Genomic DNA, 60,948 nt, shown 5'->3' with positions numbered 1-60,948 from the left:
ATGTCTCCATTCTGCAGGCACTGGCAAAGGGAGGAGGAATGAAGTGTTCAGGGCAGGGAAGGAGGGTCTAGCATACAGCAGAATGACCTATCCTGCCTCCTGGGGTTGCTGTATACCTGGTGCAGCTCCCCACCTCTCCAGACATGGTGTGGGAGAGCTGCACAGCCTGGGAGGAGCTCGTCTCCCCACGCCCACTTAGCGAATCGTGTTCAGACACCACGTGCCCACTCAGAGGCCCATGAAAAAACACTGCCCAAGGGCAGAGAAGCACACACACACACACACACACACACACACACGATTTGGATGATGGAATCCCAGCATACATCTGCAAAGACAGGAGGCAGCTCCAACTCTATTTAGGCACAACTCCAGGTAACAAGAGCAGAGGGGCCGAGGGCGGTGTGTGCTCCGGGCTCAGAACTGGGAGGCAGGACAGAGGAAGGGCAAGAGGCCCAGGCAGGTTGGGAGACTGCAGGATTAGAGGCTCCCGCCCGGGAACCACGGAGTGGGTGCAGATGGGGACTTTAAGGACGACTTCAGGGTCGGAGGATGAGAGTTTGGGGTTGGGATCCTGCCCTTTCCGGCTGTTTCTGCACAAAGCCAAGAAGCCCTTTGGTTTGGCTCAGGCCGTACCAGGCAGGCATGCCATTCTAGGGTTTGGGACACTGCCCTAATCAAGCTTCCTTCTAGGGCCAAGTATCCAAAACTAGAGGCATCTGCACCCCAGGGTCACAGAATCAGTTCACCCCGGGGAGGTCAAAGTCACACGAGGGTATGGTGCATCTTCTTGGAGGGGCAGTTTACCTTCTAGAACTAGTTGATAACATGAATAAGATTGGCAGCAAATATTTATAATGCCTATTTGAGACGATGATGATAGCGCTAACGACAAATACTTCTGGAATGTTCACTTGTCCAAGGCCACACAGCGATAGGGGAGCCGGGATAAGAACCAGCACAGTGTGGCTGCCCAGCCCACCCTCAATCAGTATTTATGGATTATGTTTATACATTTAAAACACTTGCATGTATAAATGGAGTTATAAATTCAACTAAAAGCAGCTTTAAATAATTTGATTGAGGTGAAGACAAAATCCACACGAATGTGTAAGATAAAGAGCCAGCCATTTTGTACGTGTGGCGCTGGTCAAGCTAGCCCACAGACCCGAGGGGCGGTCACTCACTCTCCTGGCTCTTAGGAAGTTTGGGAATTACTGCGGGGGTCTTGGAGCAGGGTGGGGCTCCAATTGTAGTGTGAATCAGAACCATGCATGCTTATCAAACAGGCGGCCTCCTGGGCTCCCCTCCTAGAACAGCTGACATTTATTATGCACTTCTGCATCAGACACCTTGTTACTCATTTATTCTTCCCAACAATTCTATGAGGCCCCCATTTTACAGATGAGGAAAATGAAGCACACACAGTGAAGTAAGTTGAACCGGGTTAGCTTAATAAATGACAGACAGAGTCAGGATCCAAGGCCAGGTGGTCTGTCCCCAGGGCTGGAACGGCAAACCACTGCCCCTCATGGCCCTCATTCCCCCCGAGGAGCTGATTCCATGGGTCTGGAGCAGGGCTGGAGTCCAGACCTTCAACAAATGCCCTAGGAGGTCACTGGGCCATGCTTCAGGAAGCAATGCCCTATGGGAGCTGTTCTCAATCTGGCTGCACATCAGAACCACCTGAGAAGTTTCAAAAACTGTTAATGCCCTCCCTTTTCTTGAAGAGAGGCTTTTTCAATTGGTCCAGAGCAGGGTGCAGGCATTGGTGGGGTGCTGGTCAGCATTTTCTTTTAATGGGACAATGTGGTCATTAATTCAAACAATCAGCAAAGATGTATGAACACCTACTCTTCCCCGCACTGTACTGGGGCTGGGGACACAAAGGTGGGTGGGACATGACGTGTACCCTCCAGGAGCGCAGGTGCCTACCTGCCCGGCTGGATGGAGCACGCCCTTAGTGGAGGAGGGGAGGATGCAGATCCCCGTTGCTTGCTCTGCTTGGTGAGCTCTGGAAAGAGCCAGTCTCCTTTATGGTGTCCTGCTGGCTTCTCCCCCTGTGTAGTCCTGGGTCCCCACCTGAGAGGGCATAGTCAGTTCCAGCCCTGGAACTCAGCTCACAGAACCACAGGTTGTCAAAGTGAAAAGGACCCTGAGAGCCATCCCTGCCTGGAGCTCTCAAATTTTAGCGAGCAGCTGACAAAAGTGCTGGCAGCTTGTTAAATCTAAAGATGCCTGGAGCCCACCCCAAAGGTTGTGATTCGCAGGTCTTTGGTGGGGCCTGAGGAATATGCATTTTTAATAAGCTCCCAAATGGCTCTGGAACACACTCAGTAGTGGTTCTTAGAGGGGCTGCATGTGAGGATGCCCCAAGGAGTTTTAAAAACACTGATGCCCAGGCCCATCCCTAGAGGGTCTGGTCAACAATTTTAAAATCTCCAGCTGTGATCCCATCACACAGCAGTTGGAGCCCCCCTACCGCAAGGCAAGGCGGCTGGGTCTTCCAGCTGGCCTTGTTTAGGGTTCAGGGAGGCAGCCCCAGGGGCAGTCACTCCTTGTTACCATCAGGGCTGTGATACAAGAGGAGAAGAAAACAGGAGGAGGGAAGAGAGGAAAATAAAAAAGCCATGAGAAGGTTTAGAAGGAGAGAAACAAGAGAGAAGCCTGGACAAGAAGTTCCTACTGAATTCACTCATCAGCACCCTGAGGCTGACGTCTCTTTTTTTCCAACATTTTTCCTTATTATAATAGTAATTAATTGATGTAAAAAACTGAAAGTATAAGAGTATATGAAAACAAAAATAAAATATGGTCTATGATCTTACTTAGAGATAATCACATAAGGTCTTAGTATGACATATGTAATGTATAATATAATGTGTCATATAACAAAATTATATAAAATATAATAAATATTATATATAAATTAATATAATAGATATAATACATAATATATAAACTTGACATTATAATTAGTATCCTTTCTTTTCTGTTTTGCTTTTATATAACTTTTCAAAAAGATTTTATTTTTCAGGTAATTAAAAATCTAAGTCTTAAAGTTTTGGGCTAGTTTAGGGAGGACATGTGAGTGGAGTGGAGATGGTGCACCCACCCTCCCCACACACGTGTTCCCACAGTCATTCACCTGTGCACATGGACACACGTGGACAGACACTTCTCTTCCCATTCTGCAGCCCTAGACCTCACACACTCAACATACACTTCACATCAAACCCTCCAAGTTAGTAACAGGATTTTACTAATGGATATTAATAAATTAATATTTATTGATACAGGATTTATTAAATTATATTAAGTGTAAAATAAGGTTCCTCCTTCTTTCCTATCTCTCTGAATTCTAACGAAAACTGGCACCAGGGGACCCAGGACAGTGGTCAGATTGGAGTGTGTCACCTTCAGGGACTCATCAATCCCTGGCCACCTGCCCCACCTCCCGTCTCCCAGCCCTAGCCTCACAGCCCATCTGCGGTCCCTTTCATCCCTACCATGGGGGAGGCCAGCCTCCCTCCTCTCAGTGGCTCTTCTCCGCTGTGGGCTGAGGCTGGCGCTCTGAACAAAGGCTTTCGCTCCACAGGCGGTAGGCGATGGAAGCAGTCACAGTCAGCCAGGCCAGGTAGGGCAGCAGAAGCAGGGCCGCCAGTTTGTTGATGGGGTGCCAGATCAGCGCCATGCTCACCACCAGCCCGTAGAGCAGCAGCACGTGCAGCAGGGCCTGGGCAGAGGGCAGGACAGTCAGGCAGGCTGCCCTGTGAACCAGCCCTCGACATTTCTGCGGCCCCCTGGACCCAATGAGCCAAGTTCCTGGGGCTCTGTGCACTCCACAGGAGCTCAGAGACATCTGCCAACCCGCTACCTGCCTGCCCCTGATTGATCTGCCATGTTATCTGCTGCTGGGGGCCTGGTGGTGTCACCTTCTCCTACACTACTTCCACTGCAGAGCACGGGTACCTTACCAGACCAGGGGTGTGGGCAACGAAAATGAGAATCAGGACAGTCCAGCTGATGGTGAGCTGCACAGCATAGAGGCCGAGAGGCAGGGCCAGGGGCTGCCTGAAGCCCCCTCCCAGCTCCTTCCACACCAGGTAGGAGGCATAGCTGAGGAGAGATGGTGACAGAAACACTCAGAGGGAGGGCGTTCCATGGCAAATGGAGGAAGCCCTCTGGCACAAGAACTCTTATTACCAAGAGGGAACCCTTGTGAGCTGAAATGGGGGCAAGTGGGTCCAGGCATCATTTGGAGGCCAGCGGGGAGGTGGCAGGAAGAGTTGGGCTCTGTGAGTGGGGGGTAGGGAGACTTGGAGAGGGTGGAAGGGCTGGCTGGAATCCTAGGCAGGCACAGAGTGTACCCTCCATAAGAGGCAAGATGGGGTGCCATTCCTTTTGAGTCCAGTGTGCAGCAGTTGTTCAGGGGGACTTGTTCCCACTCCAGTGGGCACCACAGGGTGAGAGGGCCATGGCATGAGAAATGGGTGCTCACCCCATGACGGAGTAGATAGTTGTCCACACAACCAACAAGACTTTGTAGGGTGGGCACCAGGGCAGCTTCCTTGGGCCGTCACACCAACCAGACATCTGATGATGGGCGAGCAGCCAGACCACGATGAGCCCCACCTGGGGAAGAGCCACCAAGACGGCCCCTTGAGGCCTCATTCTCCTTGAGGGGGCAGAATCTGGGAAGGCAGAGGACGCTAATGGTGAGCCCTCCCCTATGTCTCATCATCTGTCCCCACCTCGTCCCTGACACTATTCCCTGGCCTGCGCCCCTCATAGGAGGCCATCGCCCTCGCTGGGCCAGCTCCTGTCCTACTCCTCTGAGCCCACACTGCCTGGCCCCTTTTCTGGCTTCTATGGACTTATTTTCTCCACACCACTCATTTGGCACTTGGAGGATACTGTCCACTATTGATAACTGCTTCTGAGTGATAGCCTCCCCTCCCCCAACATGTGTCTGACTCCTGGAGCTCAGGTCCAGGTATGACCAGTCTTTTCTACTTCCCACAGTGGGCAGCACTTGGGCCCTCGAGGGCCTTAGACTGAACTCAGCCAAGCCGACGACATAATCAACCTAGAAGGACCACGTTCTAAACGCAGGAGCCAGAGATCCCTGGGGATCTTTTCTAGTCGAGAGTGGGCCAGCACATCTGCCCCCGGCTTATCTCACTATACCAGACTGACAAACTCCAGGGGCCCACCCAGCCTGAGCTCCTGCCCAAATTCAAACCCAGCCAATTCACACTGTGGGTTCCTTTCTTTTAGGAAGGAAATGCTCCTTCCTGTCCATAGCTCTCTTTTACCCCTCAAGGGCTGGGGAGGTTACCCCTACATCTGTCTACTTCCAGAGGGTCAGGGCCTCAAACACAAGTGTCCAGATTTCTTGTGGCCTGACTTCTCAAGGATACAGCTGCCTGGTCTTGGATTAAAAAGCTGCCATGTTCATTTACATGTTGCTTTCCATGTCCTTCGCATGTGGGACGATGCACAGACCCTTCTCCAACCAAGATCCCCACCCAATATCATTCTTCTCTTTCGCACATGATATTTCAGCCTCCTACCCATGACTGACAGGATTGGAAGTAGACAAAAAATGTGGTTATTTTCAGTGTTCTGGAGCGAATGCCCACTCCATCCTTTTCCGTCAAGGGCCCCTGACCATGTCCTGGAGGTTCTGGGGCCAGGGCTGATCAACCTGCCTGCCTGTGTGTCTTTCCATTTATCTTTTTCTGCTCCTCACTGTCCATTTGTCTATCTTCTGCCTTCCTGTCTCTCTCTCTGTGCTTTCTATTTTTCTGTCCAGTGTTGGAGGGCCCCCCTCCTTACCCCCATCCTCTTTTCTCCTGTTCACCACTCCCAGTGCCTCCTTACTCTCAGGCCTGTGTTCCCCTTACCTCATTCAGCATACTTCCCAGGCTGGGTGCCCGATGATATATGATGTGTGCAAGGCAGAGAAGGGTGGGGGACAGCGGGGAGGGTGGAGCTCCCAGCTGGCCTGACTTTCTCTAATGACAAGGGTGGTGACATTGGCTGGGGGTCCCCTGGTCTGCTAGACCTTGGGCCCCTGATGGAACGGTTGAGGCTTTGGAACTGTGACACCTCGACCTCCTGAGACAGCTCAGCCCCAGGCTGCATGGCCACTGATGCCTGTGGTCTCTGCATCCGATGAACCAGCTTTGTATCCACGGGGGTGGTAGGGATCCTCCGATTTCCCCAGAACTTTCCTGCAACTGGGATTGTCCTCAAGTGAGGCAAGGACCAGCTTTGGAAACGAGTTCATGATACGTTGACGCAGCCCCTGGTTATAGCCTGCTAGCTGGCATGGCCCTTCCTGGCTTGGAATTCGAGCTTGACAAATCTTTCACAAACCCCTACAACTTTATGACTCAGAGGAGAGGGCAGCCTCCTGTGTGACTCAGAGCTTTGTCCCGCAAAGACTAACACCTCTCCCCTCTTTGTTTCCTCTCAAAGTTCTGAGCACCTCTTCCTTGCTCGTCCTATGGGCATGAGGTCTTCTTCCCAGGTTGGCTGCTCTCTACCATTCCTTTGCACCATCTCTCCATTTTGGGGACCTGGGTGCCCCTGGCAGGTGTTTATTCTTTCCTCTCGCCTCCGCCCCAGGGGAGGCAGCAGAAGGGAGGGGGTTGCAGTCAGGGACAAAAGGCTAGAGAATCATTAACTGAGATGAAAGCAGCGGCAGTTACTTATTTTCTACGGGTGATAATAACTGGGGGCCGAGGGAGTTCACCGCGGTTCCTCAACTGCAGGCCAGACAAGGTGACACCAGTTACCACTTACAAGCACCCATGTGGTGGTGAGCGCTTTACATTTATTAGCGCAATAATGATAATGATTGTCCCTCACAGGTAGATATCACTATCTGCATGTGACAGACAAGGGCAGGAAGGCTCAGAGGCGTGAGTAACTCGCCTAAGATTACATAGCCAACAGGTGGGTCACCAGTGTTCGGTGTTGGCAGTCTGGATCCAAAATGCATCCTCTTTTCTCTCAGCTGGTCCACTCATTCATTCAGCAAGTCTTGACTGAACACCTACTAGGGATCAGGCTGTACCAGGAGCTGAGGATTCAGCAGCAAACAGCTGGAAAAAAAGTCGCTCTTCATAGGGAGCTTTCATTCCGGTGGTACTGTCTTTCCTAGGCAGAGTTTCTAAGAAAGGACTCGGGCTGGCAAGTGGCCTAAGTCCAGCTCTCCTCCAGGTGGGAGTGTCCCTGCCAACTCTGAGTGTGGGCAGTGGAAAGAGCACTGAGCAGGGAGCAGATATGGGTACAGCCAATGCCACCTTAACTTGCAAGTCATTAACCCCTCAATGCCTCCTCTGTTGTCTCTGTGCAGGGAGGGGGTGGAGCTAGATGTTGTCTAAGCTCCCTGGGGCATCACCTGGGAGCTTCTTAGAGATGCAGAATCTCAGGGCATCCCAGACCTACAGGATTAGCATTTTAACAAGATCCCTCACGTGGTTCGTGTGCACATTATAGTTTGAGAAGCTCTGGTTAGGGTTCCCTCCTCTTACCTTCTGCAATTTCAATAGCTTCTGGCTGGGGATGGCCACTCACCAGCAGAGGGCACTGTAGGGAGCAGTCTCACCTGTACCCAGGGCTGCACCTGTACTCAGGCTGTCTCCCTCTCTGTCCCCTCCCTTCCAGACCTAGACTGGTAAGTCCACTGACTTCTGGAATCCTCAGCTACTCCCCCGCCTTGGCTGGACTTTGCCGACAGACAGGGACGGACTTCCTCCCCCTACCCCACCCCCATCTTTAGGGCGACTGGGAGGCAGGACTCTGCCGGGAAGCACCAGGCCACTCCCGTCCAGATTCTCCACCCACCTGCACTTGTCTGCTGGCCTGGTGACGAGGTCTGGCTGACCTCTCTGTTTCTCAGAGAAGGAACTACTGTTTCTGGACAAGCCAGCAGCCTCTGGGAGCACCTACAGGTAAGGCGAGCACCCCCTGGGGCAGCTGGGGTAGGGTGGGCATTACTGCAATTATTGCAGGGGCCACCTGGGGCTCAGGGGAGGAGCCAGGTCAGCTCAGCAGGGCCTGCCAGAGTGTGGAGACCATCTGCTGGAGGAGGAGAGGAAAAAAGGCCTTGGGAAAGGGCCACTGTCCAGTGGACGTGGGCACCAGGGGGATGATTCTCTGCACTATGGAAATATATACTAATACTATGCTGATGAACGCTACCCATGACTTGGGTTTGGACTCATCTATTCCGGTACTTTTTATGTCTCAATAACTGGAGCTCTATCAGGGGTTGAGTAGACATGGTAAGAACCAGTGACATGGGAGAAGGGTTGAGAGTTTCCTCAAAGGATATAAGCAAAGCTTTGCAGTAAGAGCCTGGATCTTTCTGTTGGAGGAGGCAACTTCCTAGGGACAGGTGATGGCAGCATTCTAAAGGACCCTCATCTTGGGGAACTGCTCCCAGGATGATCTGGGGTCCAGGGCAAGACAAACTGGAGGCATGGGTAATAAGGAGTCAGACATGGGGTTGGGAAGCTCTAGTCTACACTGAGCTGGTTGCTGTGCTGTAGATTCGGGACCCTTCCTGCTCCTGGGGTGAGCAGGGGATGGAGTAAGGGCCAAGGTAGCCTGGAGAGCTGTCAGCCTGGGAGAATGGGGGCTGAGCTGGGGGAGGAGTTAACTTGCTCCAGGCCAGGTAGTGAACAGGCTCCCCTCGAGAGGCCCAGGGGGCCTTGGGGAGCAGATATACCAACTGCTCCAGGTTGGGGGGCTGGGCAAGGGGACTCTGCTGTGCCACCTAATAAGGTGGAGGGGTTTGGACCCTGATCTTTGGAGGCCCCAGGAAGGTTGTTGTTGTAGAAACAGAGCAGGTCCCCTCCTTTCTTTCACATTAGCGGCCTATCCTCTGCTGCTGGTGCCTCTGTGGGCAGGAGGTGAGGGCATCACTCATTGTGGAACCAAGGACATGCCTTTAGTTCCTTCTATTTACTTTTACTTTATCTTTGTTTCTTTCTCTGAGGTGGAAAGGAAGAGACTTGGGGGAAAAAGAAGGGGCAGGGAGAGAAAAGGAGTGTTTCTGGAAGTCCTCATCATCCCTGCTTATCCTTCCCTCCTGCTTTCAGCTGTAGTTTAATAATCTCCCATCCATCCTCGCTGTGGGGAGAAAACTTGCCTTCCTTATCTGTGAAATGGAGATAAAAATAACAACCAGCTGATAAGGCTGCTGAGAGGGTCAAATGAGACAGGCCACATAGAGTGCTTTGACTCAGTGGCACAGAGTAAAGTTCCATAAATGTTAGCTATTATTATTACAGTTAAAATTCCAATTATCTTTAATGTGGAAGAACCAAAAGGAATGGATGGGACGTAAAGGGAATCTTGCTGCTCCAACTCCCATTCCACCAGATTTGGGGCATTGCCAGCTCACTCCTTCACTCCTGTGCCCCGCAAGCGGCCTGGCTGAAGCAGGATGCTGCACAGTCTGGGGGGTTGCATTTTAAGGCAAGGGGAACCATGCCAAACCTTCTTCTCCTGTCTACATTTTCAATGAAGACATGAGGAAACAGGTCCCGCCCCAGTCCTCAATCCTGAGGATACAGAGGAGTTTCTGCCCCTGTCTGGGAGGAGCTAGGAAGGGGGCTTAGGTTTCATGGGGGTCCCAAGGAAGGAAGGAAGAAGGTGGGCAGAAAAGAGCTGGAGTCTTGGGTCAAGGCCTCAGCTCCAGGTGGGTGGTTGAGGGAAGGGAATGGGAGGAAGGGGTGCTGGAAACTTTTCTAGTGCAGACCCTAGTGAATCAACCACGGGGACCTGGAGAACTTGGAAGGAGGCTGTTGTGCCTCACAGAACTCAGCAATGGAGTGAATGAATCCCCTTCCCTCAGAAGCTCCTTGAGAGCCGAATAAGCTGTCATCTTTGGCAGGCTGAACTTCCCACGGTACCTGGTACGCAGGGTGCTCAGAAAATGTTCATTTGAGTGGGAAAACCACACATGATAGCATATGGTTAAGAGTTACTCTGTCTGGTGGGATGGCAGCAGAAAGATTTCAGAGGGGGAGACTGTCAGGGGGTGGTGAGCCAGGGGTAGGCGCTATGGAGCAGGAGGGGGGTCCAAGTGGGTAGGTGAGGCAGGTGGGGAGAGCAGGTGAAGAGTCAAACAGAGAAGGGCAGGAGCCAAAGCCAGAGGCTAGAATTAGTGAGGTGTGAGGAGAGTGTAGGGTGTTGGAGATTAAGGGAGGAAGAGGGAAAGGAGGAGCGGAGGCAGTGGATTCTGGAGGGCCTCGGGAAGAGCTGACATCTGCACAGGGAGGCTGCTGGAAGGCCCAGGTCCTGACCCGAGGCCCCGCCGATAACCAGGTGAGCAGGCAGTCAGTGTATGCTTGCGCTCTGCCTCATCCAGCCTCACTGGAGGCCCCCGCCTTTGTTTTTCTTTCTCATTTGCTTCCACTTTTAACTTTTGTTCCTCTTGTATTTCACTTATCCCTGTGAGCTACCTTCTGACCTTTTTGGCAAAAGGAGGGGCATAAATAAACATATTTGGACAGTGTTTTATCATCCACAAATGCTTTTCCCATGATCTCATGCCGTCCTCACAATCACTCTGACAGGTAATTCTTTTTTTTTTTTTTTTTTGGTTTTAATAGCTTTAAAAAGAATTGCAAAATTAATATAAAATACATACTCGGTGAGAAAAATCCGAAGAATACACCAAAAAGCGTTTAAGAAAATGGAAAGTCCTTGTTCACGCCTTCTACCCTCTCAATTTCTAATTTCTCATTTCTTTCAATAAATGACCAATGGGAATAATTTGAGGTGTATCCTTCCAGACCTGCACTGTTCAAGACAGGAATCACTAGCACTTGTGGTTACTGAGCACTTGAAATAGAGCAAGTCCCAATTGCGATGTGCTGTAAGTGTGAAGTACACATTGATTTCAAAGACTTAGTGTGGAAAAAAAATGTAAAATATCTCATTAATAATATGATATTGATTATCTGTCAAAATGATATTATTTTGAAAATATTAGGTTAAATAAATTATATTATTAAAATTAATTTTTCCTGTTTCTTTTTACTTTTTTAATGTGGCCACTAGAGAATTTAAAATTACATATGTGGTTGACAGTATATTTCTATCGCATAGCACTGCTCCAGACTTTCTCTATAATTTACATATATACACTCATAAAGATATATCTATACTTGTATATAGTTTTGTTATTTACATTAATGAGATCAGAGGATGTCTAGCTCTGTGACTTGCTTTTCCACTTAAAGAATTTTCTATATCAGCACATGTAGATATTTTGACAGATGAGGAAACTGAGGCACATTAAGCAATATGACAAGCTCACTCAGCCACAGTGACCAAGGTGGCATTTGAACTCATTCTCTCACTCCAAACCCATGCTCTTTCTAACTCAGAGGAGTTTAATATGATGTACTAGGTCATAGGGAGCCATGGTAGGTTCTTGAGTAAGAGAGAGAGAGAGAGGTGAAGTTGTTGGAGGAATTGATCCGACTGGGGTGTGCAGGGTGCGCTGGAATGAAGACAATTTCCTCCCTCATTGCAGCCACTTGGAAGCCAAGTCTTGGCCTTCACGACATTGAAAGGCTTTGCCTGGCACTGACCCCTCTTTTCCCCCAGGTCCTTGGCCTTGGCTGGCACAGGGGCACAGAGGAGCTGGCAGCATCCAGTGACCAGGCGGATGTGCTCCCATGAGAGTTCCTTCCAACCTGCCCAGTTCCTACTGCTGGTGGGAGTCCCAGTGGTGAGTGTCCTTCTCCTGGTCCAGTGCCTTCGATGGCACTGTCCTCCCTGGCTGCTACGGGCCTGTTGGAAGCCGGATAGCGAAGAGGAACCAGTGCCCCATCCCACTCCCCTACCAGAATATGAGGCCCCAAGGCAGGGGCCACCAGCCACACTCCAGGAGATGGCTGCCTTCTACCAGGAACTGCACACGCCCACCCAAGGCCAGACTGTCACCCGTCAGCTGATGCACAAGCTGTTGGTGTTTTCGGCTCGAGAGGTGGATCACCGCGGAGGCTGCCTGATACTCCAGGATACGGGCATCTCCCTGCTCATCCCCCCAGGTAACAGCCCCCAGCTCCCTTCTCCGCATATAGTTGTTCAGGTTGTGCACTGTACAAGGGCACCACATTTCAGGAGCATCATTCATAGACATCTTTATACTTTTGAAAATTGTTTATATTTTTAGTTTGACTTTATTGACTCCAAAGATGGATATATATTTCATATTTTTATGACAACTTCCTGACAGGTGGAAGTCAAGTGCCTTGTTCTAATGAACAGTATGTTATGACAGTAAAGGAAAGGAAAGTGTCTGGAGGAAGAGCACCTTTTTCAAATCCACACAGGCCCTGGTCAGGCCAGCAGCAGGCTTGGAAGGAAGTGGGGTGACACACAAGTCAGCTCGTGGTCATCTTGCTCTCCTTCCATTCTGCCTTCCCATGTGCCCTGCTAGGCCCCCTCTCTCCCGGGCTCCCGCCCCACCTCCCCTCCCATCCTGGTCTGGCCTTTCTTGGGGCAGGGGTGTGCCTGCCAGGGCCATCTCAGCACTCCTTCTCCCCAGGTGCTGTGGCTGTGGGCCGCCAGGAGCGGGTGTCGCTGATCCTGGTGTGGGACCTGTCGGACGCCCCGTCATTGTCCCGAGCCCAGGGGCTGGTGAGCCCCGTGGTGGCATGTGGCCCCCATGGGGCCTCCTTTCTGAAGCCCTGCACCCTCACCTTCAAGCACTGTGCCCAGCAGCCCAGCCATGCCCGCACCTACAGCAGCAACACGACCCTGCTGGATGCCAAGGACTGGAGGCCCCTGGGGCGGCCGGGGGTACACACCTCCCGGGACGAGTGTCGCATCCACCTCTCCCACTTCAGGTAGGCACGAGCCATCAGCCTGTCCTTCCTGCCCCTTTTCTGTCTGCCTCATCCTCATCTCTCTGTATGGAACGGCCCCTTCTTCATCAGTCCCAGGTCCTGCAAATCCCTCATCCCCGTGTCCTTTCCTGGCCTTGCATCCTAGTGTCCATGGCAGCTTCTCACTCCAAGCCTGTCCAGGATGGCACATCTCACCGCGATCTGTCTGTCTAGAAGCAGCTGACTCAGCCCCAGCCCTCTCTCTAGAGGGGGCCTGTTCGATCCCCACCTTTGTCTCTCTAAAATTACCTGTCTCTACCCCACTTCCCAGTTCAGGACTGTCCCCAAACTGTCTAGGGCAGTTTGTCCCCTCCAGCTCTCTAAGACTCCATCCCATCTCATGTCTGCCCTTAGCTCTGTCCTTCTAGGATCTTAGGCCCTTCTGCCTCTCAGTCTCCTTGCCACCCATTGACCAGAGCAGGGCCAGCCACGTGTGGGACCCCTCCCAAGTATGGTGGCCCTGAGCTCACCTTCCCTCTCTCCTATGCCTGAGGATACTTGCTGGCTCTTCTCCCCACTGGGTGACGGTCACTGCGACGTGACTCACTTTTTGTCCCTCTACCGGCCCCTCCCCCCAGTTCTTCCCTATACACGCCCTGGACTGCTTTTCTCGGCTCCTTGGAGGCCCCCACCGAGGCCCCTGGGGCGGCGGGAGCCGGGCGGCAGGTGCGCTGGTGTCTCAGCCTCGCCCATGCCTGCCCTGCCACCGTCTCCCTCCACAGCCTCTTCACCTGCGTGGTGGAGGCGCCTATGGGCCGCGACGCCCGCAAGTGGCTGCAGCTGGCGGTGTTCTGCTCGCCGCTGGCGCCGGGCCAGTCCCACCTGCAGCTGCGCGTCTACTTTCTCAACAACACGCCCTGCGCCCTGCAGTGGGCCCTGACCAACGAGCAGCCCCACGGCGGGCGCCTGTGCGGGCCCTGCCAGCTCTTCGACTTCACCGGGGCCCGCGGGGACCAGTGCCTGAAGCTCAAGTACATCTCCGAGGGTGAGGGAGGCGGGGCCGTGGGGAGCCCCGCTAGAGGGGGGCGGGTCCGGGCCTCCCCCAGGGTGGGCCGCCCCGGGGTGGAAAACTGGGAATCTTCTGGCTTCTGCTGCTGCCTCTGGGATCCCCCAGGCTCTGCCCACTTCCTCCCTCGGTGGACCACTCAGTCCTGGTCCCTCCACAGGAGGACAGGGTGATGTGGGGTGGGAGGGGGGAGGAGAGGTGTGCACCCCCAGAAGCAGGAAGGGAGGGGCCGGGTTTTTTTGTCCCTCTTGGTTGGAGCTGGTGTGGTAGGAGTCCCAGTCTTCTCTGCCCTCTTTCTTTTGTGGCATGGGCGGCTGGAATTACCGGTGGGGCCTAGGGCATCTGCTGGTTTTGGACAGGGTGCATGTGCATGGCTGCTTCTGGGGGTAGTGGATGGGGGGCGGGGGGGGGGGTCTGTGTGTGTGCGTGTGTGTGTGTGTGTGTGTGTGTGTGTATGTAGGGAGCATGTGGTAGTAGAAGGAAGACCACTCACTGGGGTCCCCTCTCCAGGCTCTGGGGACCCTCATCTACTTGGGACATGCTCTTGCCTTTGCTCCCTCCTGATCCCTCCCCACAACGCCCTATGGGGTGCCTGCCACAGAGTAGGCCTTCCTAAACACTTGTGGAAGGCCCCACTCTCTGAAGCCCTTCGCTCTCTGCCCCCTCCCCAGGTTGGGAGAATGTGGATGACAGCAGTTGCCAGCTGGTTCCGCATCTCCACATCTGGCATGGAAAGTGCCCCTTCCGCTCCTTCTGCTTCCGGAGAAAAACAGGTAGTCCAGGAACCCCGAGTCCACCTCCTGCCCTCTCCTCTCCCCTCCTGGTCACCCTGGAGCTCTGCAGCTCCTCATTCTGCCATGCATGCAGACCTGCTCTTGAAGGCGAGGAGCCACAACAGATCTTTGCAGAGAGAAGGATGGATGTTCTCTCCAGCTTCTGCAGCTTTCTAAAGCCTTTCTGTAGAGTCCCTTTCACTTCTCCTGCTGCCTTATGCCAGGCCTTTTCCTCTCACCTGCCACGTCCTCTCTTCTTTGTAGCCAATGAGAACGAGGATTGCTCAGCACTAACCAATGAGATCATCGTCACCATGCACACCTTCCAGGATGTGAGTTGGAGCTGAGGGGCAGAGGAAGGGCAGGGCCTAAGGGGAGTCTTGGGCAAAGTGGGTGAGGGGTCTGGTGTCCAGTAAGTATGACCCTAATCACACAGTCAAGCAGATTAAGATGGCTTTCTTCCAGGGGCTTAGACCGCCTGGCCTCCAAGTTACCCTCCATCCCTGACTCTCTTTTGTCTGTCCATGGATGAATCCAGAAGGAGGGTAAAAGAACCAAACCCTTTTAACCCCCTCTCCCAGCCCAGAGGGACTTGGGCATCAAAGACAAGTGGTTTCTTTCTAGGCTGATTGTCTACATCTGAGCGATGATGTTGTGTATCTTCAGTGTGGAGAGTGCCCAGAAAGGGGGTCTTGAGTATGTGGGATGGGAGTTAGATAGCCTACTCTCCCAAGGGAAGATATGAAAAATCAGGGTTGAGTCTCTCTGGTGAACCATGGTGGCATTTTAGTGGAGAGGAGGCAGATACCCCTCAGGGTGTCACTTGGGGAGGAGGAATCCAGGAAAGGAGGAATGAGGGGAAGGGACATGTATGCTGAGTTCAGGGTCTTTGCTTTTAGATGACCTCCCCCTGCCCCATGACCCCACCCAGGACTTCTCCTGGTGTCTTAGGATGCACTCTGTTTGGCCTTCATGTCCCAGGTCCCAAAGAGCTCACTAGGCAAACTTAAGGCTGAAGATTCTGGGGTCAGGGAAGGAAAAGGGAGGGCTCCTGGGCAGGGTGGGGGTGTCTGCTGGCCAAGGGGCTCTGGGTGACAGACTGAAGGAGACACATGAGGAGTGGAGGTAGGTTCCCCAGCTCCTTGCTCGAGGGATGTCTTATGATCCCTAAGTGCATTCCTGCCCCTCTGTTGGCTCAGGGCTTGGAGACAAAGTACATGGAGATCCTCAGATTCCAGGCGTCAGAGGAGGAGTCCTGGGCAGCGCCACCCCCTGTCTCCCAGCCACCCCCATGCAATAGGTGAGATGGAGGTTGCTTGAGCTGTTGCCCGGGGGATGTTTGGGATTCCTGCCCCAGTGCCTACAGAGCAAGTACAGCATTTGGGGTGTGTGTGGAACCAGACTGGGTCTCTTTGATTCGCCCCTCGGAGAACCCAATTTTCCCCCTGCCTCAGGCTGCCCCCAGAGCTCTTTGAGCAGCTGCAGATGTTGTTGGAGCCAAACAGCGTCACGGGCAATGACTGGCGGCGACTGGCCTCCCACCTGGGGCTCTGCGGCATGAAGATCCGGTAAGAGGGGCCAGGTCTGTGGATGGGGGAGGAGGGTGCCCTGGGGTGGCGGGTTCTCAGGACAGCTTGGAGACGGGACCACAGACAAGGGAGCACCTTAAAAGTCAGAGAAGGGCTACTCCCCACCCTATTTCCCATAAAAGGGCAGCTCTTTCTATTTATCACTGTATTCTCAGTACCTAGACTAATGCCTGCCTCATAGTAGGTGCTCAGTAAATATTTAAAAATGAATCAATTAACATGTGATTCATTGGGTACATGTTGAGTGCTTGACATGCTGTGCCCTGAGGGGTAGAATGGCAGACTATAAGATAACGTGTGTAAAGCATGTGGCTGAATGCCTGGCACATGTTAATTCAATAAATGTTAGCAGTAATGGGGGCCATGCAGCTGTGGGCTCTGTCAAGAGAAACCAGGAGGAGAACAATTCTGAGCTAAGCCTCAGAACCTGACTATGAGTGCAGTGGTCAGGGAAGCCTTCACTCAGGAGATGGGACTGGGGCTGGACCCAGCTGAAAACAGGGTGGATTTTTAAATCACTCAAACATTTATCAAGTACCTAGTATGTCCTGGAAAACTATGCTAAGCATTGGGCTACAAGATGAATGAGACATGGTCCCAGCACCCAGGAGCTCACACTGTATTCAGGGATACAAAGAGCTTAACAAAATAAAGGCAAGCTTCCTTGTGCCTTATTGTATGTCTCCAATATTGCATAGCAAGTTGGAAACAAACAGAGACACAAAATAGCTGAAGCAAGAATAATAAAGACTTGGGGGAGCTATGACCAGAAGTCTGAGCTGAGGGGTGCAGAATGGTCCCTTCCACCTGGGAGGTGGGAATTAGATAGGGCTTCAGGGAGAAGGTAGTAGGGAAGTAGCATCAGTTTTTCTGTTTGGGCGGAGGAGCAGAAGCAGTTGTGGGTGTGGTATGGGCAAGATGGGAAAAGGGACAGGTCTGAGGAAGGAAGGTTTGGGATGAGAGCAGGGAGAAAAGGTCAGGAAAAACAGGGCAAGGACAAGTGATGGATGAGCTGGAGAGTCAGGAGTGTGGGCTTGGTTAGTAGGTGAAAGAGACTATGGAAGGTTTTTGAGCAGGGGAAGGTCATGCTTTAGAACAGCTGTTTCCTTAGTGGTGGGCAGGATGTTGTGGCCTGGGAGAGGGAGGAGGAGGCCAGAGTGGGATTGGAGTGGGGGAGGTAGAGAAGGCAATTTCAGAACATCAGAGCTGGAAGCAACCTTAGAGATCCTCTCATCCCAGCCCTGCGGTCAGAGGAGGAAACTGAGGCCTGGAGAGGTGTGGCCTTTGAGCCAGTGCAATCTCAAGTTTCAAAGCCCGGGGCTCTCCCACCATCCTGAGTGCCAGGGAAGGCAGGCAGGAGGGGGATGAGGCCCAGAGCTGAGAGAGGGGTGGATCTCGCTGCAGTGCCCCTTCCTCCACTCTCCTCGCCCCTCCCCCCGGCCAGGTTCCTGTCCTGCCAGCGCAGCCCCGCCGCAGCCATCCTGGAGCTGTTTGAGGAGCAGAACGGCAGCCTGCAGGAGCTGCACTACCTCATGACCGAGATGGAGCGTCTGGACTGCGCCTCCGCCATCCAGAACTACCTGAATGGGACGCAGAGCGGCAGCCCAGCCCGGGTCCACGGGGGCGCCTGGCAGAACCAGGCCCTGGAGCTGGACGAGAAGCTCTGAGCGCTCTGCTGGGGCGGGACAGGGTGGGACGCCCTTTGCAGCACTCTGGGCATGGGGAGGCTGTGGGGTGTGTCCCGGCACCCAGGAAGAACACCGCAGCTGTTCTTGGCTGTGCCCACCGACCTCATCAGAACCCTCAGATGGTGCCTAGGGCCACCTGAGGCGGGAATGCCGTTGCCAGCCTCCCCGGGTCTGGACTACCCTTGCGACCTGCTTTGTCCTACGTGCAGATCCCCTCCTGTCCGGCAGGGGGCGCAGGAGCCCAGGAGATGGCCCCAACGTGGCCCGCCTTCGAGAAGCTACTTAATAGACCAAGGCACTGTTAGGTTGCCCTGTTGGCACTCCTTGGGGACTGGTCAGTTCACAAGTATTCACTGAGCACTTAGTGATACCCGGCTTTGGGTATCATGGGGAATCCTGGAATATATGGCTTAGGGTTTGGAGCCTTGACAAGCCCACAGTTCTCTTGGAGTCAAGATGCTCTCATGTGGGCTGAGGGCAAACCTGGAAACAGCACCTACCTGTGGTTAGGGGTGTGGTATCAACTGTCTGTGCTTTAGGAGTTGAGATGGGAGGGAGATGAGCATGGGCTGGAGCAGTGAGAAAGCTTCGTGGAGGATGTTGGAGAGAGGATTTGGACATGCAAAGAGTGGTTTGGAGGTCTTCAGGTGGGGGTAGGGGTCATGGTGACTGGACTTGCAGGAGGAGTCACGAGTGGCATGGAGTGCTGAGGCATGAAGGAGCCCTGCTGGGTGGGTGTGCGGTGTGGGTAGGACAAGGGTTCAAAGCCAGATCTAAAGATAGGCAGTCAAATCTGGCTGTCCACCTGTTCCCTCTGCCTGCTTTTGTTTATCCTCGTGTCCTTGCCTTGTCTTCCTCTCTCTCTGCCATTATCTCGGTCATAAAACATCAAAGCTGAAAAGAAACTTCAAGATTATCATTCTTGCCCAACTTGTTAAACTCTTTGTCTCAGACTGTGTGAGGTTTAAGTCTCTCTGACTTCGTTTTGCTGTCCCTATCTCCTGCAGTTGCAACATCCCTGGGGATGTGTCTCTGTTATTCTATGTCCTAGCATCTTTTTGTCTCTATCTAGTTACTGTGTCTGCCTTTGTGTGTTTCTTTCTCTCTCTGAAACCATCAGGCAAATGTCTCTAAGCCAATGTTATGTATCAAAGGCTATTGAAAGAGCCTGGGCTACTCTAGGAATGGGTGGGTGGGGATTTTTCCCTCTGGATCAAGGTCCAGTTTAGGGTCAGGAAATAAAGGCTAGGGATTAAAGAACACCCCATTTAATCAATAAATATTTGTTCAGCACCCGCTGTCTGTCAGACGTTGTATAGACAAGAGATCAACAGGCTGGGTCCTGAAAAGAGAACAAAGGATTTGACTCAATTCTAGCGATCCTTTTGTTTGCAAACAGGTGTTAATTTTTTCAGGGGGCAGGCAAACAATCTCTCTGGCAACCCCAACAATTTGCTTCTGTATTTAATTAAAAATATTAAATATTTTCTATGATGAACAACATTGTATAATAAAATATGAAAATTGCCTTTCTTTGTTACTAACTGTATTTTGCTCAGATTGATAAATTTAGGTGTGGGTACAAGTGGTTTTATCTGGTAAAATTGCACCTACGGGGTCAGGTTCGAGGGAAGCATTTTGTAGATTGTGCTTCCAGCATGAGATTGTTTGAGTCCAACATGGTCAATCGGCGAGATTCACTCCTCTTTCTGTTAGAAGCAAGGCTTCAGGGTAGGGGGGTGGTCCTTCCATCTCCTCCCTCTTCCCGTAGCCCTGTCCATCCTCTCTCACCCTTCTCATTAGTCCTCCCACCCCACCAGGGGCTGCCAGCCTCTCCAGGTTGGTGCGTCAGCCTTCTCCCCTTTCACTTGGCTCAGGACTGGACTGCTCAGAGCCTCTTTCTCCTCTGGAGGCCTAGCACAGTTTTCCCTTTTTCTCCCTTGCTCTCCATGCCAGCCAAAGGCATCTTTATTTTATCTTCCTCCCTACCCTGGAACAAATCATGTTAAGTGTTTCAAGTCTTCTGGAGTTGTGAATAGAAGCTACGGGGGTCTCTGTTACCAAATGGAATACTCTCTGGCCTCCACCCTAATTCTTCTGAATAGGCTGACAGTCCCGGGAAAGAGAAGCTTGGATATCTTGGGGTAGGTGGCAGGCTGCCTGATCCCTGTAGGGTGGATCCTTCCTTTCGCAAATCAAACCCAATTGGCTCGTACTTGCCGGCACCTAAAGCTGGAGATGACGTGTTCCGGGGGCGTTAGGAGACCTAGCGCTCAGCCGTGGCTCTAGCACTGCTTAGTCTCTTCTCATCCCTCTGGCTCCAGTCTCTTCACTCTTGGAATGGAACGGCCGTGTTCGAGGCTCTCCAAGGGCCGCCTTTTGATTCTATGGGCCTGTGCAGAGATGGCACACTGGTGACCCGGGGGGCATCCACTTGGGGATTTTTTCTTTGTGTATTGACTTTAAATAGATTTAGATTTAAATTTGTCACTGCTTGTGGCCTTAGCTCCAGCCCTTTCCCTGGTAGGTTACCTGTCCAGTCCCTAAAAACACCAAATTTGTGACTTCTGCTTTTATGCATGTTGTAGAGGCCCACACCTGAACTTCCTCCTGTCGGGTTTAGAGCTGGGTGGGGAATGAGCAGGAAAGGTCGGGGCTAGGTCTGTAGTGTTAGAGGCTCCAGTCCTCGGGGTAATCTGTCCTCAGCACCCTCTCTGCCTGCCGAGCGGCCGTCACGCCAATGTCCAGATCCGCACTGTCCAGCAGAAAAACAATGAAAGCCACATATTTAATTCTACATTTTCTAGTAGTCACATCCAAAAATGTAAAAAGAAACAGGTGAAGTCAATTTTAATAATATATTTTGTTTAACATAATATATCCAGAATGTTATCATTTCCATATGTAATCAATTATAAAAGTTATTAATGGCATATTTCACATTCTTTTTTTGTAAAGTATTTGGAATCTGGTGTGTATTTTATAATTATAACACGTCTCGATTTATATCAAAACATTTGCTAAATTTTCGTTGGAAATATTTGATCTGTACTCAGCTTTCCTAAAATTTACAGCTGAAAATATACATTTACATACACGAGTTAAACAAGCTAAAAGTTTTCCAAAAATGAAATTAGTTATCAGTTTTAAAATTTAAAGGAGTTGAAATAAAATAATTTGCACTCAGTTGCACTAGCCACATTTCAAGTGCTCAGTAGCTATGTGTGGCTAGAAAGTACGGTAATGGACAGCGCGGGTCTGGATTATGGATCCAGCTGGGCATAACTTTGTAGTGCACTTGACAATTCAGTCATTCATTCATCAAACATTTGCTGAATACTTGCCCTGCACAAAGTGTTGGTGATAAAAATCCAATGAAGAAGAGCATTCTTGGTCTGGAGGAGCTCCTGGGACAGTGGAAGTCAGATAGACGGGTGCTTTCCTTCCATCCATCTCCATACCTGACTCAAGAAGGAAATGGGGGACGAGGTCCAGGCAGACACTTTCTGCTGCAGGAATGGCTCACACTGCAGCCTGGTGGAGAGGCCATAGATTCAGAGCCTGGTGGTCCTATCTCACCCAGCACATCAGGTGGGTTCTCAAGTTGCTAACAACAGAATCCACTGTGGCTGGGGATTACAGATAGGGGATTTTCTCTCGAAGGATAAACAATCATTTGGAGAGCTGAGAGAACTGAGGTCAAGTTTCCAGGAATGATGCCCTAAACTGCTGTGGAACCAGCCCAAGGAGAGAAACTGGTGTTCCCGTGGCTGATGCTGCTGAGCGCTAGCTATCAGGAACTCAACTCTACTGCAGCCACTCTGCCACCACCACTGCCACTTCCGAGTTGGGAACCAGACCTCACCACGACCTCTGGAAGCTGAGGCCTCTGCTGCCATCCTTGTCAGCAAAAATGGAAGCTCCATGCGTTGCCTGCTTCTTCTTGATACCCATTTCTAATCAAATCTCAGGCGGGGGTATCAGATTGTCAGAGCCCGGTCACATGCTGAATCCTAGCTGCAAAGGAGTCTGGGAATTTGAATTCTGACTTTAATACTGAGGAGGCAGGACTCATTACATGCAAATATCCCCAAATATGAAAAAAGCTACCCTAAAGTTGATGGACAGTCACAAATGTGACAGATGTCCACTACAGCCAGGGTGTGGTTAATGCTATGGCCCCAGGTGTTAAATTCTCTTCACAAGAAGGGTCATGCCCTCAGCAGGTGTGGGTGTTATTCCATCGACCTTCAGAATCTTCTCAATAAAGCATGAGTGCACACGTCCCTCAGGACACCCCTCTGATCCCCGCACAATCCAGAATCAGACCCTGACGTGTTTCATGAGTGTGCAGCAAAAGCTCCCCAACAGTAGTGAACTGATTGACTTAGTGCCTTCTCCAGTCCCACGTGCCTTCCTGCACTGCAGAGGCTGAACACTGAACCCACATTTCCCAGACTCCTTTCAGATGGGGATCTGGATATGTTAGGTTCTGCCAATCGGCTGAACTCATGTAGGACTTTGACTTGGCATTGAATAATGTGGGGAGTTGAACAGGGCATGAGGTTGGTGTGTGTTTTAAGGAGGTGAAATGGTCCAATAGCTGTGGCAACACCTTCCTGACTTGGCAGCTTCCTCAGTGGCCTGGTTCTGAGGTGTGGTTTAGGGAGTCAATACTGGAAGTTCTGTTGAGAGTCTGCCTTCAGCCCTTCTGGTGATTCTATGAACTATCTAGATCCTGTAATGTATTGTTTTGTGCTTAAACTAGCTAGGTGGGGACTTTATAATGTACAACTAAGACCCCTATTCAATGTGCCATGATTCTTTCTCTAGAAAGACTGTCCTTTATTCTGTGACCATACCCTTCCTTCTTTGCTGGTGTCAAAGGGTCTATTATCTTATGAATTGTAATAGAGATGATAGTTTTATTAAAATGTCCTTACTTGGCAAAATAAAGAGGTAGTAATCCTATGTTGATTGTCTTCTTCCAAATTTAAAAAACAAAACAAAACAATTTATTGGTCTTTGAAATAGAAAAGCCTGAGAATACTCTTTTGTGAGAGCTGTCGTCCTTGTTCATCCTTTTTAAAGCCATACACAGGTATGTTTATTCATCTACTCGGCATATATTTGACTACTTATTATGTGCTTAGAATCATGGGGTCCCTGATTTATCTCCTTATCTTTAGGTAATTTTTCTCATGCTGGCTTTATTCTAGTCTATGCTAGTTCTTCTTCGTAGAGATGTTATGGCTCCTGGCCAACAAAAAGCTAATGTCAATACTAGCTGGTTAGTGTCATAATGTGTTAAAGTCGTTAGCCTGAGGACAGGAAAATGCTTTATATTAGCTATCAACCTTCAGGTGGGAATAGATTTGTTTTCCAAACAGACTAGGAAAGATGCAATCAGAAAATTAAGAATAATATTTAGGAAATGTTGAAGTGTGTGAAGTTGGAATTTTGAAAAATTCCTTAGTAGAGAGTAGAGATGGGGATGGGGAATGGCCCAACCTCTATTCCAGGGAGGAGCCGCCCATCCTGTTCTTGGGAATTCCAGAAAAACATAGGAGAGTGTGTGACAGATAAGGGGACCCAGTGACATGGGTCGTCTCGAAGATCTACCAGGAAAACCTCCACATCTTGCTTATGCCCATTTTATACCCATCCATGGGGCTTCCCCAAAGTTAGGCTTCTTGAGCTCTGGCTGAAGAGGGCACCTGTGGCTAGGTGGCAGAAGTGGACCACTTTCAGGGCACATGATCTGAGCCCTTGGGAACCTTCAATTTCTGGAAACTTTCTTTGCGTGTCTGTGCTGTCCTTTCTGCCTGTGGCGACAACCTTCTTTCTGGGCCAGGCTGGTCAGATGTGTCTCAGGTACCTTCCCCCCGGGGAGCAGATCAGGTGACCCCCTTCCTTCAGCATTTGTCTCTTTCCCTTAATAAACTCTTTTTAGTTTATTTGATTTCATCAAAGCAGAATGTGGTTCCATTCCCTTGAGGCCCAGTCTTGGAAGCCTGGGAATATGGAACAAGTGAGGACTCTGGAATCCCACAGACTGGAACTTAAAAACGAGCTCCATCACTTTCCATGAAGACCCGGGCAAGATACTTAATGTGTCTGAAGTTCCATCGCCTTGTCTGGATGATGGGGATAATACCACCCTCCTTGAAAGACTGTTGTGAGGATTAATGAGACCAAGAATGAGAAGCACTAGCCTGCACGTGGTCTGGTTCAATATTTGAGGTCTTTCTCTTCATAACACCATGCAGTGACCACTGGGCTGGACGTTTATCGATTTTGGCCGCAGAGCATCCCATCCCCCTCTCCGACAGCACCCCATTTTCTTTTCAGGAATCATGTTTCCCACGGGAAGTAGTCTCAGAGGGAGATAATACCAAAGGGGCAGATCCTTTCTTTCCTGCTCTTGGTGTAGCTAGGGGGCTGGGACATGATCCATGTCACTATCCCTCCAGACACTGAATCCTGAGAGAGTAGATTAAGGATATGCCATGGACTGAATGTTTGTGTCCCCCTAAAATTCATATGTTGAAATCTGAACGCCCAATATAATGGTATTTGGAGGTGGGACCTTTGGGGTAATTAGGTCATGATGGTGCAGCTCCCATGAATGGGATTAGTGCCCTTACGATAAGAGATATGAGAGATCTTCCTTCCCCCTTCTCTGCTCTGCTATCTGCCATGTGAGGGTACAAGAAGATGGCCATCTGAAACCAAGAAGAGAGGTCTCACCAGACACCAGATTGTCAGTGCCTTGATCTTGGACTTCCAGCCTCCAGAACTGTGAGAATTAAATGTTGGTGGTTAAACCACCCAGTCTATGGTATTCTGTTATAGCAGCCTGAACTGACTAAGACAGGATGTATGGGATGGTTAGTTGCTCCTCAGATCCGTGGAGGTGTGCCTACCTGGATCTTCCTCTTTCTGAACCAAGGCTGGTTGTTCTGTTGCCCAGGTTGCCAGGAGGCCATCCCAGAAAATTCCCCTTTGGCTTATAGTTGCCAGAATTGGTTTCCCTTGCTTGGAACAAAGAATCTTGATTAACACCCCTTAACCTTATACTTAAGCCATAAAAAAAGCATAGACTATGTATTAGTTACCTATTGCCATGTAACAAATTCCGCCCCCCAGACTTAGCGGCTTAAAACAATAATAGTCATTTATCATCTCTCATAGTTTCTATGGGTCAGGGATTCAGGAGTAGTTTTTGGTTCAGGGTCTCTCTTGAGGTTGCATCATCTGAAGGTTTGACTGGGGCTGGAGGATCCACGTTCATGATGACCCATTCACATGGCTGACAAGTTGGTGCCGGTTATTGGCCAGGAGTCTCAGTTCCTCTCCATGTGGGGCTCTCTGTAGGACTTCTTGAGAGTCCTTACAGCATGATCGCTACATCATTGATTCCTAGATGTTCTGGAAAAGTGGTCAGGTGTAACAACAACAGTGAGCTATCAGGCTTGGAACTGTTCTCTACCAGGTGAGCCAATAACATCCTTCCTCCAGAGTTGTTTCCAAGCAGAGGAGGCTTATTTTAATCTTGGCTGTTCCTATTTGTTCTCTGAGGTAGGATCATCTTAGCAAGACTTGGAGCAATCCTTTTTCATAAGACTCTGCAAGTTCACAGAACTTCTTGGCAATCATTTCTCAGTGGGTCCTCACAACAACCCTATAGGACAAGCAGAGTCTAATGTAGTGATCCCATTTCACAAACGAGGAGACTGAGGCCTATGGCCAAGAAGTGTTAGTTGGGCACAGTGGTTAAGGTACAGTGTCAGGAATCAGGCAGGCCTGAGTTTTGAACCTGAGTCTGCCATTTACTAGCTGTGTGACCTTGGGTGAGTTGCTTAACGTCTGTCTGCCTCCATTTCTTCATCTGTAAAATGGAGCTAACAATAGTGCCACAACAATAGTGCCAGTCTTCAGGGTTGTCAGGGTTAAATGAGATAGTGTATATAAAATACTCAGCATAGTGCCTGGTGCTTAATACACACCCAGCATGGATGAGCTGTTGTAATGAATGTTAGCTCAGACTAGGACAGATTATGTATTCTAGTAATTTGCACTGTGGGTTGGTTAGTTCTCATTGGTGAACACACTCGTTGGTGCTTGGAGACAAGAAGGGCAACCAGCCCTCCTCCTCCTCTTACCCACCTCCCCGTGGCTCCTCCTTCTCTGGTGCTAACTCTTCCTTCTCCTTCCTCCTCAGCTATTTTTTATACTATCCCCATATTTGAAGAATGCAGGGTTGTAAAAATTTATAGGATTCCTGTATAGCACCCAATTTACTGCAGGCCTTCAGGGAACTGTGTTCAATAAGTACTTGTTAACTCAATCAAAAATCAAGTCATCCATGTGGATAAATGATTAGCTGCCCAGCTGGCTAAGGCAGCACACACACACTCCTGCCAAGCTCCTTCAGGCTCACTTTTGGAAATATGTTCATCTTAAGCCCAGGCCTTGGACAGGGCCACCTGTGGCCTTCCCAAAGGGCAGCTTTGGTGGTAAGATGAGCAGGTCCCGCCAGACCAAAAATAAGCCCTGACATGTGACAGCACCTCTCAGCTTAATAGGCCATGCCACATCCTTTATCTTCCTGGATCATCTTCTACAGAGAACTGAGGGCAGAGTGGTTCAGTGATTTTCCTAAGCGAAGGCCCTGGACTCAAATCCAAGCCTCCTCATTCTAAAATCTGGACTATGATGCCACTTGAAAAGATCTGCCCAATTCCCCACCCCTGTTAGAGCTATGCTTCTGGGTTAAGTCTTGCATCTCCAGGAGAGCCTTGTTAATAAAACATGCAGAGCACACATTTTATCTGAGAATGATCCAGCTCTACCTCATGGCCAAAGCTGGTTTGTCAGATTGGATAGCTCTTAACTAGACCAAGCATGGCCTGGAGTGGGCATCTGCCTTCCTACTGCATGGAACACTGAGAGCTTCAGGCCAGGGGAGTCCGGTGGACTTGGGTTGAGTTTGCCGACATCAGGAGGCAGCTTCTTGCACCCAAGCCCTGGTGACCTCCCCACCTGGTAGAGGGGCCCCAGTGAGGCTATGCCCTAGAGTGCCTGAGGACAGAGGGCATCTGCAGATGGGTGGGGGTGAGCAGCAGAGTACAGTGGACAATAGTGGGCTTGGTTGAGAAACCTCCAGAGGTCCCCAGCAATAACTGGGTGGGATTCAGGGTGGAGTAGAAGCTCTGCCATAGCAAGAAGGGCAAAAGCTGGTGAAACATGAGTGACATCTGTAAATGTGAGCCCCTCGGTAGACAGGTAAGGCTGGAAAACTTGGGTTACCCTAAAATAAAGCCATAAAAGAGTCTACTAAGGAAGGGGACAGCTATCACAGTTTATAGTTCTAACATCTGGAATGAGGGCTACTACCCACTATTAATGTGGTTGTGCTGTTCTTTACTCACTAGGAACTAGTTAGAGTCTCCCCACCCCCATCTCCACCCTATATTTTCAACAGGATGTTTCTATATGTTTTTTTTTTTTTTAGTTTTCTCCTTTGAATAAATTATAGACTCATAAGAAGTTGCATAAAAGGTGCAGAGAGCTCCCACAATGGTGGCATCTTACTAACTGTAATGCGTCATCAAAACCAGAAAATTCACATCGGCACAGTGCAATCAACTAGACCACAGACCTCACTCGGATCACACCAGTTTTTGCAATACTCCTTTTTTGGTATGCATTTGTGCATAATTCTATGATATTTTATCACGTGTATAGATTCGTATACCACCACCACTACATCTAAATATCCTTTGCTTCATAGTAGCAACAAGTATGTTAAAAACCTACAGTGCAGTGAGGAAGGGCATGAGCTTTGTCATCAGACAGACCTGGTTTCGAATCCTGGCTTCTCCGCTGGGTAGCTGTATGATCTTGGACAGGAATGATTTAATCTTTCTGAGCCTGTTTCCCCATCTGTAGAATGGGATGATAAAAATAGTACCTACTTTCTGGGCTGTCTCAAAGTTTAGATGAGATCATTCCCAGCAGAGTAAGTACACTATGTCCTGCTATTATCAGTATCTGGTTTCAATGCTTTTTGACTTTACCACACAAGGTTGTTGACTCAGCTTATGGAATAATTAAGGTTCAGAAGAAAGAAAAAAACAGTAGGAGAACCTGTGTGTGGCGTATTCAGCACATTGGGGCTATGCTTCTCAGCTTGCCTCCTTAAAACACTTGCCTGTGTTAACCCTATGCCAAGGTCCTTGACATCAGCCTTGCTGTGTCTTACTGTGCCCCCTCCTCACAGATGCCACAGAAGGGAAGCTCCTCAGAGGACCCATCTTCCTCTATCTTTCCGAGGATCTTTGCAAAACCTCTCCCCTGCCTTGCATCTGCTTTACCACCTTTCCCCCTCCTAACCCCACCTCCTTATTTTTTTTAATCTTGGCCAATGGGAACAACTCACATTGCGTGTATAATGAGACCATAATGTACAGAAATACACTTGTGCAAACCAGGATTTTATTTAAGGGGAACTTGGTTGGAGAGAGATTACTGTACTCATATCGACATCTATTCCCTCCGCCCCCTCCTTTAGACTGTGAGCTCTTTGAAGGCAAGGATTCTTTATATGAGTTGGTAAGACATTTTTTGGCTCCCATGCATGCTAACCCCCCAAATAATAATCCCACACAAATAATGATAGCTTCCATTGATGGAGCCCCTACCGTGTCCTTGTCACAGTGCTTGAAGCTCGAATTCAAATAACATCCTGCAAATGTGGATGCAGAAACGGAGGCTCAGCACGGTCAAATGACCAGCCAGAACTTGTTCTGTTTTCTCCCCGGAACAGACGCACTCTCCACTTTGTAACGCTGCTTCTCCATTTGTGTGTGCTTGATTAATAACATGAAGTCCCTTATGCAGCTCCCTGGGGTAGTGTCATCTGTAAAGTGGTGCTAGGAGTCTCTGTCTTGTTCATGTCACAGGATCCTCAGTGAGGATCCCATGACCCGGTGCTGAGGACTGCCCACTGCAAACCATGGCACTGTGAACAGAGAGCTGCGTGGATCCTGGGCATGCATATACAAGGGAACCCGCGCTCTCTACTATTTGTAGGATAGATATTTCTTATTTTTACTTCTCTTTTATTCCACCTACTGTGAGTCCCTAACCTCTCCCTGCAGTGTTCTCCTCGGCATGTAGGAGGAAATACCTTCAGATCTTACATTTATTGAAGGCCGTCTTTGTTGTAGCCACTTCCACTTGGGGTATTTTTCTCTCACTGTCTCAGTGGGTGCTCACAACAACCTTGTAATATAGATACTCTTCTCATCCTTGTTTTACATATGGGGAACCCAAGGCTCAAAGAGGTTAAAGGGAGCTGCCCAACATCACAACCAGTGGATTAGGGTTTTGCACCCACGTCTGCCTGACTCCAGGTCCAGTGCTCTTAAACAAAAGTCTGTGCATTTTCAACATTTTAAAATTCAAAATGTGTAAAAGAGAAGTCAGTGACTATGTTGTCTTTTGGCCTCTGGGTTCTCTTCCTCAGAGACAATGTTATCATCTCTTGAGTTTTCTTCCAGTTATTCTGTGCATATTAACTACACATGGGAGTACATGACTTTTTCTCACTTTTCCCACATTCTTCTGTACTCTCATCTTTTCACTTAACAATGGATCTTGACATCTTTCCGTAATCAGTTGATAGACATTTCTTCATATTTTTCCACAGTTGCATAATATCCTATTGTATGGATGGACCATAATTTATTGAACAAATGAATGGATATTTGGATTGTTTCCAATCTCCACCATAACAAATAATCTTGCAGTGAATAACCTTGCACTTACATCATTTTGCACGTATGTGAGCATATTTGCAAAAAAATCACAGTAGCTAAATTTTTGGTTCAAAGGGATGTGCATTTGAAAATTTGAGAGTTATTAGCCTTTTGCTCTCTCTAGTGGTTGCACCAATTTATGTTTCCTCAGGATTCCTTCCTCTGTGTCACGCCATCTCAGGACAGGTGCCAAGCTCAAGGACAGGGGGACATGCTGCTGGGACACATTCCTCTTGCTCTGCCCCCAGGGCACAGCTAGGCTTCCTGTCTTCTTGTACTCCACCCTTCTCTCTCCCAGGGAAGCCACCAGATATTTCGTCCTGGAAGAAGTGGGGATGTTTTCCCCAAACAGAAGACACAAATGTATCTGTTTGCAAGTGATTCACACCCATGGCAACAAGGAACCCTAAGATCCTTGGCCGACTCCAAAGGAAGCTCACAGCTGGAGATGCTGGTGGTGGAGGCAGGCCACAGGCTTCAGTTAAGTATTAATAATAATATTAAACATTGACTGTGTATTTATTCAGTGCTGGGAACTGTGTTAAGCACCTTACATGGATTACCTCCTTGAAGCCTTCAGATAACCCTGCAAGATGCTTACTGTCGTTATCTCCGTTTTAAGGATACAGAAGTGGAGATAATAGGATTAAGTTTCCCAAGACCACCTGATTAGTAAATGGCATCACTGGGATTTGAGCCCTGGTTGTCTGATTTCACACTCAATCACTACACCAAACTGCATAACTCTTAGGAGAGCAGACAACCACCTTTCTGACTCCTTCCCTCTTCCATGCTTGGCCTCCATCCTTTCAAGAGATCCTCCACCTTCCCCCCTCCCATACTATCCCAGGTTGCCTTTTCTCTGGAAAGACTCAGCTTGTCCCATCTCCTTCTCCTTCCCCCAGCACATCTGATCTCTCCCTTGTCCTGGTCCCCAGCTTTTAAATCTCATCTTCCCAGAGATGCAGTGTTTATATTAATAAACGATGACAACTGCATAGGTCTCCACTGGACCTTAACCTGGTGGAATTTTAGGTGCAGAGGTGAGCCAGTCAGGGAGATCTTTTTGAGATGGTGTGTGTGTGTGTATGCGTATATATACGTGTGTGCATGTGCGTGTATATTTGTATATATATGTGTTCATGTGTATTTGTGTATATATGTGTATGCATGTGTGCATATATATGCATATACATGCGCACATGTATGCGTCTGTGTATGTGTGCACATGTGTGTGTTTGTGTGTGTGTATCTTCTCTGTCTTCTTAAATCACAGTGTGTGAGCAGCTGCCACTGTGAGAAGGTTGGCTGAGGGGCTACTGACAGGGTCAGCGGTTAGTTTAGGAGACCTCTGCCTCTGTAGCAGTGATGAGGGGAGAAGGAAGAGATGAGGAAGAGAGGAGATGAGGAAGAGAGTTCGCTGGTTGCTGGCCCCATCCATCCAACCATTGGCCTGAACGTCCCACCAGCCAGCAAATGTGATGTTGGGAAGGGCAGAGAGGAAGGCCCAGGTAAGCCTGGTGGCAAAGGAGCTGAGGACATGGAGGGAGATGGCAATGCCAGGGGTGCTTGGTCTCTATCTTTTAATATTCCTATATCCATTCTCTCCTCTCTTCAATGATAAAAGCTTTGCGTGGTGGTCGAGAAAGGCCAGCTTTGGAACTTACTGACTATGTGACCTCCAGCAGAAGGGTCACTCATTGTAAAGTGGGGTTTATAATGTTGTCCTCACCTGCTGACTGAGAGGGGACTGAGCTGAGCTGAGCTAAGAGACAATGTCTGCGCATGTACTGCATTGGGCCCAGTGCCTGGGATGGAACAAGAGCTCAATAAACGGTTGTTATTGTGTTGCCGTTATTTTGTTCAATGACTTCAATTCCTTCCTCCATTTTAGCCAAGTCCTTCCCCTGCTCCTGGACATTTATTTTTTCCTTTCCTTTGGTTCACCAGGCATCCAGGAATGCCCACATGCCCTCCTGTCATGTGAGTCCATCCAAAGCCTCATTGGACACAGGCACTTACATTCCTGAGAGAGAAGGACTTTTGGGAGATTGGTGGGCTCGCCATCCCTGGAGCCCCTGGAGTCTGGAGTGAGGACTCAAGAAGTAGGGAAAATCCATAGCCATAAACAGAAGGACATTTTCACCGATTTCCATTCAGTAGATTTTGATTGAGAACCAGTTACGTGTTGGGGAGACACAGAGACAAAAGGACCACGGACATGCCCTATGGGGCTGCTCACTGCAGCTGGGATACTTCACCAAGGTAGATGACCCTAACCCTGGGAGCTGTCTACACTCGCTCCCTCCAATCCTCTCTTCTCATTTCCTCTTGGATCCTCTCTAGTCTGGGATTCTGGGACACTCTCCCCTAGACCTCCTCCTCACTAGCTGGCAGCCCCTTCTTAGTCCCTTTTGTTGGTTCCTCCTCGTCTTCTCCCTCCGCGGTCTCATCTAGTCTCCTGGCTTTGAAGACCACCCTGACTCTGAGGACTCCCAAGTTCATGTTCTGACCTCGCCTCCCTCTGGACTCCAGACTCATCCATGCAGCTGCTCCTCTGGCCTCCATTCCTATCTCCGCCACCCTCTGACACTAATGCTACTATTATATTTTTACTTGTCTGTTTGTTTCCTCAGATCATGCTGTGAATTTCCTGGAGACAGAAACTTTGTTCTATTTACTGCGGCATCCTCAGTGCTTAGAACATAGTAGTTATTCGATAAATACTTATTGAACGAATGAAAGAGAGCGAGTGAGAAAAAGGATGTAATGCTATGGGCAGTTGGAAAGCAATAAAGATTGCGACCATTTACTGATTCCTACTAGGTGCTGATCACTCAAAGTTCATTTTTTTTCTAACCCTTACAACAACTCTATGAGGTAGGCATTATCATCCTCATGTTACAGATAAGGAAACTGAGGCACAGAGAGGTTAGATATCTTGTGAGTGGTAGGCCTGGATTCTAGGCCGGTCTGTGCTCAGTCTGCCCACCTCTCCCTCACCTCCAGCCCGGGGTATCTAGGAAGTTCTATGGGAGAAACATTTGAGTTTGCCCTTGTGCACTGATGAGCCTCCTCCACAGCTCCCAGCAGTTCTGAGGGCCACCCCTTCTGCTCAGCCCGCTCTTGGTAGACCCTAACTTGGAAAGAAAGCCAGGCACCTGGCCAGTGGAGCTGCTTTGTTCAGGCCTGGAAGCAGCAAACACCAGCAGTTCCAGTGGAGGTACCTCTTCACCAGCGGCTGGGACTGGGTGGGTTTCTGTAGAATAGATAGCTTTCCCCCTGGGTGTCTGGGGGGCCAGGAGTGAGGAGAGGGGCCTGGCTGCAAGTAGGGTGTTCAACTGCTGTGGGCTGAATTGTGTCCCCCTAAAACTCAGATGTGGAAGCCCTAACCTCAAGCCCTATTCAATGTGACTGTATCTGGAGATAGGGTCTTAGGAGGTAATTAGGATTGGATGAGGGTGAGGTCATGATAGGATTAATGCCTTATTATAAAAGACACCACTCCCCTTCCCTGCTGTGTACATGCACCAAGGAAAAGCCATGTGTACACACAATGAGAAGGCAACAATCTATAAGCCAAGAGTTCTCACCAGAAACCGAATCGGCCAGCACCTTGATCTTGAACTTCCCAGTCTCCAGAAGTGTGAGAAATAAACTTCTGTTGTTTAAGCCACCTAGTCTATGGCATGTTGTTATGGCAGCCTGAACTGACTAAGGCTATTAACCATCTCTGTTTGCCAGACTGAGGGTTTCCCAGGACATGGGACTTGCAGTGCTAAAACTGGGAAAGTCTTGGGAAACCTCGGATGAGTTGGTCACCCTAGCTGTGCGTACCACTACCCAAGTGTGCCTAGTTGGAGAAGGTGTGTCTTAGAATTTTCTGCCTCTCCTCTCTCCACTCCCTCCCCACACATACCTCCTCACCCCCTAGGAAGACAAAATTGTCACACTTTTAATAGCTGAGGTCTGTGTGGAAGATCTTAGGCCTCTGACACCAACTTGGGGGCATGCACAGCATAAGTGTCACCTTCCCTTGCACAAAGGGAGGCTCTGATCCTTTAGAGATGTCCGGCAACACACAGCACTTGAGGGGGTTGGGGGTAGCAGAGTTTTTCCAGGGAGGCAGTGCAGTGCAGTGACAAATGGCTGAGGTCCGAGTGACCCTGGTTTCAAACCCTGGGACCATCACTTACTGGCAGTGTAACCCTACGCAAGTCACTCTGGGTCCTGCATTGCTTGACTCCAGGGGGTGTCTGGTCCTCTAACAGACTCCAGATGCCATTCACACAGAACACAAGGCCAACAGTGGTGCCTTTTAGCCTTATGCAACCTGACGGAACTAAAGCACTTTATCTCACAGGCCATTTGCTGAGCTTCATGAAAAGAAGATAAACCTACTTCATGGGGCTGCAGAGAGAATTCAATAAGATAATGACTTAGTAGGTGCTTGATAAATATTAGCTCTTGCTTTCCTGCCCTTCCCTTAAAGCCCCCTATGTAGGCAGTAAGGTACAGCACAGTGGTTCAGACTGTAGGCTTTGGTCCCAGATTGCTAGGGTTCAAGCTCTGTGATGCTGGGCAAGTTAATCAACCTTTCTGGGCCTCATATTTCTTGGCATAAAATGAGGATGACAGTAATACCTTCTCCATGAGGCTGGGCATTGGGTGGATTTCATGAGATACCATTGGTATAGTGCTACCATGGCACCGGTACCTGGAAAGGGCCCAGTGTGAGCGAATGTGACTCTGCTCTCTCCCAAAGACTGTCTTCCTTCCCACTCATCTCTCTTTTCTTCTTTGATCTTCTGCCTCTGGGCTTTTCTGGACAGAGCAAAGTCCTTTCTTTAAGATCATGTGCTTTTCACCTCCCCCACTGAAGGTGACAGCGGGGATGCAGCATGAGAGCCCACCTCAGCTCACCTGGCGCATGTTTATTGAAGGTGTGCTGGGCAAGACCCTTGTTGGAGGCCACCGGAGCACAGGGGGAGGAAGACAGCCTCTGGCCTCGAGGTTCTCAGAGGCAGCCCCGAAGGAGTGCCTCAGAGGACAGAGGTGCTGGGGAGAGGGCTCCTTGGAGGGAGAGGCCTTCCGGCTGGAGAGACCCAGAAGGTCCTGAAGGTGTTCATGGTCCCTGTGCTAAGCAGAAACGTCTACAAGGTCTCTGCGCTTCCCATCCTCTGACTAAGCTTCTGAGTCAGAGCTGCAGAGGCCAAGTGGAGACTCAGATGCCCCTGTGACTTCTAAGGAACTTATTTCCAGAGTCCTCGGAGGCTGAGGGCAGATGGTGGGGGTGAAAGATGCCATCAGGAATGGTCATGTAGGTCAGCGGTTCTCGACCTGGCTGCACAGTAAACGCTTCTGGAGGACTAGAGATTTTGATGTAAAGGGTTTGAGGTGGGGCCCAGGCACTGCCTACTTCAACTTTTAATTTTGAAGAATTTCAAATCTAGAGATAAGTTGAAAGAAGGGTACAATGACTATCTAGTACCCATCACTTACATTTGCCACACACGGCAATCTCTCTTTCTTTCCATATGTATATATTCTACATACATGTACTTAAAAAAAATCTGAATCATTTGAGTATAAGTTGTAGACATCATAATACTTCCCCTTAAATACTTCTGCATGCCTCTCCTAAAAATATTCTCTTTAGAGAATACAGTACCATATTACAGTACCATCCAGTACCATCTTACACCCAAGAAATGTAATAGTGATATAATAGTATTTAATATAACATCCATATTCAAATTTCCCCTACTGTTTCCAGAATGTCCTTTGCGGCTTTTTCCCCTAAGCAAGCATCACTATTGCATGTCTCTTTATTATTCTTGAACCTAGAATAATTCCCTCCAATTTTTGGTCTTTTTTTGACACTGATGTTTTTGAAGAATCCATGCATTTCTATCGTGGAGCATTCCACAGTCTGGATCTCTGATTGTTTCCTCTGATTGAATTCAGGTAAAACGCTTTGGTAAGAACACTGCACGGGTGGGGTGCACTTCCCACGTAGTGTATTGGGAGCCATTTCATGTCAGCTGGTCCCATTATTAGTCATGCTAAGTTGATCGTTTGGTTAAGTGGTGTCCACCATATTTCTCCATTGTCCTCTTTTAGTTAATAAGTAATCTGAGCGGATTATATTTTGATTGTATGAGTATCTTACCAAGGTAAGAGAGTACATTGATGATCCTCATCTGAGTAGATTATTACACTGCAATACGGTAAATAGTAATTTCCCTAATTTTATCATTCCTTCTACTTCATTAACAGACCTGTTTCGGTAAAGAAGAGTTTCTCTACCCTTTTGAAAATCACCAGGAATTCAAGGACTTTTAAACAAAAATTCAATATGTAATAATTCGTTGCAAACATTAAAGCTCAAATTGCTCCAAATTTGGCCAGTGGGAGCCCCTTCAGGTCGACTCCTGTGTTCCTTCGACACGTCTTCGTTAGAATTTAAGCACTTTCTTGATTTTCAGTATAACTTGATGTTCTGGGCTCACCTTGTTCTTTCTTTGCTGCAGAATTGAATCAGTCATTTCTCCAAGGAGCACTGCCTGCTTCCTTTTAATGGCGAATGGTATTAAAAAACCAACACCTGGGGACTCAGTGTACTCATTATTGTTGGGGTATTGTTATTTCTAGGTCTTTTCAGTGGACAGAGCTAGGAAACAATTTTTTTTTTTTAAACAAATCTTGAATTCACTTTGATATGTCCAATTCAAATCCAATACTGCAAGGTCTTCCTCCTCCTCCCATATTCCATATTGACCTTTCCTTTCTCTCCCCGTGAGAGCTCGCTTCTCAACAATGTCAACATATTTACTGATTTTCTCTATCCTACAATACACACAAAGTAGTTTTAGAATTACTACACCAGAAACACTACTAACAACAAACCCACTACGTCAAGGTTAAGTCTTCTTTGTAGTTCTTTTTCTCTTTAGAATATATCCCATTAAGGGTGTATAGTCAGAATATTGTGTCCAAAATTACTTGAATTGTTTTTTTCTATATGATTTTATATAGAGTTAGCTGTTGATTTAATTTTATTTTTGAAACATGCAAAACATTTAAATGATTGAAAAATCAAAAATATAGAAAAAGGTATATAGGTGAAGTCTCATCCTTAATGCTTCCACTGCATTTTTCCCCACCTCTTGCAGATATCTACATTCATTAGACTCTAATTTACTCTTTATGGCATTGTTGTTGTTTTAAAATAACATTGATCCAGCCGAAGAGGAAAAGAGGACTTTAGCTAAAGAAACTGGGTGCATCTCTCTTATGGTCTAGATGAAAAGAGAAAAGTACAAAAATGGAAGGAAAAATAGCAATCAGAAATGAAGGGACAGATAAGGCAGGAGTCAGGGAACAAGGGGGTTGCTCAGGCTAGAGAGTCTCAGACATTCAGATGACCCTAAGGACAATTCCCTGGGGGCTAATCTTGCAGGAAGTGAGTGTTGCCTGAGGATGGAGTCAGGTGGGCCCTCCTCAAAGTGATGGAAAGGGGTGATTTCATGAGCCCTGTCTTCAGGAATAAAAGCGAAGGGGATTGGCAGTATAGGCCAAGGAGTATGATTAAGAACTTTTTAGTCAGCCTCTTAAGGAGGGAGATGACAAGGGATAAAGAAGGAATGACAACTGTCAGCAAGAGAAGCAGCAGGCTGAGTCCCAAAACAGTTGGCTGGGATTCAGAAGTGCCATGGAGGTTAGGTTTGTGTACAACGGCCCTTGGGGTCCCCTAAGTGACACAGGGCAAGGGCTGAATCCAGCAGCATGTCCCTGTCTGTAAGAACCAGGGAGGGAAATCTGATGCCTTGAATGAGCTAAGAGTTATGAATTCTATGAGGAATCCTATTTATCTCTGTTGAGCATGCAAAGGTTCAGGGCAGGCATTGCTTGGAGAAAACGATTTAACGTTCGAGACTGAAGACAAAGTGAGGGCAGTGCTGCCTAATTACTATTTTACCTCCTTCTTCTCCAGCAAGGAAAGTGGTCTTCCAGTTGGAAAGGACAGGAAAACATTGCAAAGAGGGAACTGAAGTTGAGGACAGGTGAGGAGGCAGGAGAGCCAGCCGCAGCAGCTGTAATGAACTTGGGGCTCTGAGCCTGATGAATTATGTCCTGCAGCCCTGGATGGACTTGACATGCAATTTCAGAGCCGCTGTCATTAATCTTTGATAAATTATAGAGGAGGGGATTAGTGCTCAGAGACAAGAGATGGGCATAAGTGCGCTTGACATTCAAAAAGTGGAAAAGAGTCAGTTTTGGAAGTTACAGTGCAGTCTCCTGGGCTGTTCTCACCAGCAGGATTATGGGAAGGTGTGTGAGCCTTCAGGAAAGTTGGTTTTGAGTCCCAGCTCTGGTCCTGGACTAGGGCAGGGCCAGTGCAGAAATTTGGAGGTTAGGTCCCCACTTTCAGGAGCAGAGTGGTCTGGAAAGGGTCAAACCAGGGGGGACGACGGGCCTTTGGGGGTTTTCTCATTGCTGCATTGGTAGTGGTACCTCATTTACCACTGTGGACCTCTGGCAGCTGTGTTTGTCTGTCTCAGGTTGGGTTCCCCAGAAGCAGACCCCGAGATGAGAGTTTGTGTAAAAGCGTTAGGAAGTGTTCCCAGGAAAGATCAGTAGGGGTATGGGGAAGTGGGACGGGAAGAGAAGGGAGTATAAAGCAAAGTCCCACAGGTAACTTTGAGTCAGCCCCACAGGGGAAATCTATAAATAGTGTAGGTCTCACTTCAGAGTTGTGTTGATGTAGTGGGGACTGTAGTATGTTTGTTAGCAAGCAAGGGCTCGCTACCTGCCATACACAGAAGCCAATACTATGGCACTGGCTTTTGAGAAAATAAAGAGCTTTATTGCAAGGTTGACTGGCAAGGAGACAGGAGGCCAGGCTCTCAAATCTGTCTCTCCCATCCAAGGGTCAGTGTGAAATTTAAGGAGTTAGGGGCTGCTAAGCTACAGCTGGGCCCACGTAGGCTGATCGGCTAGCCTTGAATCAGTCCATATATGGTAATCAAGCTATTTAGGCTCCTGGAAGCCAGATTTTCCTTGTTGAAGGATTTCTTGCTTTGTAAAGGGCGCGGGTGGCAACATTTCTGAAGATTCTTGGTTCGGGGGTCATCCTGGGGCCATGGGTTCCCATCTGGCACATGTGCAACGCTATCTCTGCTGTTGAGCACCAGGTTTGATTAATCAACAATCTGTTTTACAGAAGCAAAACTAGTTTAAGCTGGTCAACGTTTTATGCGCTGTTTCGTGTTTACTCCTTGTATTGTCACGCTTTGATTGAGGGATGCCCTAGGGGGATGTGAATTCCCAGGGGTGAGGCAGCCTGAGAAGAGTGCCCTGACAAAGAGACTCAAGTGCTGGCTGACTCAGGTGGGCGCACACCAGCAGCTGGTCAAGGGCTCTGAGGAGACGCAGGTGGGACACTGACAGCATTCACACACCGCCTGACTCGCCCCACCGCCCTGGCCAAGGTACCGGAGCCGGAGCAGAGCACTTGATCCAAGGTCAGCCAATCAGATTCCCTCTCCTGGGAGCTCGGAGCAGGGCCTGAGATCTGCAGGGTGGAGCCCAGGCTTTGTATAGCAGCCACACTCCAGGGACATTTGCCTTGTTGGCTGACAGCTTGGCGGCTTTTGAGGACTGTTCTAATGCTTGCTGGAGTTCCTGACATATTGGAACTGCTGTCCCAGGGCAGATCCAAGAAACTGGGATTTTTAGCATCCTTTGTAGCTGGAGCCAGGCGTGTGACCCAGGCTGCACCAGTCAGGAGAACCTACACGAGACTTCCATTTGGAAGCAAACACAAAGCTCTAGGTGGGGTATCTGTTTTCCTGGTACTGCTGGCAGCCTAGGCTTCTCATTTTGGGGATATAACTTCAAATCCCTAACGCAGAGGTGGCAGGAGCACAGTTGCAGTAAAGATGAGTTCCCGGCATCCAGCGCCAATCTACTTCCTTTTGGGGATGGCATTAAGAGTGACAGATCTGAGGAATTTTGTGGGCAGAGGCTCCGTGGAGCCCAGAGAGGCATTCGACCAGATCTCTCGGCCATCCCAGTGGACAGATGGTAGAAATGTGATGGACTCATCACCATATCAAAGGGAAAAGGTGACTAATGTGTGGATACTGGCTGGAAAGAGGTCTCTAGTGGCATACCACAGGGTTCTGAGTTAGCGCTGTCTGTTCAACATTGTTTTCAATGACTTGGATGAAGACATGGAAGGTGTGTTCCTTGACACTATGGATAACACAAAGCTGAAAGGACTGGAAAGAGCATCAGGTTGCAGAATCAGTGTTCAAGATGATCTTGATAGCCTGGAAAACTAGGATGAAAATAAAACTTAAGGGAATATGCATCAGTTCCACACTGAGTTAAGAAAATAAAGCAACTGCATAAGAATGGACTTGAAAACAGTAGTGGGAGAAAAAACTTAGGAAGGAGAGGGAAGTACTCCTCTTCATATATTTACACCCCACTTATTCCACAAAGGATTTTAGGGGGTTTATAAAAATACGTGAAATGGAAGAGTCAAGACCTAGTTGAGAGAATTGCAGTAGAGTTAAAAGCAGAAAAATGCTAAAAGCACAGTTAAGATGGAGTCCCAGAGATGCATATTACCTGGTCCTGTAGGTGTTACAAGAGGTGCCCTGAGCTTCCCTGGGGCTGAAGCAAAGAGGGAAACTTCACCTAGCTTGAGATTTCCTAGTTTAAAGAGAGCTTGAAAACAAAGAGAAACAAACCATTTATCCCGGGGAAGCACTGCCTTTTTTTTTTATAGTGAGACCTGAAACAAAGTTCTCTTCTGGGTCCTTATGGAAAGAACACCTTGTGAGGCAGGGGATGAAGTCCTCGAAAGGCAGGATATCAATGCAAATTCAGTGAAAACACTTCTACTTGGAGCCAGAAAAATGTCTCAGCACCAGATCTGGGTTGGTAGAATGTTGTCTCTCTCTCTAAATCAATGTTTCTAAACTTTTCCTTATTATTGCTCACTGAAGAAAGCAGTTTCACTTCATTTCATTTCTCCCTATCCTACATAAATTAAATAGTGAGTAATCATATTTTACTGGGTAGAGATGAAATTTTTAGGATCACAAAACTTTGAAATATCTAAGAATTTTTGCTCTCCCCTCTCTAAGAACCAATTTTCATCCCCTTGGGGCCATCTTGTCCCTGAGAAGGCACATGCTGGCTGATGGAGGGTCACACGTCCTTCAGCAATCCTCCTCGATAATAGTCGTTCAAGGTGCACACTCTATAGAGCATTTCTCTGTGTGGTGAATTCCCCTTCCAGGTGTAATTTTTTTTTTTTTTTATCAATTTGACTCAGTGTGGTACAATTAGGAAGTGGCTTTATTTTTCTCCAACTCTTGTTTTCAAGCTCTCTGTTGCAATTCTCTTCCTCACCCCTGATGTCGTCTCAGGCAGAGCCTATGGCTTTTTGGCCACCTTCGATGACAATAACTAGCCTTATTTCAGCTGCTTCGACTCTCTTTCAGGCATTGAATGGTCCAACCCAAGCTAAATCAAAGCTTCAACCTCACATCCAACTCAAGGCGTCTGCCCACCCATCCCTCAGCTCATGCCTGAGCTGGGGACCTGCCTTGGGGAGGGGGCATAGTCTGCTTTTTACCACCCTCTCCCCCACCCTCGCCTGTAGCTTCTGGGCTTCCCTTTTGGGTGGAGGTCTTATTACTCCCCTGGAGGAGGGATACGTTCTGCAGAGGCCACGCTGCCCAGTTGTGACACCAAATGATGAGAGGAAAGCTGCCCCCATGTCATCTCTGCACCTCCGCCACTGCAGGCCACTCCAGCCAGCTTCCCACGTTCCTTTACAGTTCTCTCAAGAAGCAGGTGTCAGCCTCCCTGTTCCAGAACCCGGGGGGCAAGGACAAGGATGCTCCACAAGCTCCTGTCCAGTGGGAACACCGTGTCAGCCTGCTGGTTTCTGTGGCTCAGCCAGCATCCAGCTGGGCACTGGACTCACTGTCCCCTCCTAAACGCCTCCCAACCTCTAAGCTCTTCTCCCGGACCCCCAAGCCTCACTTAAGGACTGGCAGAAGCATCTCCCTCCCTTCCTTCATGGGGAGGGGAGGGAAGAGGAAACATCCCATCCTTTCTCACTAGGCTTAGAAATGCCCTGACTTCGATGGACTCTCTCTGAACTTCTCGTACCCTCTTGGGGTGCTGGAGGTGGGGTGGCAAGACTAGATCACATAACTTTAAATAAATCCTGAAGTATGTTCCACCCAAACAAGATTGTCAGGAAAGATCTGAAGGAAATCGCCATGTGGGGAATTGTATTTTTTTTTCCCTAAAGATTATTTCATGCTTGGTGGATCCTTCACATTCTGAAATCCTTCTGCTGTCCAGCAAGTGTTGATAAGTGGAAACTGTTCAGTCACTTAGCGATTAGGCACATCACTCCGTAACTCCCTGACATATACCTACTGGTGGCTTAATTTTCTCCTAATTCCTATCTCCCTGATCCCCATCCTCCCTGCCCCCCTTTTTATGCCCCACTTCATTCCCTCTCTGAACTCCAAAACCCAGATGATTGCAACTCCTCTGTGGTCACCAAAGATTTTCAAACTCCTCTCTCATGTGGCTGGTCATTTCCACTTAGAGGATTTTCCTACAATTTGTCCAGCTGAGCACTGGGGTCTGAGGAAATCTTTCTGTCTGAGGAGCTGATTTTCCACCACGGATGTGATTCTCTGAGAGAAATTAGCATGCTTTTTCCTCTTCATCATTAAAAAGAATTTTAATATTTTATTAAATCATCTGGCCAGAAAAGAAATGTCGAAAAATCATAGCACTTGAACAAAATTAGTACCTGGGACCTGTTTGGTACTTTTCTCATTGTTCCTTCCTTTTGCAAGCCCCAGTTAATTCTCACCGTTGATTTACGCCCAGATTGGGTCCCAATGTGTCTGTCCTACTCCAGTGGGGGCCAGCACCCTCCATTGTGGCTCTGGGACCCCTCACCAGCAGTGATCAGAAACGTTTCCTGGAGGCAGACTTCCGTTCTTTCTGCAGGGATGCTTCTGGGCCAGAGTCACAGGCAGCCCATTCATCCTCTTGGCGGGGAGAGCTCATGGAAGAGGCAGCCTTAGTACTAACCTTATCAACTGGGACAGTTTGTTTTCTCCTCTGACTCATAGATACAGAATTTCAGGACCGGAAAGGGGCTCCCCTGCTGTTTCTTTCAAGGGACAAAAACAAAGATAGAGTGTAGCTACCTAAAGCACATCATTACATTTCAGCCTGAAGAATATTTATCATCGTCTTTTCCAATCAGACATTTTCCTAGCTAGTTTAAATGATTATTTTGATTTTGAGGAGGCTCATTTGCTACCTTATTTTGCTTTGTTTTTCACTGGCCTTCCTGGGTCTTTTGTGAGCTGGTAATTTGCTCTCTGGTCTCTTAGCAACCAGGAACTTTTCCAGCTCTGCTGAATCAGACCTTGGAGTTGCAAAGTTTATAACAGAACCTGCTGAAGGACAGTATCTCTCCCGGAGCCAACAATTTTAAACCTCCTTTCTTGTTTGGACAAGAAAATTAACCAGGGTTTCAGGACACATACGTTCATAAAATCAACTAACAAAACACACATCTGGCTCTCCAGAATGGTTCAGTTCTCTCCTGGCCCCGATCCCAGCTGGCTGAGTTCTTTCTGGCTTTCTTTGTCCCCCATTGCAGCACAACGTTGTCCCTGCTCTAGGGCTGATGTGAAGCAGACGGAGCCTGCCTGGAGAGGAAATGACCGTGCCCTGCCCGGAGGAGGACCAGGAGGAGGTCCTGACCCTGCTGCTTGTTAGCGAGGTCCGGGCAAGTGGCTGATCACGTGGTCTTCACCAGTTTCATTTCATGCACATTTATTTGGTGCCCACTATGTGCTAGGCACTGGCCTGGGGAAATGTACAGAACACAGCCATGCCCCTGTAGGCTCACATGATAGTGAAGAGATGTAAATAACTTACTTCCTATCCATAAGATTGTTACCAACTAGGTGCCTCCAACAAACTCAAAAGTGGGTTTGGAAGCAATTAACTGTTTTTCCAAGTTGTTTCTTTTCCTTTTGTATGTTAAGGAGATGTAACTACCAGACATCCTGAAACTGACCAAACCTCACCACAAAAGCTATGCACGTGACCTTTGCCTTATTTTTAATGCAAAGATCTCTCCAGTAGGAGCTTAGGCCTCGTTATGTGGAAGCATGTTCTCCAACTGAGCCTGTGCAAGCAAATACCTGCCTCTCCCTTTTGAATATTCATTCCCCATCCAAATAAAAGGTCCTACTTCCTTTTGTTTGGGAACGCCATGACTTTGGAAATGATTCCTCATGGCCTCCTATTTGCTGCAAAACTTTTTGAGACAACTTGCTCGGGTGTAGAGTCTTATTTAACTCACCAGGATGTGAGCCCACTTGGTTTGGTAACAAGTTGAGCCTGACATTCATGATATAAATAAAGGACTACCAGGAAGGGAAGAGAACCTGGTCCGGGGGGTGGGGTGAAAGCTGTGTGAAGGACTGTTCTGGAGGCAGAATGGGGCCTGGGGGGTGAGGAGGCAGGGGCTACCTCTCCACCTTTAGCACGTGTGCTGTAAGTCACAAACTTCCGGCATTGGTGGCTCGGGGTAGGGAGCCCCAAGTTCAGCTAGTGGGAGGGTTCACTAAGTCTTGGGATGATCAATGGCTATGTAAAAAACCACCCCAAAACTTAGCGGTGTAAAACTCCGCCATTTTATTGTGCTCTCAGATTCTATGGGTCAGGAGTGAGAAAAGGGCAGGGGGGATGGTTCTTCTTCGTCCTGTAGGATCCCAAAAAGGGAACCCCAACTCCAGCCTCGGGAAGGCGTGGACCCACAGACACAGAAGACCGAGCTTGATGCAAACGCAAGAGGTAAGAGGTTTATTAAGCGGAGCTCCGGGTCGACACGTATCTCTCGCAGGAGACAGAGGAGTCGACCCCGAACCTTAAAGGGCAAGCTCTTTTATAGGATTCGGAAGCATAAAGCGGGAAAAGGTTGGCGCGGTCTTACATGATTGGCTAATTTAAAACATTTAAACAGTTACATTTTATGGCGCGAATTGCTATGGCGCGAAGCGATTATCAGGTTACACACACGCGTCCCTATCTGGACCCCCTCCACCCCGACCCTCCCAAACTTATCCCTCTGGAGCACTCTCTTGTTCTCAATTCTTCCCCGAACAGTTTAGGGTGGGTCTTTCATGAATAGAGTCAGTCAGGATTGATAAACGTTCCCTCCTATACCAGGAATCCTTAGGGCGTGGAGGTGCCTGTCTCTAAGGTAGTAACTTTTAAATTTTTAATATAATTTACTTCCTTCATTTCCCACTTCTTCTTTTGTCCCTAGTTCTAATCTTAGAACTTAGTTTTCGGTGTCTACTATTAGTGGCTCATTGCATGGGAGAGCTTGGTAATGGCGTTGGAGCATCATAGCATGCACTGCATTGACCCTTTTTCTTATGAAAGCAGTAATTCTATTGAAAACACACGGTCCGAAAACTAAAAGTAGACAAAGAATCAGCAAGGGTCCTGCTAGGGAGGATAGTAAGGTCGTCATCCAGGGGGACTTAGTGAACCAGGATTCAAACCAGCTCTGTTGCGCCTCCCTGCTTTGCTGCCTCATGTCTAATCTTTTCTTTAATCTTTGCATTGAAGCTCGGACTACCCCTGTGTGATCTGCATAGAAACAGCAGTCTTCTTTAAGGGCCGCACAAAGTCCTCCCTCTCTTGAAAACAGCAGGTCTAATCTTCTTCTATTCTGGAGCACTACTTCAGACAGGGAGGTGAGGGACTCTTCTAATTTAGAGATGGACTGTTCTAAAGTCCTGAGGTCTTCATCTATAGCATTGCTCAAGGCAGTTAATCCCCTTTTTCCTGTGACTAAGGCCGTAGTGCCAGTCCCTACGCCCGTGGCAACTCCCAGTCCCAGGAGTACAGCCAGGGTGAGGGATACTGGTTTTCTTTTCTATAATCTGGATCTCTGGTCAAATTCATCCTCAAAACTATTGGCAGTATGATAATAAATTCTAGGCACCAACTGCACAAGCATGCAAAAATCTTGTGACGAATTGAATACGCCAGTTGAGATGCAGGGGGTCAGGCCTGTGGAGCAAGCCCATCACCTATTGGGCCCTGGTATCAAAAAATAACCAGGAGTGGTCGGAAGGCTGACTTCAGTCTTATTACATAGAGCCTGGTAGCCCGGGGGAATTTTTCCTAAGCATAGTTCTGAACCGGTCCCCGATACATCCGTTAGGGTTATCCGCCCTTCTTTGCCCCAAAGACAAGTCGTGTGGTCCGTGGTGTTATTATAGACCCCCATGGTGGCAATTCTTTCATAATAAGGGGGGGCTGACCGCTAGGCATAGCCAGCATGCTTCAGTCATTTCAGGGTTGGAGCCATTTAAGGCGTAGTAAGCTCCCCGTACTAAGTTAAACAGTCTGTGCCATCTTTGCCCAGTAGGTACTGCGGGAGGTCAAATTTCCTTCAGAGAAAACAATCAAGGTAAAGAGATATATTTCAGGGTGGCCAAATCTTGATCTCCCACAGTCCCGCCTTTGAAACTAAAAGTTTCACAGTCCTTTTGAAACTTAAAGAAGTTTCATAGTCCAGAAGCTGAGTTGGTAGATTGTTTCATCTCACTGAACACATTTCATAGTCCTGATGATAGATCAGTTCAATTGAGTTCCTTTTGGAAGGTGGTGATGCAGGTGGGCTCTCAAGGTTATGCCTATATTATGGTATCAAGTCCATCAGCTTCAGTTTGTAAGGCTTCAGGAAAAAGGGCAGGTTCAGTTCTCAGTGATTCCAAATGAAAATGATGGAAAAAATCAAAAACGTTAGTTTGGAGATCTGTAGCCAGATATTTCAGGAGACTGGAAGAAATCAGGATCTAGTCCAGTCAACAGATATAAAATAAAAACCTCAAGAGACAATTAACAAAACTAGGATCTAATATCTGCAAATGTATACTATAGTTTTTACTGAAATATAATTTTTTTCTCTAAAATCACCCTCATTTTTATTAAGATAGAGTTGGCCCAATTATTAACATAAGTACAGCAAGAATAGCAATTGATCACATAGGCTCTTTTAAATCTGCTTTGCTGGAACTTTTTATAAGGAATCTCACATTGAACTTTAAAGGCCTCTCGAGGCCAGGAAAGCCAAGCCAAGGATTTTGTCACCAGACTTTGCCTGCAATACCTATAAATTTGGGTGAATTCCTCTATTCTGAGGTTTCCCCAAAATATTTCAAGGTTCCTTGTACCTGCCAGATAAGTGACATTCTTTACTTATCCTGGTAAGTGCTGCTTGGAACACAAGGTACCAGGCCAATATTTCCACGTGGCTTTATTCCATAAAGTCCAATCTTTATTCCTCAAAAGCTGTATGGTTATATCGCAAATATGATGTTCCAGTCATAACCTTGGTAATATAACCAGTGTTTCCAATTGTGTCCTGTTACAAGGAGAACAGATTCTTATTGAACTTATGCAAATAACTATATTGCCATGAAAACAACAATACTCACTAAGAGTTTCCAAATTCGAGGGATCAGATAGAGAGAAAAAGATAAATATTTCAATTTTACTTACAAAAGTATTATTTACCAAATTGCTATAAGTCATAGCTAGCTCAGGAGAAAAGAGAAAAAGTTTTCCTTAAATCTGAAAAAACAAAACATTAAAAATTCAGCAATACTTTAAATGAAAAATCATAAAAATTATAATCAGTTCATTCAGTCCTGTGTAATCCATTCTTGATCCCAATCTTTTTGTTAGCAGCTTCATGAAGTTATCAGTCTCTCCAACAGATTTCTGTAATTTCTTATCAAGTTCAGTTTTATGATCAGAAAGTTTATCAGAAGCCTGTACTTCAGTGTAAATGTCAGAGTCCTTTCTATGAATTTTTCTGAAGTTGAAACATTTTGCAAAAGCATTAGAGCAAAGAAATGTCTGTAAAGAACAAGACCTCAAAATGGCAATTGACAGAGAAATTTGGTTAATTTTGTGACATACAACACTTTAAAATAATAATAACCAGAATTATGACTGATAATCAGGACAGATCAGCATTTCAGTAATGTTGTACAATTTTAAAACACCTATATCAATAACATTTACCCACATAATAGCACCTAAGCAGACTTATCATCATTTGTCTGACAATCCTTTCCATGTAATTTAACATACTGAATCAGCCTAATAAGTTTAGTATCTTTCCCCTTATAGGAAGAGAGCAAATTTCTTTGAGAAGTTCCAGGGCCCTTTGAAAATTCTCAAAGAAAAAAGTAAAAAAAGACTTTAAGATATGAATTTTGGGGAGCTTGTCAAAAATATAAAAAGTCAAAGCAAACATAGCATTAACAGTCTAAAAAGCCTTAATAGAGAGACCTCAGTCTTTTGAACACAGGAAATTATTTTAACAAAACATAGATTTTTTGTCTTTTAGGTAGACTTACTCAAAGGTAAAGAAAAATCTTTTGTAACCTCTTTATCAAGTTTAAGAAAATTATCTTTTTAAGAGAAATAAGACCAAATTATAATTTTGTACCAGCTTACTTTTGATATTAAAACTCATTTATTTAATTAAATTTATTTTAATCTTAGCCAACTTGACCATGTAAAAACTCTTTTTCCAGAATTCCTCTTTCACAAACTCATAACTTTCTTTTTACATTCAGAATTTGTCCCATGTCTTTCTTTTCCCTTTTAGTACTTGAGGACAAATTTATCTTTCTTAATCGACCAAACAAAACATTTCCATTTTTTGTTCCTTCTTTATGCATCTTACTTTCCTTGTACACAGACATATTTTTCTTAATTTTTTAGTAGCTTTAATCACATATATTAATTAGAAATTTTAACCCTTATAGACTTTGACTTTTAAGTAAAAACTAAGTAAGCAGTTATAAACTTTTTTACATTAGCATTTTGTGGATTGGAAAATTTATGAACACTTCATAACTTCTAGAAATATGTTACTTTATAGTACAATCTTTTAATAAAACACATGTTTACCAATAGACCTAAAACACCTTTTAGTTTTCCTGTAATGAAAAGCCAAAAGTAGACAAATGTACATTTAGCAATCAATGTCTAATATCTTATCTTATTTGGAAATGATGATACTCAGAGAATTTTTATCATAAAATTTAGCAAAACTCTAAAGTTTTAAGTTACCAGAAAGAATTTGGAAGCTGTAACCACCATAACACATAATTATTGTGTAAAGTTCATCCAACGTTCATCTTTTTCACAACTATTTAGTTACTTATTCCCAATAATTATTTAGATTGCCTACAAGACTTCATAAGACTTCAGATAAAATTAGCCATCATTTAAATTACTATTTTTGTTAACCAGTTCTGTAATAGAAATAACATCAGTTTTTTCCTACAAAATTCCATGCAGTTTTCGTCACTTCTTATACCTTTAAACATAGTTATCACTAAGATTTTTATCAATAGGTCTTGGTCTTATAATCTTGGACCAGGGGAGCATTCCCAGTCAGATATTTTAAAACATACTCAGGCAAGGTTGATGTAACCTCTTTATATAAAATTAGCTCAAACATTCCAACCTTTATAATCTTATCAACACTTACACTTTTACATGTTCTCAATTCAATTGTAACCTGAGTCAAGGTCTTAAGACTAGTCAAATCTTTCCCTTCCTTTTTCTAGCCTTAATTCTTAGGTACCAATTAAGCAATTATGTGAGAGCTCTCAAAACATTTTTTTTTCCCCAATTTAGAAGTTTTTCCAATTCAAAGGATCCGTCGTCTGGCCATTGACGAGTAGGATCTTCATTTGTATATTTATTCTAATAGTGACTCGAACCAATAAGCCTTTTTAAGGAAAGACCTGGAGGTAACTTTCCACGCTTAGAATAAATCTTTCCCATGGATGCAAGAGGCGTCCCTGGTGAGGGCGCAGATGATGTAGCCCCCATGATCCACAGAATTCACTCCCAAAGATATTTAGACTCCCCTGAGAGCTTGGCACAGCCAGACAGAGACAGTTCGGAACCCCAGTGTACTCGACTGGCCACCAAGGTGCACCCCGGTAAATGCACCTTCCGTATGGTGGAGACCAAGGAGAATATTCTCACTGGTCACAAAGCCAAGTTTTCTCAGGACACAGAACAAGACAGAAGGAAAAACCTCATCCGGTTTTTTTTTTTTTTTTTTTCTTATGTGCACTATGACAGCTTTAGCCACGCCTTAGGTCTCTTGGAGCCAGAATAATACCTGGGGGGGGAGGTGCCGCGGGGTCGGGGACTGTGTGCTTTTACAGAGTACCTCGTCGTTGCACGGACATTTTCTTGCAGTTGGCGGGGGACCTGTGTCATCTACCCCATTCCCTGACCCAACTTATCCTGTCACGGGAGTCTTCTGAAAGTGGCGAGCGCCCTAATGGCTCTTAACTGCTCGACCCGCGCCCACTTAAATTTGCGGCCTTTTTGGCTTCCAAGATGCCCTCGGCAATGACCTTCACTTCATGTGCATAATAACCCACAGCAAAGTTTGTAGACGCCGGTCTAGTGAGACCCGCAAACTCACCAGTCTGTGGGGCCGGCCCGGACAGCAGGCTAATAGGGCCTATGCCTGCGTCCTACCCTATGGTATTTTCTTTTTTATGACAAAAGACACAGACAAAAGAGAAAAACAGAGACTACCTTTGGGAGGAAAAGGGATCAAGATTAAAAACCAAGAGTACTCTACCAAATTTAAACCAAGAGTCACTAAAAGCCCAAGAAACTAGTTTCCCAAATATTTTCTCCTGCCAATCTAAATTTAGAAAGAGAAAAAAATTCTCACCATTTCCTTCCGCCGGACTCCGCAGATAGAGATTCCGGGAGGCTGACGTGGTAAGAAATCTTACCTTTTTGCCGGCTTTTGTCAGGCGTTCCCGTATCTCACCATCTGCAGTAGTCCAGGGAGAAGGCAGGTCTTCCAGCTGTAGGATCCCATCCCGTCAAATGAGGTCCATGTGACGAACAAAAACAGAACAACGAACACCAAAGACACACCAAAATATTGTGTCCTCCCTGGGAAAAAGAGTGCCGTTTCTTTTTCCACCTGAAGGGGGGTGGTCAGGCTTTCCTGACTCCCCTTGTCCCTTGGGGTGTCCCCCAGGGTTGCAGCCTGCAGTTCCCAGCACGTCTGCCACTGCAGCCGCTCGGCCCTCACGGCCCGAAGCGGCGGTGCCCAGATACGGAAACCGAAACAATGCTTCGCGGCACCGCACACACTCACACACCCAGTCACTCAGGCTTACCTCCAAGGGGTCTTCGGAGTCTGGGGTGACCGCGCAGATCCCGGACGAACCCCCAAATGTAGGATCCCAAAAAGGGAACCCCAACTCCAGCCTCGGGAAGGCGTGGACCCACAGACACAGAAGACCGAGCTTGATGCAAACGCAAGAGGTAAGAGGTTTATTAAGCGGAGCTCCGGGTCGACACGTATCTCTCGCAGGAGACAGAGGAGTCGACCCCGAACCTTAAAGGGCAAGCTCTTTTATAGGATTCGGAAGCATAAAGCGGGAAAAGGTTGGCGCGGTCTTACATGATTGGCTAATTTAAAACATTTAAACAGTTACATTTTATGGCGCGAATTGCTATGGCGCGAAGCGATTATCAGGTTACACACACGCGTCCCCATCTGGACCCCCTCCACCCCGACCCTCCCAAACTTATCCCTCTGGAGCACTCTCTTGTTCTCAATTCTTCCCCGAACAGTTTAGGGTGGGTCTTTCATGAATAGAGTCAGTCAGGATTGATAAACGTTCCCTCCTATACCAGGAATCCTTAGGGCGTGGAGGTGCCTGTCTCTAAGGTAGTAACTTTTAAATTTTTAATATAATTTACTTCCTTCAGTCCCATGGTGTCTGGAGCCTCGGGGAAGGCCTTGAGCGCTAGGGGCGCCTCCGCTGCTGGGGGCTGGAGGCCACGTGCAATGTAGTTTCTTCACTCACACATCTGACAGCTGGGCTGGGCTGGCTGGTGCACAGGCTTAATTGAGACTGTTGTCCAGATTGTCTACACGTGGCCTCTCCAGCATGGAGGTCTCAGGATCATTGGACTTCGTGCATGAAGGCTCAGGAAATGTTCTCTGAGGGTGAGGCAGAAGTGGCATGGACTTTTTTGCCCTTGCCTCGGCAGTCACAGAGAATTACTTCCACACTCTATTGGTGGAAGCAGTCAAGGCCCCCCCTAGATGAAGACTAGGGGACATAGACCCCCCTCTCAATGGAATGAGGTTCAAAATATTTGCAGGCATGCTTAAGGCACCACACAAGGAACAAGGAGTTGTGAATTCTAGTCCGACTCTGCCTCTCACTCGCTGTGTGACCCTAGATTAGCTGCATCTCCTTTCTGGGCTCTGGCCTCTTCATCTATACAGTGAGAGGTTCACCAGGTTAATCTAACGTCCCTTTTAATGGGGAGCAGCAGCATAGCAAGTCTTCCTTATTGCCTATTGATTAGGAGTGAGCTGAATTTTAACTATAGGAATGGATCTCCAATTGAATCACGCAGATCATTGGGTAAATATGATTCTTAGAATTTTCACATTGATAGAAACTTGAGGAACCATGGTCTAGCTCCCTTGTATTACAGATGGGGAAACTGAGGTCTAGAGAGGCTAAAGGTCCAGAAGTAAGTTAATGATGGACATGAACTGAAAGATAGAACTTGGGCCCCGAACCAATCATTCTATGTGCTCTCTACTTATTATCTTTGGAATTGCATATGGAATTTCATCCAAACATCTGCCTTCACAAGACATCTCTTACATAAACTGAAGGATGTAAAAGTAGCCATCTGGAAATTTTCCGTTGTGTCCAACCTGAGAAGTTGTTAAGTGGGCTTGAGGGTTTGTTGACCAGATGCGTGCTCACCAGTTTGCCCCTCTGGGGGCCTGGGCCCAGGACTGGAGCTGAATGATAATGGAGCTGGGAAGCAGGTTGAGAAGAGTTGAGTTTGCTTCTGGTTTGGATCCTCATTTTTTTTCATACCAGCCATATTCAGAAATAGTTCTTGTGCATATATAATAAGGTGATTGAGTTAAATAATATATGACAAGAGCGGCCATGGGAGGTGGGAAAGCAAAGGCAAGGCAGAAGGAATCTGATTTCAGCTTAAATTGGAAAGGACGGTGAGCTGCTGAGAGAGGGAGACGGGAGGGCAGAAGGGCCCCGTGGTAACAGGAACAAAAAAAGAACCAGCAAAAAGAGCCACCCGGCTCGTTACAGCCCGGGGAAGGCTGAGAGAGAGAGGGCAAACTCAGTGTGGAAATATAAAGATTTGGCTCTTGGGTGTTTAAAAAGTGGGGAGATCCTGAAGTCACGTTTAGTGCTGGGGAATAGAACAAAAAAGAAGAGAGTAGGTCACAAAACGTTGAATCTTCATGATAAATGGGCTTTTCCAGAGCTGGATCAATCACAAACGTGGCTTTAAACAGAGTGAACCAGGCAGGGCTGATTTTGTCCTGCTCTTTGGACATCGACGGGGAACAAGGCTCATCTGTGTTCGGCCACCAGTCAGGATGCCGGGAGGATGGAGGAAAGGAAGCACTGAGGAAGCCAGCTGGGGTTTTTGGAAGGAGCCTGACTCCCCCCACCCCCCACCCCAGTCTCAGGTCATGCCAATCCCATCCATTCTCTCTCTCATCCATAGCCTCCTGTTCTTGCTGCAATTCATGCTAGACCTGCCACCATTCTCATTCCTTCTAGTCCATTGCATCCTCATCCCAATCCATCACAACGTTTCATCACAGTTTTCAACCAGCCCATTCCCATCTCAACTCCTCACTTTTCTCCTCTGTCATTTCATTTACAAATCCCTTTATTTGATGCTCATCACTAGGACAGTCTAAGCTTCTATAGGATTAACCTCTCAAGACATTAGACCTTAGGGGTCTAGGAGTTTGATACCCCTAAAGGGGGGGCATTTCAGCTTTTTTCTTTTCATGAATACACAGAAAATGATATTCATGCAGCGCATTGGGGTTGAGGGCTCCAGCCCAACCCAGACCGCAGGTGGCTACCTCACAGGCTGAGGATGAAGGCCAAGCTGAAATCCATTTTCAGCACACTGCTTTGGAAGCTCTGCAAAGGACTACAGGATTTTGCAGACTCCCAGTCACAACGTGCTTTCCCTGTGGAGTGGTACGTTGCCTATCTGCCCTTTGGCTGACTCAACAAATGACATCAGTTCCAGTGACCTGAAGGCCTCATCCCTCTTCTGGTAGCTAAGGTAGCAGCAAAATGGAACAGCTTGGTGGAGATGCAGTTCACAACAGGACTGGCCTATTTGCCTTAGTCAGGAAAAAGCAGCCATGGTGCTCAAATGCATTTAGGGGAAAACCATCATGCTAGTTAGAGAGCTAGTAACAGCGCTCGGGTCTAAAGGAAGACGAAAGGGCATATCATGGAGCTTTTGTGAGCTTTCATTCAGAGCAGGGACGAGACAAGCCTGCAAGGACTGTGACAGAAGCCTAGAAAGATGAGACTCCTAAGGGAAGTTCACGGCCCCTGGGTGTTGAAAGGAGTCAGAGGGTCTGCCCAGCTGGGAGAGAATCCTACGGAGCTCCACCAAGTCATGTCATTTCAGGTGGGTCTGAGAGGGGGACAGGATTTCCCCAGGGTAGGGTGGGATGGGAGAGGACATTCCAGGCCCAGTGAAGAACATGAGCAAAAACACAAAGGGGCAAAAACAACAGAGGGGATGGAGAAAACCACATGGTCCAGGAAATGTGAAGAGTGTAGACTGTTCAGGGATCATATAGACAGGTAAGCTGGAGGCAAGGTGGGTGGGGCCTTGATTCCGGGGTGAGGAGTGGTATGGGATTAAGAGGTAATAGGGAACCACTTGTCCGAACTCTCCTTCTGGATCCAGGAAAGTCCAGGCTGCTGGCTGTGAGAGAACAAAGTAGATAAGGACCGACATGGAGGATGCAGAGGAAAGAGGACCCAAGGCTGAACTGCCACTGAAGCGTAAATTCAAAAAGAGGCAGATGAGAGGTGGGGTCCAGGTAGAAGACAAAAGTCTGGGAAGCTGTCATGCCAGACAAGAATAAGAGGATTCCACGCAGAGGCGAGAGAAAGCACCTGCGGAGCATCCTTGAGTTGCTAGGGCATAGCCTTTTTTGGAGGGCATGGTAGACCTCAGCCCTAAGAGGGGAGGGAGTGATTAAGGGCCCTGAGTCAGCTCAGAAACTACTATCTGAGGAGTGGACTTAGGTGACCACAGCCATGGACATTTGGGAGCTCTAGCTGGAAGCTCCATGTAGGTGTTGGGAGAGGCAGTCCATCACGGGCTCTGAGCTTACCTGCACGTTCTTGCTGAGTGCTGCAGATCACAAGGCTTATCTGTCTCTTGATACTGAGCAGTTCTATAGCTAGTCAAATAAGAAACTAAGTAGGTCAGGGTGACCACAGTGTCACCGCTGTGTATCCGTTCCCTCCCTGGGAGGAGAAGGAGGGAGCTGGCTTGTTTGCTGCTTGCTGGTTTTTGGGCCCTTGGCTTTGGGTTCTGTTTGTGTAATGCAACCCAGTGTGCACACAGGTGCCATATGGGCCCATAATGTTGTCCCTGTGGGACTTGAAGGCAAGAGGAATCCATGCAAATATGCTGCTTTCTGGATCATGGGTAATATAGTCTTTTGTCTCTGACCCGGGAGGTCTTGTGCCTTTTGCCAGCATCCAGGCTAAGTTGTTAGCTTGTAACTAGGGTAAAATCTAAGACTCTTCACAGTCTTAACAGTAGGATGGATTTGAAGGGGAGAGCCTGGAGCTGTGGAGACCAGTTAGGAGGCCATAAAAATTAGGTTGCTTTTGGCTGCGAGTAAGAGAATATGCAACTAAGAGTGGCTTAAACAAGAATGTCATTTAATGAGCTCATGTCAAATATGAGATTGGAAAATTCCAAAATTGGTTACTTTGGCTGCTCAACAACATCAGGTTCTGGATTAGCTCTCCTCTAATTCTCTCCACTTAACTTCTTGTGGTCCCAAGATTGCTGCCATAGCTCCAAACATCACAGCTTCACACAGCAACAGGTCCTCTTCCCCCACAAAAAGTGTATAAGTTGAAGGAAGAGTTTTCTCTTTGTGTGGCTCCCTCTTTCTATCAGGTAGGAAAAATTTTTTCCCGGAAGTCCTCCTGGAAGACTTTCCTTCATGTTTCATTGGTGAGAACCAGGTCACAGGCCCACTGACAACCAATCACTAGCAAATGGGAATGGGGTTACCATGATTAATTTAGACTGGTGGTTGTCAAATTTGAGTGTGCTTGTTAAAACTTGGAGGGCTTGTTAAAACACAGATTGCTGGGCCCTAAGGTCCTGATTTAGTAGGTCTGGGGTAGGGCCCAAGAATTTTCATTTCTAACAAGTTCCCAGATAGGCTGATGCTGGTGGTCCAAGGGCCACACTTCCAGAACCATTGGTTTAGAGAGATGATTATCAACTTTGGCTATATAGCTATATAGTAGAATCGTCTTAGGAGAGTTTATATTTATATATCTAAAAAACTTTAAATCCCAAGGTGATTCTAATATATATATGTGTGTATATATATACACATATGTATATATATGTAATGTCTGAGCCCTACACCTAACCTATTGAATCAGAATTTCAAGTAGTGTGGCCTGAGCATTGGGATTTTCTTAAACCTCCAAGTGATTCTAATGTGCAGCCAGGGTTACAAATGGTGGCTTCAACCAGAACTGATTCATCCCTGGGGATGGATTCGTCATTGCCTGATGCCTAGATAACATCAGGGTTCTCTGATCAAGGAATAGGGGCAAGTGGCTTTGGGTAGCCAGCCAATGGTGGTTGCCACAGGGAATACCATAGTGGTTTAAGCACCGAATGAAAGAGACTGAGGAGGAGAGGCGCTGGGGAATGACAGGGAGGAGCAGCTCTGAAGGCCTCTGAGGGCAGAAGCAACCCTCCTAGGTGACTGATTGGATACGGAAAGAGAGGGGGAGAGAGGAGTTGATGTTGGACTCGGAGGGCCGTGGGGTTCCTAGGGAGCCATGAGGAGAGTTAGGACAACCTGCAGGTGCAGGCTCTGAGGGAATATAATAGTTCCATAGGATGCAGTGAGCTGGAGACCATTGAGGGACACCTGGTGGCAGAGGTCTAGCTGGCAGCTGAATGTGATCGAGGTCTAGCTGGCAGCTGAATGTGATTGAGGCTGGAGACTCATGATTAAGAGGTGATGGTTGAAGGTGGCCAGAACCCCAGCAGTGGTACCTCACCCCAACTCCCATAACCAGTCACTGCATTGGACTACATGCCCTCGGGCCTCAGCATCCCTGACCGGGGCTATTTCAGTAGAACACTGCCTGGACTCCCTGCCTCCAGTCTCACTCACTTCCAATAATCCATTTTCTACACAATCTTCAGAATGATCTTCCTAAGACAGAACTGTGACCATTTGACTCCATTTCTTAAAGCTCTTTCACAAATTCCCAGTACTATGGAGAGGTTCTCAGCCTTGGCCGCACATTAGAATCGCTTAAAGGAGTGTTTAACGAATTCTGGGGTCTGACACCACGTCCTCCGATTTCCTGATTTACTTGCAATGGGATGGCTCCTGGGCATGAGTATTTAAAACATGTTCTTCCAGTGATTCCAACGTGCGGCCAGAGTTGAGACTCCTGCCCCACAGGATGAAGTCCAAACTCCTGTGCGTGCCAAGCAGGCCTCTCCCTGCAAAGCTCCCGCTTATCTTGCCTGACTTGTCTCCCTCCACCTGCTCTCTGAGCGCAAGCCGTCTCACCCCCTGCCGTTCCCCGAATGCACCGTGCAGTTTCATGCTCCTGCGACTTCACACCTGCTCCTCTTCTGCTCGGAGAGCCCTTTCTGCTTCTTGGCTGCTTGGACGTCTTTGTTCCAGGCTCACTCAGCCTTAGCATCCTCTCCACCTGGAGGGCTTCCTTAACCCTCCAAGGTGGAGTGACTGTCTTCTCTTGGGTGCCCCCACCTGGTCCTGTTCCTCCGTTACAGCCCGTCACTGAGTGGCATAGATGTGTATTCATCTCTCTGGTGGACTTTGCTCACCCACTTACTGTTGGACTTTGGGCAAGTTGCTTCAGCCCCGAGGGTTATCATCTTAACTGTAAAGGGACAATGAGACCCACTGCGTGAGTTGATTATGAGGATTAAATGAAACGACTTGTGTCCAATGTGGAGCGTGTGTATAGCACAGGGTAGTTACTTCCATAAATGGTAGTTGTTATCATCTGCCCCTCTACCTCTAGCCCAGTGCTGCCCAACAGAAGTAAAACACAAGCCCCAAAAGTGAGCCACATGCACAATTTTAAATTTTCTTGTAGCCACATGAAAAAGGTAAAAGGAAGTAAAATTAATTTCAATAGTATATTTTACTTAATATACCCCAAATATTATCTTTTAATGTTTAATCAATATAAAATTATTAATGTGCTATTTTTACTTTTTTTCATATGTCTATCCTATAAACCTTCTGTTATTTTACAGTCATAACACATCTCATTTCAGGCTTGCCACATTTCAAGTGCTCAGCACCCATACGCAGTCAGTAGCTACTGTACTGGACAGTGCAGGGCTGGATTCAGGAAATTTCTTGAAGGTAGGCACAGTGTCTGGTTTTTCTCTGCATCGCTCGATGCTTGGCACCTACTAGTGTTTACTAAATGTTTACGAGATATTACTGAGCTGAGTCAGGTACTTACAGGGTCATATCATTGGGCAGGTTGCCAAGGGGAATAATTGATAAACAATCACAAGCTGTAATGACAGGCCAGGGAAACCAGGCGGGGAACAGAAGGGAGGCGCTGCCTTATGCTGACACAGCCAGGGAGGAGGAGCGTGAGCCATCTCCGCAGCAGGTCTGAGGTTAAAGTCTAGAATGGGAAAGATTCAGATCTTGGTCTTGATGCTGTGGCCACTAATATTTGGGTTCCCTTCCAATTCGTCTCACACTAAATCAGAGGCAACCAAACTTACCCCGTGATAGAACGGGTGGCCTTTCTTTTGGTAACATCTGGGGACCACTATAGGAAGATCAGTTGAGTCCAGAAACCTCTCCAACCAGGCTGAAGTCCAGTGAATGGTCATAAAACAGATTGGTGTTTGAGTTCTGGTTCCACCATCAATGAGCTGTGTGACCTTGGACAATTTACTTAACCTCTCTGAGTTTCAGCTTCTGCCATCTGTGAAACACAGAAACTAACAGTAGCATCTATCTCCTAGGGTTGCCTTGAGGAGATCCTGTCCTGTGACCACTTCTTGAGGAGATCACGTGCTTCTGACATGGCTCCCAATTATCCCTGCCTCTTGGTATTCACCCCCTGTGTATCCCCTCCCTTTGAGTGTGTGTGGGACCTAGCGACTTGATTCTAACAAATAGAATACGGCAAAGTGGTAGGATGTGGCTTCCACGATTAGACTACGAAATGCTGTGGCTTCCATCTTGCCAGCACTCTCTCTTGCTGATACTCCCTCTTTCTGTCTCACTTGCTCTCTCTGATGAAGCACGCTGTCATGTTATGAGATGCTCTGGGAGAGGCGCACATGGTAAGGAACTATGGGGGGGTCTCAGGCCAAAAGCTCACGAGGGCTCCATAGGGAACAGAGTCTAGCAGCTCAAGAGGAAGTCAATTTGACAACAGCCATGTGAGTGAGCTTGGAAGCGGATCCTTCCAGTGGAGACTTGAGATGAGACTGCAGACTCGTCAGAGCCCGAGGACCCAGCTGAGTTGTGCCAAGACCTAAGAAACTGTGAGACAATAAATATATGTTGTTTTAAGTTGCTATGTCTTAGGGTTATTTGTTACACAGTAACGAATAACTAACCCATGCATGCTACAGTTTGACACAGCATCTAGAAGACAGAAGGTGCTCAGTAAGTTTAACTATTACTCTGAGCAGGAGTATCAGAAAGTTCTGCTGTTGGTAAGGGGGTCTTGTCCTATACCAGAGAAAATCTCTTAGCTTGGTCGCCTGTCAATGGTCTTCATGAGCAGTCAGGATTAAATCAGACTCACTTAAGTGGAGTCATAAGTTTTTAAAAATTTCAGTTCATTCCTTTGCACTGGAGTTGGCATTTGCCTGCTCACCCCAGGGCGTGGTTGCCACCCCATCTCATCACGTCCCACTTCCAACCAGTGCCCAGTGTATTCACACCATGGGACGAAAATTGGACTCTTTCTTGGGACAGGGAACCACAGCTGACTTGGGGGCCGAAAGCAGCGACAGGCCCGAGAATAAGGTATAATCGGCCCACAGGTCAGAGTAATGTGTTGTTTTTCCCTTTTTTCAGAACTTGGTTGTCCCCTGAGGGAAAAACTAGTGAGAAGAATCCACACATAATGGAGTCACGCATTTGTGATCGTGAAACCTAATCAATTGTGATACCTTATTGATCACAATGTGCCTTGTCTGGGAACAAACGTGATAACTAAAGGGGGGTGGTCTGCTCATGGTGGAGAGGAAGGGGACCCCAGGGAGCAGTGATTTGTCAGTGTTTTTCCAGAGCTGTCCAGAGCAAGGGGGCCCGTCTGGCTGACAGAAACATCCGATCTGCTTGACAGGCAGGCCCGAGAGGAGCCAGGAGCATCAGGCAATCATAATGCACCGACAGGAGCCATTAAGATCATCCCGCTGTGCTCTGGCACCAAGTCCTTGCTTACCATGCAGCCTTCTTTTTTTTTTAATTTTTTTTTTGCGAGAAAGATTGGCCCTGAGCTAACATTTGCCAATCTTCCTCTTTTTTTGCTGAGGAAGACTGGCCCTGGGCTAACATCCATGCCCATCTTCCTCCACTTTTTTATATGGGACGCCGCCACAGCATGGCTTGACAAGCAGTGCATCAGTGCACGCCTGGGATCCGAACCGGCAAATCCCGGGCTGCCACAGCAGAGCGCACGCACTTAACCGCTTGCCCCACCAGGCCGGCCCCACCACACAGCCTTCTGAGGAGAATAATTCATGTCGCACATACGCTGGCCTCCCACCAACAGATACAAGGTTCTGGTTTTCTCGGAAGATATAGTTCTCTCTGGAACTAATGAACTGATATTCT

At 47.7% G+C, this 60,948-nt stretch overlaps 2 protein-coding genes across 4 annotated transcripts; one reads left to right on the top strand and one right to left on the bottom strand.

Moving 5' to 3' along the window:
• Positions 1-309: 309 nt before the first annotated feature.
• UNC5CL (unc-5 family C-terminal like) lies at positions 310-19,510 on the top strand. 3 transcript variants are annotated; one of them, XM_087438554.1, is made up of 10 exons: positions 310-375; positions 7,681-7,967; positions 11,641-12,086; positions 12,587-12,887; positions 13,649-13,911; positions 14,604-14,705; positions 14,970-15,037; positions 15,905-16,005; positions 16,160-16,273; positions 17,739-19,510. In XM_087438554.1, the coding sequence occupies exons 3-10, from the start codon at positions 11,702-11,704 to the stop codon at positions 17,959-17,961; spliced, it is 1,557 nt and encodes a 518-aa protein (XP_087294680.1). In that variant the 5' UTR covers positions 310-375; positions 7,681-7,967; positions 11,641-11,701; the 3' UTR covers positions 17,962-19,510. The 3 variants fall into 3 exon arrangements, with proteins under 3 accessions (XP_087294680.1, XP_014638224.1, XP_087294682.1); XM_087438556.1 differs by lacking the exons at positions 310-375; positions 7,681-7,967 and having other exon boundaries at positions 11,699-11,764; positions 11,883-12,086; XM_014782738.2 differs by lacking the exons at positions 310-375; positions 7,681-7,967 and having other exon boundaries at positions 11,197-12,086.
• Positions 3,536-4,674, bottom strand: TSPO2 (translocator protein 2). The gene is made up of 3 exons (XM_004424456.3): positions 4,502-4,674; positions 3,978-4,119; positions 3,536-3,736 (listed from the first exon to the last, which is right to left on the bottom strand). The coding sequence occupies exons 1-3, from the start codon at positions 4,672-4,674 to the stop codon at positions 3,536-3,538; spliced, it is 516 nt and encodes a 171-aa protein (XP_004424513.1).
• Positions 19,511-60,948: the final 41,438 nt, after the last annotated feature.

The sequence above is a fragment of the Ceratotherium simum genome, chromosome 13, assembly GCF_057802395.1.
Source record: "Ceratotherium simum simum isolate JZ-2026a chromosome 13, ASM5780239v1, whole genome shotgun sequence".
NCBI lineage: Eukaryota > Metazoa > Chordata > Mammalia > Perissodactyla > Rhinocerotidae > Ceratotherium > Ceratotherium simum.
Note: the sequence above shows the minus strand (reverse complement) of the source record. Positions and strands in the feature narration are given on the sequence as shown.

What these genes read in the sequence shown, in the direction of transcription:
- TSPO2 (XM_004424456.3), bottom strand. Translation starts at nt 4,674, where the DNA reads ATGAGGCCTCAAGGGGCCGTCTTGGTGGCTCTTCCCCAGGTGGGGCTC. An exon ending in ACTATCTACTCCGTCATGGG is followed by an intron (nt 4,120 to 4,501) that starts GTGAGCACCCAT and finishes ATCTCTCCTCAG; the next exon opens with CTATGCCTCCTACCTGGTGT. An exon ending in TTGCCCACACCCCTGGTCTG is followed by an intron (nt 3,737 to 3,977) that starts GTAAGGTACCCG and finishes CCCTCTGCCCAG; the next exon opens with GCCCTGCTGCACGTGCTGCT.
- UNC5CL (XM_087438554.1), top strand. Translation starts at nt 11,702, where the DNA reads ATGTGCTCCCATGAGAGTTCCTTCCAACCTGCCCAGTTCCTACTGCTG. An exon ending in ATCCACCTCTCCCACTTCAG is followed by an intron (nt 12,888 to 13,648) that starts GTAGGCACGAGC and finishes CTCCCTCCACAG; the next exon opens with CCTCTTCACCTGCGTGGTGG. An exon ending in CCATGCACACCTTCCAGGAT is followed by an intron (nt 15,038 to 15,904) that starts GTGAGTTGGAGC and finishes CTGTTGGCTCAG; the next exon opens with GGCTTGGAGACAAAGTACAT.